The 72,089-nt window shown below is 46.9% G+C and overlaps 1 pseudogene; it reads right to left on the minus strand.

The window, feature by feature from the left end:
• Positions 1–26,760: 26,760 nt before the first annotated feature.
• Positions 26,761–38,160, minus strand: LOC121005257 (annotated as a pseudogene).
• Positions 38,161–72,089: the final 33,929 nt, after the last annotated feature.

The following is a 72,089-nucleotide window of genomic DNA, read 5'->3' on the forward strand; positions in this document are numbered from 1 at the left end:
AACTGGTCTCCTCGGTCCCCAGACGTCTGTTGAGTGTTGAGAAGAAGGGGAGATGCCACACAGTGGTGAAAATGGCCTTGTCCCAACTTTTTGGGGATTTGTTGACACCATGAAATTCTGATTCAACATATTTTTTCCTTAAAATGGTACATTTTCTCAGTTTAAACTTTTGTTCCGTGATTTATGTTCTATTCTGAATAAAATATTAGAAGTTGGCACCTCCGCATCATTGCATTCAGTTTTTATTCACGATTTGTATAGTGTCCCAACTTTTTTGGAATCCGGTTTGTAATTTAATTGAGACGGAAACAGTGCAGAACTCTTTCCAGGACCGGCTGTATTGAACTGTGAAGGCTCTGACAAGTCCTGTCAACTGGGTAGAGGACTTATGTCTGTGCTCAACTTCCTTCTCAACTGCCTATTAGTATTATCCCTTAAAAACCGTCACTTGCTTTCACCAGTTTCTGGGTTAGCGGGTTTCCCCTCGCCAGAGTGGTGGGGCGTCTTACGGTTCTCCAGGACACACACAATAAAGTTAGTACATTATTTTTACAATATTATTGGCTGCTTACCTTCAGCATAAAATAAAATTACTTAATGTTTCATAACATCATAACATAACAGAGAGCACAAGAAAGCAACAGATAAGAAGCGGTAGACATGGAGTGACAAGAGAGACCAGGGTGCAGACAATATTTGAATTCTTGCCAAAAGAATTCCTGTTTTCTAAATCCTTCCCAAAAGGATTGCTCTATCTGCCATTAGTCTATATAAAAGTCTACCTTGCCAAAATATAGAATAATCCTTACCGAAAGGATTGCGCTATTAAATTCTTACCAAAAGAATTTATCTTTTAGACTTGGCCACTATTCTATCTTGCCTTAAGATAGATACTATTCCTTTCAGTGTATCTGAAGTGGATTCAAAATAGAAACAGTGAATTTTCGGAAAGCATCGAAATCTCCCAATCCTGAAGGCAGGGATTTTCCATACTTAACGAATTCCAGTATGTTCTATCCCGGACTCGAGCCCCCAGCTGAAAGGGTCTTTCTTCTGCACCCTGCTTTCCCTTTGGACGTCCGGAGAGTATATTTCAAAGAGACACAAATACACGCTTCTAGTGTCACTACAAATAACTAATTTTATCTGTGTTCTCTCAGTCTTATATACATTCATTCTAACAATCATTAACAGGTGGGGTTTACATATACAAGGTTGCTGAGTACAAACAATTCCCTATATAGACTATTGCAAACATACTTGACTGATGTCCTTGGTACAGATCGAATAGCATTTCTTTATAAAACTCCTCACTACATAGCATATGGCTTGCTTTATTTAACCCTTCAGTGCTGCTGGTGGATAATTCGGAGGTGAAAGTGGAGGAGGAGAAGTGGGGGTTAGAGCCACTAACATAGGTGGTGGCGGAAACCCTGATGCAATTAGGGCCCACAATCCTTGGCGTCAGTAACACCTGTGCCATCCCAGGGTATGACTCGCTCCCGGCCTCCACAACATTTACCCAGTCTGCCATCAGGGAAATGTAGCATCCCTGGCTGAATGCACTTGTCCATGTGTCCGTGGTTAACTGGACCTTCCCAGTAACTGCACTGGTCAGGGCACGTGTGAGGTTATGGTACACCTTGAAAAATAGTGGCGGCTTGGGACTGTGTAATGCGGGACAGTCGCCGACATCAGGCTGCAGAAGGCCTCAGTGTCCACAAGCCTAAATGGCAACATTTCCAGGGCAAGTAATTTAGAATGCTGCTTATTTAGTGCTATGGCCTGTGGGTGGGTGTGTGGACGGCTGGGTATTTGCGCTGGTGTTCAAATGCCTGGTGTAAGGACATTTGGACGCTGCGCTAGGACATGGAAGTGGATGTGGTCGCTGATGGTGCTTGCGAAGGTCCAAGTACAGGGTGGGATTTGCCAGCACGTAACACAGAGGAAGAGGAGGCAGTGGTGTGACCCGCAGACACATGTTGTGGACCCAGGAATTCATTCCACTTATTACGGTGCTTAGATGCCATGTGGAGGATCATGCTGGTGGTGGTGAGGTTGCTAGTGTATATGCCCCAGCTCATTTTAGTATGGCACAGGTTTCAAACTACTATTCTTTTGGCGTCCACACTTTCCTCAAAAAAAGCGCCATACTGTGAAACACCTACTCCTTGGCAAGGGAGATTTCCGCAAGGGGGTGCTCCGTGGAACAGTTGTGGACCTGTTTGGTGTGGACCGCCTTCTCCCTTTTGCCACCCCACTGCCTCTTCCAGCCTGTTGTGGTGCAGAAGATCCCTCCCCACCTGTACTGCTGTCCTCGCTCGGCTTTCCACCTTCCCAGGTTGGGTCAGTGACTTCATCGTCCACTTCCTCCTCTTCCTCACTCTGCTCATCCTGCTGACTTTTTGACCTTACCACAACCTCAGTGATTGACAACTGTGTGTAATCCTCTTCATCAACCTTTTGAGACAGTAATTGCTGTTGAGTTATTGGCAACTGTGTCTGATCATCATCCACCTCATTAAACAGTAATTGCCGTTCCCCACCGTCATCTTCTTGTGATTGTGGATGCTCAAGAGTTTGGGTATAAGGGCACAAGATCTGTCCCTCTTCAAGCGTATTTGGCGAGAGGGCCAAATCAAGGAATGGCGCTGAAAAGAGCTCCTCGGAATATCAGAGTGTGCCATCACTTGTTTGCAAAGACTCTCCATGGTGGGAGGAAGGAGGATCAGGGTGAGCATTGTGTTGACCAGACTCTTGGCTACTGAGACTGGACTTGGTGGAAGACAGGGTGGTGCTTAACCGACTGAAAGCATTATCTGCTGCAATCCAACCGACCACCTGGTCGCACTGGTTTGACTTCAAGAGTGGTGTCCTGCGCCACCCTGCAAACTGGGATATGAAGCTAGGTATCGTGAATTATTGTTTTTCTTGTGCTGTGGCAGCAGGCACAGTTTAACCACTGCCTCTGCGTGCACCATCAGCATCACGGCTACTGCCCGTCCCTTACTGCTCGCCTTCTTCATATTAAATTTTATATATGATTGAAAGTCTGTCACACATACAGTAGCATAGGATTTGGAAGTGTATGCGCAAACAAATTTAAAATGGTATTTGGGATGTGGAAACGTCACACAGGAGATATCCCGCAGGTATCGTAAATTCTGTCACCAGCGGCTAATGAAAAATTACAGGGAATATCACAGGTATTTGGGATGAGGAAAGTTATACAGGAGAGGTACCACCGGTAATGTCACTGTCCGCAGAGTCTACGCAATAAAGTACATTGTATGTCACAGATACATTTTTGAAGCGCACACGTTACACTGGTAATGTCACTGTCAGAAGCGGACACTGGATATCACATATATTTTTTGGATGCGCACACTTTACATTGGAGATGTTGCACAGCTAATGTCGCTGTCTGCCACGGCCTAACTATTGTACGCTATTTAGGGCAGGATGCGCTAAAAATAGATATTGCTGCCACACACACACACACAATAGTCCTTAAAAGGACTTTCTAGTCTCTATCTCTATATAGCACCCGATGACGCGTTCTGGCCAGCTAATCACTGTAATGCCAGCAGCCAACATGGCTACAGCATTGCAGTGAGGGCAGTACTTACATGCACGTTTATTGGCTGCATAGCAGCCAAGAAACATGCAGGGCGGAGACTTGAGCATTGCGCTCGAGCCCATGCGGTATTCGGCCAAATACCGCCATGTGCCAAGCATTGAGATGCTCGGCCGAGCATGCTCGATCACCACTAGTCTCAAGTCCTGACATAAGATGCAAAGATTAAGAGTTACACATCTGTTAACTTTAGCAACCATGTACTAGAAGCTGAAAGCTATTGGAGATAGTTTAAGCTTCAGGTTCAACTCATACAGCTTAACTCTGTCAACCCTTGTGTTTATTTTCCACACAAGTACCGATTGTCACCTTTTATATTACCTATGTTCTGTGTAATGATAGATAAACCACCAATCCAACCCCCATTGTGCCGAGAGACAAATTTCTTGGTCTCTGAGACGTGTGCTGCACACTAGACATCCTTGGGAAGGGGGTCTGAAAGGCAGAATAGACAATGGGCACGACATTGAAAAAAATCATCCAGGTAGGATGATGTTGAAACTTATTACCATGGGTTATTCTGTATGCGATTTGTCTGTTTACCTTATTTAATCACACTTAATTGACATCTTTGTCACCAAGCCTGTTAAGCCCATTTACTCCCAAAAATTGTCAAATTCACATTAAAACAAGCCTCCTACCCCACTTTCTTACATAATGTGAATATTATGGAGGGTGCAGGTTATTTTTATGTATGCCAGAAAGAAACCCACAATGCCTCATTCACATGTCAGTGATTTTGAGCCAAACCTAGGATTGGAGCCTCCATAGACCATAAGGGAAAGATTTGTACCGGTTGTGTTTAGAGCAACACCTGGGTTTTGGCCGTTTAAAAAAAAAAAAAAACTGAAGGAAATCTGACATGTGACTGAGGCTTAAAGGGTAGCTAGTTTTTTAATTTGCTAGTTTATTAGAGCTAGGCTTGTATACCTGAGTTAGTCAATGATTGTCATTGTCATTACCTTATAATAACAGCTTTCATTAATGTCCTCTGTCCCTTTCCACTGCTCCCTTAAAAAGACCGTTGCTAGGGCTTGTCTGTCTTCCTTTTAGCATAAATAGAAGCATGGTCCTTCACACTGCATGCCTGCATTAGGTTCCAGAGTGATGAGGCGTGTCTCAGTAATACAATTTGATTGGGTGCAGAGCTGCTGGCTGCAAAAAGTGTATGTGAGGGGAAAGCAGTTTTGGCCTCAGCTGGCAGAGGAGCCATCTTGAGAATGTCCTCATATTGTAAATGTTTAAACTGCTGTAGCTAAGGGAGAACCTCAAGGAAAACAGTGGTATGTGAAGAAACTAAAGATTCCCTTACGTCCCACCAGCAGCACAGATGGGGTTAACTGCCCCCTGTGGACTGGTACGACCGGCTGAATTTTTAATAAGCCCAAAGAATAACCAATAGAAGAACTCCAGCTCCCTTAAAGGGAGGGGTTCGCCCCCCAGCCCAGCGTGTTTTTTTCTGTCCTTTGGACAGGTGGACTGGCGAAGCTCTCCCTCTCTGTGAGTTTGGAGACCATTATTCTAATGTCTCAGATTGGTCTCCTTTTTTGTCCCAGGTGCGACAGCTGCCGTTCTGGCACCGCTACAGAACCATATATGCAGGATAGGTACCAGTGGGCTAAGACGTACGTGGACGACTCCATCAAGGGTGTCGTACGCCTTCTAAATGAGAGGTTACCGGTTCCCTCTCAGACTCTGATGGAGGTTGTCGCCCCCACTGATAGACCTATGCCCCTTTCTGTGGGGTCATCTTCCTCGGATGAGGAGGAATCAACTTCATGTTTCTTTCCACCCGAAAAGAAACAGACGCTACTAAAGTCCATCAGGTCGGGGGACCATGATGTCGACATAGGGGAGTCTTCCGATCCCGCCTGCCGGACTCAGCGGGTCTTTAAGGCAGATGAGACCCTTCTTTCTGTGATGCGCACAGAATGGAAAAAGCCAGAAAAAGGTCCAGTCCTCACCCGGAAATTTAAGTTAATATTTCCGATGGCTAAACCCTTAGTGGAATCATGGGGTTCCATACCTAAGGTGGACATGGCGATAGCCAAACTGTCCAGGCGCACTCTAGTTCCTACAGACGATGGGTCTAGTCTGCAGGACCATCTAGATAGGAGGGCAGAGTGCACCCTAAGAAGGGGTTACTCAGCAGCCGCAGCTTCGGCCTCAACCTCCATTGCGGCCACAGAGGTCTCTTCTTTCCTTAGTGCCAAGCTGAACCAAATCCAAACGGATGTCGACCAGAGTGTCTCCCGAGACGACATCCTGGCCGCTTTCAAATCAGTCAATCTGGCCATGGATTTCCTGTGCGACACCTCCCAGCTACAGCTGAAATTGGCAGCGAAAACAATGGCTCTGGTGTCAGCTGCTAGGAGACCTCTGTGGATAAAGCCCTGGAATGCCGACAATGCTTCCAAATATAACCTCTGTGGGCTTCCTTTCGAACCAAACCACTTATTCGGTTCAGAATTAGACTCCATTATGGAGGGTCTCTCGGATAAAAAGGGAAAAAGTCTCCCCCAACAGCCCTTTCGGGGCAGGGATAGACAAGCTTGCGGGGGCCGACCAGGACAGCAGACTGGACGTAGAGACTGGGGGGGGGCCATCTAGAAAGTTCTCTAGACGCTCCCGTAAACCCACCAGGGAGGCAAAGCCCTCCTGACTATGGGCCTCCCAGAGGCTCTTGGATAAACCCTGCTACCCCTGTCGTTACGCGTCTAGATTTTCCCGTACCCCTCCCTCACCTCCCTGTAGGGGGGCATCTTTTCTTTTTCAAACATGTATGGGTCCAGGAAGTCTCAGATCCCTGGGTCCAAAGCATAGTAGCTACGGGCTATTCCATAGACCTCGTTCTCTCCCCCCAGAAAAATTCATTGCCACGCGCAGTTTTTTACCGGCCAGACAAAGGATCCTAGAGTCCTACATCCAGGACTACATTTCCAAGGGAACCCTGGAGGAGGTACCGGCAGGGGAGAGGGGTCTAGGGATTTATTTTCCAGTATTCCTGGTACCCAAAAAGACAGGAGATCTCCGGATGATCATAGATCTGAGATTCCTCAATCATTTCGTAAGGAGAACCAGGTTCCGTATGGAAACCATAAGGTCAGTCAGCCACCTCCTCAGTCCTGGGGACGTGATGGCTACTCTGGACCTCAAGGATGCTTACCTCCACATCCCGATCCATCCTTCCTCCCGGAAATTTCTCAGGATCGCGGTCCAGATTTCAGGAGTGCGCAGGCACTATCAATTTGCTGCCCTCCCCTTCGGAATCTCATCTGCCCCCCTTATCTTCACCAACATGGTAGTATCGGTGGTAGCAGCTCTGAGACTCCAGGGACTGACCATTGTCCCTTACCTGGACAATTGGCTCCTTCTAGCCTCTTCAGTCCCTTTACTTTCCCATCATCTTCGTGTCGCAATTTCCTTTCTGCTCCGCTTAGGCTGGATTATCAACTGGCAGAAGTTGAACGTGAGCCCTTCAACTTCTATCCATTACCTAGGATTCGTAGTCGACTCTCTGGAGATGTCCCTCCAGTTGACGCCAGAAAGAGGAGCGCGGATTCAGGACCTGGCAAGGTTCCTTTACGTACCACGACGAGTCTCCATACGGACCCTCATGAAGATGTTGGGGCTCATGTCAGCGGCTGCAGTCCCTTGGGCTTTATGGCACCTCTGACCTCTTCAGTCGGAGGTCTTAAACAAATGGAACGGCAGCCCGACGGGGCTAGATTCCCTGTGCTCCCTATCCAACCAAACCCGGAATTCCCTCAGATGGTGGTTCCATCTACCAGCAGGGAAGTCTATGACCCAACCAGTTTGGCTCATATTGACTACGGACGCGTCCCTTGTAGGCTGGGGTGCCCATTTAGACGGATCCCCAGTTCGGGATCTTGGTCTCCTCTGGAGCAGCATCTTTCCTCAAATCTCTGCGAGATACGTGCTATCCGGCTAGCCCTCCTTCACTTCGCCCCTCAGATTCGGGGCAAAGCTGTGAAAGTCCAGTCAGACAACATGACTGCCGTGCTTTACATAAACAAGCAGGGAGGCACAAGATCCTTACCCCTTCTTTCAGAAATTGGGGTAATTCTACGGTGGGCAGAGCTAAACCTATCCCATCTATCTGCCACTCATATTCAAGGCTCCCGCAATGAAGTTGAGGATCGCCTAAGTCGCGGCTTACCGACCATGGAGTGGTCACTGCATGCGGAGATCTTCAAGCAGCTAGTCCTCAAATGGGGTATGCCAGAAGTGTCTCTTATGGCAACCAGGTTCAATGCCAAGGTACAGAGGTTCTGTTCCCTATACAGGGAGGACAACCCCCTGGTGATAGATGCTCTGACAATACCATGGAGGTTCAGGCTGGCTTACATCTTCCCTCCCTTTTCCATGATTCCGAGGGTATTGATGAAAATCCGTCAGGATCAGGCCTCGGTAATCGCCATCATACCATTTTGGCCCAGGAGATCCTGGTTTACCCAGCTCATTTAGATGAGTCGGGGACAATATTGGAAACTCCCCCGGAGCAGACCTTGGTGTCGTGGGACATGCATATCTGCCCAGATCTGCACAGATTCAACCTGACAGCCTGGAGGTTGATCAGTCCCTTCCCAGAGTGGATGGGCTCTCTGAGTCGGTCCTGAGAACTTTGTCGCATTCTAGAGCAGAGTCTACCAAAAAGGCCTACTCCCAGATCATGAGGATCTTCACCTCATGGTGTAGTTCCAACCAGGTGGCGTCTGCAGATCCGCCTCTCTGCGATCTTACAATTCCTCCAGGATGGGTTGGACAGAGGTCTCTCCCCTTCTACCCTGAAGGTCCAAGTTTTTGCCATCTCGGCCTGTCTCAACAGGCCATATTCTCGGGACCCGCTCATCAAACGCTTTCTTAAGGGAGCAGAAAGATTGAAGCCTACGATACTGAAACCCGTTCCCCAATGGGACTTAGTAGTTTTCAAGGGGTTAGCATCTCCCCCTTTGAACCTTTGGAGGAGGCAAGCTTTAAATTTCTAACACTCAAGGTGGTCTTTCTTCTGGCTATTACCTCAGCCAAAAGAATTTCAGAGCTACAAGCTTTCTCCGCTTTACACCCATACATCATTTTCTTACAGGACAGAGTCCTTCTAAAATTTCTACCTTATTTTAGACCTAAGGTTCCAACTTTTCAAAATATCAATCAGGTAATTTCTCTACCTGTATTATTCTCCACCTCCTCCTCTGATGTTCCAGTCCGACATCCACTGGACATATTGAGATGCCTCCAGATCTATGTGGACAGATCCAGAGAATTCAGGATAGATGAGAACCTCTTCATCCTGTTTGCCGGTAAGTCTAAAGGCCGCAAGGCGTCTAAAACTACTATTAGTCGCTGGATCAAGGAAGCCATTAGGGAAGCTTTCACCTCCCAATCCTTAGATCCTCCGGAGTTTGTGAGGGCCCATTCTACTAGAGCCGTAGCTACCTCTGTCGGAGAGAAGTCTTCTCCTCCTAGAGTTGATCTGTAAGGCGGCTTCCTGGAGCTCTGAATCAACCTTCATCTCTCATTATAGAATAGATGCTAAGGTAGCAGAGTTTTCGGCTTTTGGGCAGACAGTTCTTACTTCTGCCGGGCATGAGGACCCTCCCTAGGGGATTCTTCTTGCTATCTCCCCATCTGTGCTGCTGGTGGGACGTAAGGGAATCGTTAATTTCTAACAATAATTTGTTTTCCCTTAGTCCCAACAGCAGCACACAAATTTTCCCACCCTAAGTACCTTTTCTTGGTATAAACACGCTGGGCTGGGGGGCAAACCCCTCCCTTTAAGGGAGCTGGAGTTCTATTGGTTATTCTTTGGGCTCATTAAAATTTCCGCCGGTCCTACCAGTCCACGGGGGGCAGTGAACCCCATCTGTGCTGCTGTTGGGACTAAGGGAAAACAAATTATCGTTAGAAATTAACGATTGCTTTATGTATAATGTTGCAGCAACATGCTAAAATAGATTTTTTATGAAAACAAGTTACCCTTTAAGTGACATAATACCTCACTTAACGAGTCATACATTAGTACCGTTGACTTAAACCATTCTACAAACCCACATGTTTAATCTACGGTTCTCCCATTGGATTACAGTTTTCCCCAACAGACGGCATGTAGCTGGCCAGTTAAGACCTGTCCTAGGTTGCTAATATAGCTAAACCTGCCAATAACCTTAATACAGTTCCTATAGTTTGTTTAAGACAAAAGCAGCAATATTTACAGTGAATTCATGTTTGGCAGTCATAAAACTGTTATTATATTTTCTGCTTCTGTGAACACTATATATGCCTTTAATATTCATTATATAAATGAAAGGTAAGCTCAATGACACAGCCGAAACAGAAAGCATAGAGTTAAACTGTTGTTGCTGGGCAGGAGTTTTAACTAATCACAGCCAGCCTAAGAGCCTGTGTGGGAAAGTGCCCTAGCAGGAGCTGCTAGAATCATTACACCCCAGACACACACACACCAGAGGAGGTGAACAGACATCAACTCCACTAAGCTGTGTTTTAGAGGCCAAAATAGGTATTTAAACAGTTATATAATCTTCCTACTGTTAATATAGTGATTAGAATCATATACTGAACCAGATGTGTGTTTACTTACAATTCCATACTGCAATCCAAATTCCATACCAGATCATAACGAATTTGCAAATAGTGCTAACTGCATACTGCAAATTGCAACCAAATTCAACAAGTGAACTATTAGTTACACCTCAGATATACCTCTCAGAGAGATCATAAAGTGCTTAAATAACTAAGTGAGAGTACAGATACTGAAGAGAAAAATATAGCCACCATTTTATGTTAGACGATAAGATTGAATAGTTGAACCACCATGTCATGCATCCCACCATCTTATGATACTTTATTCATGGACTATCTGCTGCAGAGGCGGCAGTGTTATATGAATCAAAGTTGAAGCTAAATAAAAGTTATTTCAAGCATTTGGTGTGCTCTTTAAACCTACTGTTTCCATAGAACAGCGCTAGAGGAATTACAGAGTAATACAGTCTGGTTACACTAAAAGTCAGATATCAAAATTCTTCTAATGTCAGAGCAAAAGGTACTTCATATTGCTGCGCCTGCCACATTATCTGCTGCAATCCAACCGACCTGGTCGCACTGGTCTGACTTCAAGAGTGGTGTCCTGCAACGCCTTCATATTAAATGTTATATGCACAATTGACAGATATGGCACGGATGTCACAGCCCACAGCAAGCACAGTATATGGAAAAAGGAAAATAGATTTAACGTATATTTTCCTATCTCTGGCCCTGACACACAGAGGGTATTGGACAGATGTCTCTAGTCACTGCAGACACCCTCTATAGAAAAAAGTATTAAAAGTACTTGAAAAAAATTTTGTACTGTAGCTATAAAATACTGCCAGCCTGCCACCACACAGAAAATGGTCCTTAGAAATGTCTTCTACAGAATTTATTGCGATCAGACTTCCTACACTCTGTCCCTTCCGAAGCACAGCTCCCCCTGACTACAAATGAGCTGAACATGCGTCATTGGGTGCTATATAGCACCAGGTGATGTGTTCCGGCCAACCAATCACTCACTGTAATGCCAGCAGCCAACATGGCTACTGGCATTTCAGTGAGGGGAGTACTTACCTGCACGTTTGTGCTTGAGCGCCATGCTTGAGTCTCCTTCCTGCAAAACATGCGGGGAGGAGACTCAAGCATTGCGCTCAAGCACATGCGGTACTCGGCCAAGTACCGCTTTGTGCTGAGCATAGCAATGCTCGAGCCAAACAGCAGTTCGGCCGAGCATGTGCGCTCAACACTAATCACTATATTAACCACTTCAGCCCCCCAGCTTAAACACCCTTAATGACCAGGCCACTTTTTACACTTCTGCACTACTTTCACCGTTTATTGCTCGGTCATGCAACTTACCACCCAAATTAATTTTACCTCCTTTTCTTCTCACTAATAGAGCTTTCATTTGGTGGCATTTCATTGCTGCTGACATTTTCACTTTTGTTATTAATCGAAATTTAACAAAATTTTTGCAAACAAAATGACATTTTTCACTTTCAGTTGTAAAATTAAAAAAAAAAAAGACATATATAAATTTATTGTTCAACATGTCTTTGATAAAAAAAAAAAAATGTTTAGGTAAAAGTTAAAGCGTTCACAAACTATGGTACAAAAATGTGAATTTCTGCTTTTTGAAGCCGCTCTGACTTTCTGAGCACCTGTCATGTTTCCTGAGGTTCTACAATGCCCAGACAGTAGAAAAACCCCACAAATGACCCCATTTTGGAAAGTAGACACCCTAAGGTATTCGCTGATGGGCATAGTGAGTTCATAGAACTTTTTATCACAAGTTAGCGGAAAAGTTTTTTTTTTAAAAAAACAATTTCCTTACAAAGTCTCATATTCCACTAACTTGACAAAAAATAAAAACTTCCATGAACTCACTATGCCAATCAAGAAATAACTTGGGGTGTCTTCTTTCCAAAATGGGGTCACTTGTGGGGTAGTTATACTGCCCTGGCATTCTAGGGGCCCTAATGTGTGAGAAGTAGTTTGAAATCAAAATGTGTAAAAAATGCCCTGTGAAATCCAAAAGGTGCTCTTTGGAATGTGGGCCCCTTTGCCCACAAAAAAGTGTCACATCTGGTATCGCCATACTCAGGAGAAGTTAGGCAATGTGTTTTGGGGTGTGATTTTACATATACCCATGCTGGGTGAGAGAAATATCTCGGCAAAAGACAACTTTTCCCATATTTTTTTTATACAAAGTTGGCATTTGACCAAGATATTTATCTCACCCAGTATGGTTATATGTATAATGACACCCCAAAACACATTGCCCAACTTCTCCCGAGTATGGAGATAGCACATGTGACACTTTTTTGCAGCCTAGATGCACAAAGGGGCCCAAATTCCTTTTATGAGGGCATTTTTAGACATTTGGATCCCAGACTTCTTCTCACACTTTAGGGCCCCTAAAATGCCAGGGCAGTATAAATACCCCACATGTGACCCCATTTTGGAAAGACCCCCCCAATGTATTTAATGAGGGGCATGGCGAGTTCATAGAATTTTTTTTTTGCACAAGTTAGCGGAAATTGATATTTTTTAGTTTCTCACAAAGTCTCCCTTTCCACTAACTTGGGACAAAAATTTCAATCTTTCATGGACTCAATATGCCCCTCACGGAATACCTTGGGGTGTCTTTCCGAAATGGGGTCACATGTGGGGTATTTATACTGCCCTGGCATTTTAGGGGTCTAAAGCGTGAGAAGTCTGGAATATAAATGTCTAAAAAATTTTACGCATTTGGATTCCGCGAGGGGTATGGGGAGTTCATGTGAGATTTTATTTTTTGACACCAGTTAGTGGAATATGAGACTTTGTAAAAAAATAATTTCCGCTAATTTGTGCCCAAAAAAAAAAAAAAATGTCTGAAGGGAGCCTGACAGGGGGGGGGGGGGGGGGGGTGATCAGGGAGCCTGACAGGGGGGGTGGGTAGTGTGGTGCTTCTTATTACAGAGCTGCCTGTGTCCTCTGGTGGTCGATCCAAGCAAAAGGGACCACCAGAGGACCAGGTATATTAGACGCTGTTATCAAAACAGCATCTAATATACCTGTTAGGGGTTAATTAAAAAATATATATTGCATCTACAGCCTGCCAGTGAACGATCACCGCTGGCAGGCTGCAGATCCACTCGCATACCTTCTGATCCTGTGAACGCGCGCGTTCACAGGAAATCTCACCTCTCGCGACATGCACGGATGCGTACAGGAGGAATGAATCGACCGCTTCCAGGACGCATCCGTGCGTGAGGCGGTTAACAGTGGGAACATTATATAACCGTTTTAAATACCAATTTCGGCCTCTCCGCTTCCATAAAACAGATCTTAGTGGAGTGAATGTCTGTTCAGCTCCTCTTGTGTAATGATTCTAGAAGCTCCTGCTAGGGGAATTTCCCACACAGGCTGTGTGTGAGGCTGGCTGTGATTGGTCAAGACTCCTGCCCAGCAACAGTTTAAGGCCGAATGCACACGACTCAGGACTTGAGACTAGTCATGATTGAGCATGCTCGGCCGAACACCAGTTCGGCTTGAGCATCTCGATGCTCGGCACATGGTGGTATTCAGACGAATACCACATGTGCTCGAGCGCAATGCTCAAGTCTCCACCCCACATGTTTCTTGGCTGCTATGCAGCCAATGAATGTGCATGTATGTACTTCCCTCACTGTAATGCCATAGCCATGTTGGCTGCTGGCATCAGTGATTGGCTGGCACATGTCATCAAGTGCTACATAGCACCCGATGATGCATTTTCAGCTCATTCTTAGGGTACTTTCACACTAGCGTTAGTGTGATCTGGCAGTCAGTTCCATCGGAGCTGCCTGCCGGATCCGCCGATCAGTGAGAACTGACAGCATTTGTAGACGGATCCGGGTGCAGATTGGTCTACAAATGCATTGCAAGAACTGATCCGTCTCTCCGCTTGTCAGGCAGATGGACAGATCTGTCCTTCAGTTCTGCAATGCTGGATCCAGCACTAATGCAAGTCAATAGGAATTAATGCTGATTCCGGCGACTGATCAGGAATTCTGGACGGACATAATATTGCAGCATGCTGCGGTATTATGTCCGGCCAAAACACCTGACAGTGACTGAACGGGAGGCATACTGATGCAAACTGAACGGATTTCTATCCATACAAAATGCATTGGGATATGCCTGATCAGTTCTTTTCTGGCAATTACAGAGTAATAGTCTGGTTAGACTAAAAGTCAGATATCAAAATTCTTCTAATGCCACAGTGCAAAAGGCACTTCATAATGCTGCGCCTGCCACACTGCATGTTTAGAAAAATCTACATCAAGTCTAGAATATGCTGCAGAATGTGCCATAAGTAGGGTTTCAGCAAAAGCCAATTACTTAAGTGAGGGTTTTTTGTTTTTTAAAAATATGTTATGAATAGAGTTGAGCGAACACCTGGATGTTCGGGTTCGACGAGTTCGGCCGAACTTTCGAAAAATGTTCGGGTTCGGGATCCGAACTCGACCCGAACTTCATCCCGAACCCGAACCCCATAGAAGTCAATGGGGACCCGAACTTTTGGGCACTAAAAAGGCTGTAAAACACACCCGGAAAGGGCTAGAGGGCTGCAAAAGGCAGCAAAATGTAGTTAAATCCCCTGCAAACAAATGTAGATAGGGAAATGATGAGTTAACATAAAATAAATAAAAATTAAACAATATTAATTGGAGTGAGGTCCCATAGCACAGAATCAGGCTTCAAGTCACCCACCAATGGAGAAGGTCACTTACTATTATTTTGACCACAGCACCCAGACAAAGGAGAGAGGTCCCACAGCAGAGAACCAGGCATCATATCACCCACCACAGGAGTAGGCCACCATTTAGTTACTTTGACCCCTACACCCAGACGGAGGAGAGAGGTTACACAGCAGAGAATCAGGCATTTAGATCACCCACCACAGGAGTAGGCCACCATTGAATCAGACCCCGGCAACCATGTCAGATGGCACAAGCATAAGCTTTATATCAATCAGCACAGGAGAAGGCGACTTTGACAGACTTTGACCCCTACACCCGGACGGAGGAGAGAGGTTTCAAAGCAGAGAATCAGGCATTTAGATCACCCACCACAGGAGTAGGCCCCAATTTAATGGGACCCCGGCAACCATGTCAGATGGCACAACCATCAGCTTCATATCAATCAGCACAGGAGAAGGCGACTTTGAAAGACTTTGACCCCTACACCCAGACGGAGGAGAGAGGTTTCACAGCAGAGAATCAGGCATTTAGATCACCCACCAGAGGAGTAGGCCCCCATTGAATCAGACCCTGGCAACCATGTCAGATGGCACAACCATCAGCTTTATATCAATCAGCACAGGAGAAGGCGACTTTGAAAGACTTTGACCCCTACACCCAGATGGAGGAGAGAGGTTTCACAGCAGAGAATCAGGCATCATATCAACCACCACAGGAGAAGCCACCATTTAGTTACTTTGACCCCTGCACCCAGGAAGAGGAGAGAGGCACCACAGCACATATTCTGGCATCATATCAGCCACCACAGGAGAAGCCATCATTGAGTTACTTTGACCCCCGCACCCAGGAAGAGGAGAGAGGCACCACAGCACATATTCTGGCATCATATCTGCCACCACAGGAGAAGCCACCATTGAGTTACTTTGACCCCCGCACCCAGGAAGAGGAGAGAGGCACCACAGCACATATTCTGGCATCATATCAGCCACCACAGGAGAAGCCACCATTGAGTTACTTTGACCCCTGCACCCAGGAAGAGGAGAGAGGCCCCACAGCACATATTCTGGCATCATATCAGCCACCACAGGAGAAGCCACCATTTAGTTACTTTGACCCCTTCACCCAAACAGAGGAGAGAGGTTCCACATCAGAGAATCAGGCATCATATCAACCACCACAGGAGTAGGCCACAATTTAATGGGACCCCGGCAACCATGTCAGATGGCACAACCATCAGCTTCATATCAATCAGCACAGGAGAAGGCGACTTTGAAAGACTTTGACCCCTACACCCAGACGGAGGAGAGAGGTTTCACAGCAGAGAATCAGGCATTTAGATCACCCACCACAGGAGTAGGCCCCCATTGAATCAGACCCTGGCAACCATGTCAGATGGCACAACCATCAGCTTTATATCAATCAGCACAGGAGAAGCCACCATTGAGTTACTTTGACCCCTGCACCCAGGAAGAGGAGAGAGGCCCCACAGCACATATTCTGGCATCATATCAGCCACCACAGGAGAAGCCACCATTTAGTTACTTTGACCCCTTCACCCAAACAGAGGAGAGAGGTTCCACATCAGAGAATCAGGCATCATATCAACCACCACAGGAGTAGGCCACAATTTAATGGGACCCCGGCAACCATGTCAGATGGCACAACCATCAGCTTCATATCAATCAGCACAGGAGAAGGCGACTTTGAAAGACTTTGACCCCTACACCCAGACGGAGGAGAGAGGTTTCACAGCAGAGAATCAGGCATTTAGATCACCCACCACAGGAGTAGGCCCCCATTGAATCAGACCCTGGCAACCATGTCAGATGGCACAACCATCAGCTTTATATCAATCAGCACAGGAGAAGCCACCATTGAGTTACTTTGACCCCTGCACCCAGGAAGAGGAGAGAGGCCCCACAGCACATATTCTGGCATCATATCAGCCACCACAGGAGAAGCCACCATTTAGTTACTTTGACCCCTTCACCCAAACAGAGGAGAGAGGTTCCACATCAGAGAATCAGGCATCATATCAACCACCACAGGAGTAGGCCACAATTTAATGGGACCCCGGCAACCATGTCAGATGGCACAACCATCAGCTTCATATCAATCAGCACAGGAGAAGGCGACTTTGAAAGACTTTGACCCCTACACCCAGACGGAGGAGAGAGGTTTCACAGCAGAGAATCAGGCATTTAGATCACCCACCACAGGAGTAGGCCCCCATTGAATCAGACCCTGGCAACCATGTCAGATGGCACAACCATCAGCTTTATATCAATCAGCACAGGAGAAGCCACCATTGAGTTACTTTGACCCCTGCACCCAGGAAGAGGAGAGAGGCCCCACAGCACATATTCTGGCATCATATCAGCCACCACAGGAGAAGCCACCATTTAGTTACTTTGACCCCTTCACCCAAACAGAGGAGAGAGGTTCCACATCAGAGAATCAGGCATCATATCAACCACCACAGGAGTAGGCCACAATTTAATGGGACCCCGGCAACCATGTCAGATGGCACAACCATCAGCTTCATATCAATCAGCACAGGAGAAGGCGACTTTGAAAGACTTTGACCCCTACACCCAGACGGAGGAGAGAGGTTTCACAGCAGAGAATCAGGCATTTAGATCACCCACCACAGGAGTAGGCCCCCATTGAATCAGACCCTGGCAACCATGTCAGATGGCACAACCATCAGCTTTATATCAATCAGCACAGGAGAAGCCACCATTGAGTTACTTTGACCCCTGCACCCAGGAAGAGGAGAGAGGCCCCACAGCACATATTCTGGCATCATATCAGCCACCACAGGAGAAGCCACCATTTAGTTACTTTGACCCCTTCACCCAAACAGAGGAGAGAGGTTCCACATCAGAGAATCAGGCATCATATCAACCACCACAGGAGTAGGCCACAATTTAATGGGACCCCGGCAACCATGTCAGATGGCACAACCATCAGCTTCATATCAATCAGCACAGGAGAAGGCGACTTTGAAAGACTTTGACCCCTACACCCAGACGGAGGAGAGAGGTTTCACAGCAGAGAATCAGGCATTTAGATCACCCACCACAGGAGTAGGCCCCCATTGAATCAGACCCTGGCAACCATGTCATATGGCACAACCATCAGCTTTATATCAATCAGCACAGGAGAAGCCACCATTGAGTTACTTTGACCCCTGCACCCAGGAAGAGGAGAGAGGCCCCACAGCACATATTCTGGCATCATATCAGCCACCACAGGAGAAGCCACCATTTAGTTACTTTGACCCCTTCACCCAAACAGAGGAGAGAGGTTCCACATCAGAGAATCAGGCATCATATCAACCACCACAGGAGTAGGCCAGAATTTAATGGGACCCCGGCAACCATGTCAGATGGCACAACCATCAGCTTCATATCAATCAGCACAGGAGAAGGCGACTTTGAAAGACTTTGACCCCTACACCCAGACGGAGGAGAGAGGTTTCACAGCAGAGAATCAGGCATTTAGATCACCCACCACAGGAGTAGGCCCCCATTGAATCAGACCCTGGCAACCATGTCAGATGGCACAACCATCAGCTTTATATCAATCAGCACAGGAGAAGCCACCATTGAGTTACTTTGACCCCTGCACCCAGGAAGAGGAGAGAGGCACCACAGCACATATTCTGGCATCATATCAGCCACCACAGGAGAAGCCACCATTGAGTTACTTTGACCCCCGCACCCAGGAAGAGGAGAGAGGCACCACAGCACATATTCAGGCATCATATCACACACCACAGGAGAAGGCCTCTTTCAGTGATTTAGGCCTTTGGACCCAGACAGAGGAGAGAGGCACCACAGCACATATTCTGGCATCATATCAGCCACCACAGGAGAAGCCACCATTGAGTTACTTTGACCCCTGCACCCAGGAAGAGGAGAGAGGCCCCACAGCACATATTCTGGCATCATATCAGCCACCACAGGAGAAGCCACCATTTAGTTACTTTGACCCCTGCACCCAGGAAGAGGAGAGAGGCACCACAGCACATATTCTGGCATCATATCAGCCACCACAGGAGAAGCCACCATTTAGTTACTTTGACCCCTTCACCCAAACAGAGGAGAGAGGTTCCACATCAGAGAATCAGGCATCATATCAACCACCACAGGAGTAGGCCACAATTTAGTTTATTTGACCCCTGCACCCAGGAAGAGGAGAGAGGCCCCACAGCACATATTCTGGCATCATATCACACACCACAGGAGAAGGCCTCTTTCAGTGATTTAGGCCTTTGGACCCAGACAGAGGAGAGAGGTCAGAGATTAGCTTCATATCCCCCAGCACAGCAGAAGACCGCTTTATTTGACTTAGGCCTCAGCACCCAGACAGAAGACAGAGGTAGCATGGCAGAGGTTATGGCTTCATGTCACCCGTTAGTTTAACCGGCCACTTTCATCTGGTTAGGCCCCGGCGCCCAGACAGAGAAGAGTTTCATTCAACTGTGGGTTTCATAAAATTTGTATCAAATAAAGAAGTGGCCCGTAGCACAACAAGACATGTTTTAGGCAGTTAATAAGGACTACTCTGCACAAGGGAGGGACAGGTCCTGTGGGATCCATGCCTGGTTCATCTTTATGAAGGTCAGCTTGTCCACGTTGGCTGTGGACAGGCGGCTGCGCTTGTCAGTAATGACGCCCCCTGCCGTGCTGAATACGCGTTCAGATAAAACGCTGGCCGCCGGGCAGGAAAGCACCTCCAAGGCATAACATGCTAACTCTGGCCACGTGGACAATTTCGAAACCCAGTAGCAGTGGCGTATCCAAGCTATGGCAGCCATGGCTAGTGCCATAGGCGCCAAGCGGGGGGGGGCGACCAGGGCCGATCCTACACGGGGTGCAGTGGGTGCCCGGGCCCCGCACCCCAGCGCTGCGGCCCTGGTGACAAGTGGGGGCGGCCGCGGCCGGCGGCAGGGCAGAGCAGGAGATGAGCGCCTCCATTGCGGAAGCGCTCATCTCCATAGTCATCTGTATTGCCGTCCTCAGGACGGCAATACAGATGCCTGTCTGTGCTGCGGCAGAGGAGGGAGAGGTGTGTCCCCTCCTGTTCCTCTGATAGGCTGCCGGCTTAGTGCTGGCAGCCTATCAGAGGCCGGTGATGGCGCGATGACGTCATCGCGTCACCTGAGCCGTATAGCGAGGGACACACAGACGGAAGAGGTGGCCTGCATCGCATCGCATTGCTGGAGGTAAGTATAAGTGTATTATTTTTTTTTATTTTTTTATATAGGTACAATACTGGGCTGGCACATGATAAGGGGGGCTACTGGGCTGGCACATAAGGGGGGCTACTGGGCTGGCACATAAGGGGGGACTACTGGGCTGGGCTGGCACATGATAAGGGGGGCTACTGGGCTGGCACATGATAAGGGGGGACTACTGGGCTGGCACATGATAAGGGGGGACTACTGGGCTGGCACATGATAAGGGGGGACTACTGGGCTGGCACATGATAAGGGGGGCTACTGGCACATGATATGGGGGGCTACTGGCACATGATATGGGGGCACTCTGGCTACTGGCACATGATATGGGGGGGCTCTGGCTACTGACACATGATATGGGGGGGCTCTGGCTACTGGCACATGATGGTGGGGGGGGGCTCTGGCTACTGGCACATGATATGGGGGGGCTCTGGCTACTGGCACATGATATGGGGGGCTACTGGCACATGATAAGGGGGGCTACTGGCACATGATAAGGGGGGCTACTGGCACATGATAAGGGGGCTACTGGCACATGATAAGGGGGGCTACTGGCACATGATAAGGAGGGCTACTGGCACATAGGGGGGCTACTGGCACATAAGGGGGGCTACTGGCACATGATATGGGGGGGCTCTGGCTACTGGCATATGATATGGGGGGCTCTGGCTACTGGCACATGATGGTGGGGGGGCTCTTATTTCTGGCACATGATTGGGGGCACTCTGGCTACTGGCACATGATATGGGGGGCTCTGGCTACTGACACATGATATGGGGGGGCTCTGGCTACTGACATGATATGGGGGGGCTCTGGCTACTGGCACATGATGGTGGGGGGGCTCTTATTACTGGCACATGATTGGGGGCATCTATGGGGGCACATCTTACTGCAGATTATTGGGGGGCACTATAGGGGCATCTACTGAGGCTAAAAAAGAAGATATTTTATATGGGGGCTCTGTATAGGGGCATTTTATACTGGGACACATTATGGTGGGTACTATGGGGAAGGGGGGGGCACTATGGGGGTCATCTACGGGGGCACTGAGAAGGGGTATTTTATATTGGCACATTATGGGAACATTAGCTCAACTGGGGGCATTACAAATGTTTTGCATATTATAAGGAGAATTATTACTACTGGGGGGGCATTATGGTGGGCTTTATTACTCCCCCATGGTATGACCCCCTAGTAGCAGCACCAGCCTCTCCCTGCTCTGCTATCCCTCTGCCCTTTCTCCAAATCCTTATTATGAAATCTTTCTCATTAGGTTAAAGCACAACATCAGCTCCGCCGAGCCCCCGGCCAAAGTGTTGAAGTGGCGTCCGAGATCCCCAAGGGCCAAGTCAAGTAACTGTAAGTTTTTATGGGGGTTCTACAAAAGAGCTATCGTGTTTTTTTTTTTGTTAAGGTTATCTGAAAGATGGGTTTAAAATATTTTGACAGGGGCGCAGTTTCAGTGCTTGCCATAGGCGCCATTTTCACTAGATACGCCTCTGCCCAGTAGTTGAATGGGGCCGAACCATCCGTCAGGATGTGGAGGGGTGTGAAGACATACTGTTCAACCATGTTAGTGAAATGCTGCCTCCTGCTAACACGTTCCGTATCAGGTGTCGGTGCAGATAGCTGTGGCGTGGAGACAAAACTTTTCCACATTTCTGCCATGCTAACCCTGCCCTCAGATGAGCTGGCTGTGACACAGCTGCGTTGGCGACCTCTTGCCACTCCTCTGCCTTCACCTTCCACCTGTTCCCCTGTGACATGTGGGAATGCTCTCAAGAGCGCCTCTATCAGCGTGCGCTTGTACTCGCGCATCTTACGGTCGCGCTCCAGTTCAGGAATTAAAGTGGGCACATTGTCTTTATACCGGGGATCCAGCAGGGTGGCCACCCAGTAGTCTGCACACGTTAAAACGTGGGCAACTCTGCTGTCGTTGCGCAGGCATTGGAGCATATATTCGCTCATGTGGGCCAGGCTACCCATGGGTAAGGACAAGCTGTCCTCTGTGGGAGGCGTATCGTCATCGTCCACCGTATCCCCCCAGCCACGCACCAGTGATGGGCCTGGGCTGCCACCCCGCTGTGAACTTGCGTCATCCTCATCCTCCTCGTCCTCCAGTACAGTGCCTTGGCTGGCGACTTGTGAACCTGTCCTCTGCTGCTTAAACAAACCTCCCTCTGAGCCACTTCGAACAGACTGGCCCGAAAGTGTTAGAAACGAGCCCTCATCCTCCTCCTCCTCCTCCACCTGGGCCACCTCCTCTAACATCATTGCCCTAAGTGTTTTCTCAAGGAGACATAGAAGTGGTATTGTAACGCTGATAACAGTGTCATCGCCACTGGCCATGTTGGTGGAGTACTCGAAACAGCGCAGCAGGGCACACAGGTCTCGCATGGAGGCCCAATCATTGGTGGTGAAGTGGTGCTGTTCGGCAGTACGACTGACGCGAGCGTGCTGCAGCTGAAACTCCACTATGGCCTGCTGCTGCTCGCACAGTCTCTCCAGCATGTGCAAGGTGGAGTTCCACCGGGTGGGCACGTCGCATATGAGGCGGTGAGCGGGAAGGCCGAAGTTCCGCTGTAGCGCAGACAGGCGAGCAGCGGCAGGATGTGAACGGCGGAAGCGCGCACAGACGGCCCGCACTTTATGCAGCAGCTCTGACATGTTGGGGTAGTGGTGAATGAACCTCTGCACCACCAAGTTCAGCACATGCGCCAGGCAAGGGATGTGCGTCAAACCGGCTAGTCCCAGAGCTGCCACGAGATTTCGCCCATTATCGCATACCACCAGGCCTGGCTTGAGGCCCACCGGCAGAAACCACTCGTCGGTCTGTTGTTCAATACCCCGCCACAACTCCTTTGCGCTGTGGGGCCTGTCCCCCAAACATATGAGTTTCAGAATGGCCTGCTGACGTTTACCCCGGGCTGTGCTGAAGTTGGTGGTGAAGGTGTGTGGCTGACCGGATGAGCTGGTGGAAGCAGTGGAGGAGGAAGCCGAGTAGGAGGAGGAGGCTACAGGAGGCAGAGAATGATGCCCTGCGATCCTAGGGGGCGGAAGGACGTGCGCCAAGGAACTGTCCGCCGGGGGCCCAGCCGCCACTACATTCATCCAGTGTGCAGTTAGTGAGATATAGCGTCCCTGGCCGTGCTTACTGGTCCACGTATCTGTGGTTAGGTGGACCTTGCCACAAATGGCGTTGCGCAGTGCACACTTGATTTTATCGGACACTTGCATGTGCAGGGAAGGCACGGCTGTCTTGGAGAAGTAGTGGCGGCTGGGAACCACATACTGCGGGACAGCCATGGCCATCAGCTGTTTGAAGCTGTCTGTGTCCACCAGCCGGAATGACAGCATTTCAAAGGCCAGCAGTTTAGAAATGCTGGCGTTCAGGCCAAGGGCTCGAGGGTGACTCGGGGGGAATTTGCGCTTCCTCTCTAAGGTTTGAGATATTGAGAGCTGAACGCTGCTGTGTGATATAGTGGAGACGCTAGTTGACGGTGGCGGTGGTGGTGGTGTCGGTGGCACATCCTCTGTTTGCTGCTCGGCAGGTGGCAACATTCCTCTCGAGGCGGAAGCCGAGGCAGCAGCGGTAGAGGGAGCAGGGGGAGCCTCAGCGAGTGCCTGGTTTTTAAGGTGTGTACCCCACTGCAGTTCATGCTTTGCATGTAGATGCCTGGTCATGCAGGTTGTGCTGAGGTTCAGAACGTTAATGCCTCGCCTCAGGCTCTGATGGCAGAGCGTGCAAGTCACTCGGGTCTTGTCGGTAGGACATTGTTTAAAGAAGTGCCATGCCAGGGAACTCTTTGAAGCTGCCTTTGTGGGGCTGGGTCCCTGTTGGCGATGTCCAGTAGCAGGCGAACTCTGGGGGCGGCGGCTCGTCTGCTTTGGCCCCCTGCTCCCTCTTTGGCTTCGCTGTTGTCTCGGTCTCACCACTACCTCTTCCTCTGAACTGTGAAAGTCATCGCCACGACCTTCAGTCCATGTGGGGTCTAAGACCTCATCGTCCTCTGCATCGTCTTCCACCCAGTCTCCCTCCCTGACCTCCTCCTGTTCAGTCTGCACACTGCAAAAAGACGCGGCAGTGGGCACCTGTGTTTCGTCATCATCAGAGAGTCGGTGACTCTGCTGTGGTGGTATTCCCATGTCCTCTTCATCTGGAGACATAAGTGGTTGTGCGTCAGTGCATGGTATGTCTTCCTCCACTGGGGAAGGGCTAGGTGGACGCCCCTGGGAAACCCTGGAAGCAGAGTCTTCAAACAGAAGAAGAGACTGCTGCATAACTTGTGGCTCAGACCGTTTCCCTGATATGCTTGGGGGTGATGTGACAGACTGATGGGCTTGGTTTTCAGGTGCCACCTGTGCGCTTTCCGCAGAAGACTGGGTGGAAGACCATGTGGTGAACGTGCTGGAAGCACTGTCGGCCACCCAATCGATTAATGCCTGTACCTGCTCAGGCCTTACCATCCTAAGAGCGGCATTGGGCCCCACGAGATATTGCGGTACATTCTGCCGGCTAGTTGAGGGAGTTCGTTCCCTACTGTGTGCGCCTGGGGCCGAACGGCCACGTCCTCTACCAGCAACAGAGGCTCCACGGACACCACCACGACCGCGTCCTCGTCCCTTAATAGTATTTTTCTTCATTGTTGCGATTCAACTCGCACCACAATGAAATATATTATTTTTTATAAGCAAAATCCCCTCACTGGAATACTTTCAGTCTTTTGACTGTATGGATTACAGATGGAATGACTGTTATATGTGAGTACCGCTTTCTTTGACAGATTCTAGTATGGGTACATATATGTTTTCCCAACCCCAGCACATTAGTTTGCTAATTCCAGATGTATGAAACGCAGGCCTAACTGTATCTAGTATATTGAACGCCAGATAAACTAACTTGGCCTTTTTTAAATAAAAAAAATTCCCTCACTGGAATACTTTCAGTCTTTTGACTGTATGGATTACAGATGGAATGACTGTTATATGTGAGTACCGCTTTCTTTGACAGATTCTAGTATGGGTACATATATGTTTTCCCAACCCCAGCACATTAGTTTGCTAATTCCAGATGTATGAAACGCAGGCCTAACTGTATCTAGTATATTGAACGCCAGATAAACTAACTTGGCCTTTTTTAAATAAAATAAAAAATTCCCTCACTGGAATACTTTATGGCTTTTCACTGTATGGATTACAGGTGGACTGGTATTAGTAGGGGTGACACAAGCACACCCAAGTCCCTGATGTAGGATTTCTATGGCACAGACCACTATTACAAGTGATTAATGGACGTTGGGAGAGATTGTGCTGCAGCACTAGTCCCAAGATGGCCGCCGCCTATCAGCCCAGTAACATGTGCCACAAAATGGTCTGCACAACCTTTAAAAAAAAATAGCCTTGGACTGTGCTGCTAAATCGCTATTGGTCTGAATCCCAGGTGTAGATGTCTGACTTGTTTGGAGCTTTGGAATGCACACTGTGGCAGCTTCTGCTGCAGCACTACAAGTCACAAAATGGCGGCCGGCGGTCAGCCCAGGTACATGTGGATGGAAAAATCACTCTGGCCACTCTAAAAATAGCCAATCCCTATCAAAAAAGCAGCTCAGCTGCAGTGGTTCAGATGAATCACAGGTGGAGGAGAGAAATTTGCTTCCAGTTATTCAATTATCCCTGCCTATTCTCGCCCTAGCATCAGCTGCGTCTATCCCTGTTCTATTCACATCGGGAGTGAGCACGTCCCGACGTGCGCACAAGCTTATAAAGAGGCTGAGTCACATGCTGCACTTGGCCAATCACAGCCTTGCCAATAGTAGGCATGGCTGCGATGGCATCTTAGGGCAAGTAGTATGATGCATGTTGATTGGCTGCTTTGCAGCCTTTCAAAATGCGCCAAAATACATGCCGAACCCGAACTTTTACGAAAAAGTTCGGGTCCGTGTCACGAACACCCCAAAATTCGGTACGGACCCGAACTATGCTCGAACTGTTCGCTCAACACTAGTTATGAAGTGAGCTTTCCTAGTTAGGAAGGGAAACTTTGCATATAGTTCTTTGGTGAAGATAATTGTCGGTCAGTTTAAAACCATTGCAGAATCAAAACTTTCCATGAAGTTTAATGCATTACAGCTAAGTTACAAGAGCCAATAATTATGTCCAAATAGAAGACTCTGCTGGGTGCCTACATTATGGCTATAGTAAGCCACATATCAATACCCTACATGTGACCAAGCTGAGGTTTACTACTGCTATGCAACTTAAAACCATGGCAAGTACATGTGCAGTGTGGCTGTCCTTATTCACATGCAGTTAATGTGAATATGCTGCAGCATGTACAAGCTCCCTTAGGATCCACTCCTACCTCAAGATAAAATGCATCAAAAGTGGTACCAACTAGCTTGTTCAGTTGCAATGGTGATGTCTGAGAGACCGTTTAGTGTAGAGAACACAAGGAACTATGCTGTATAGGAAGACCAGCAACCTAGAGCAGTTACTAGTTAGATGAGCAACTCAAAATCCCACAAGTTCTTTATCAGCAATATTGTTATATTGAACACAATAAATGTTACTTGAAAAATCTACTTTATTAAATCATTTACTGTGGACAGTGCATATTTCTTTTGTTTCCTATACAAGTAGATACCCAGAAGAGACACCACCAAGATGAAGACGGTAGCCACTATGCCTGGAAACCAAGCATGGGCAAGTCCAGAGCCAAAACCTGTTTTAAAGGGAAAAAAAAAAAAAAAAAAAAAACAAGTTAGCCCAAGCTAGAACATTTGTATGCCAGGTTCATTTTCAATTACAGCCAGTATTGAGCAAAGTCCTGTAGGAGTGCGTTCAAAATTCTGAAGTAACATACTTTTGATACTACCAGTATGATCTTTGCCAATTTGAACTTCAGCCCAATTTGAAGGCCTCAACTATTGTACCATGCACAACCACATTCAGTGATGTCAATAGCACACTACCTTCGTCCTCTTCGACTAGGTTATTTGTTTTGATCTCTTCAGAATAAAATATCACAGGACCATGAGAAGTCACTGTAAGAGTGTTGTCTGTCTGCTGCAATTCCACCATTCTCTCTGCAAGACAAAAAGTTGATCAAATTGGTGCCTACAAGTAGTGTAACAAGCAATCAGTTAAATGTTAGCAGAATGGAAAACCCACAGAGAGGAGTAAAGACAATTTACTGGGTCACCTACTTTTCCTTTGACAGGTCACAGAGCATGTCTCCGAGGCAGATGGGACACATACTGAAGCACTGCAGTGGAAGAATACCTATAGGAACACAAGTCAATGCAAGTCACCTGTAGTTTATGTAATTGTAATACAAACAGCTCCTGGTTATTTGTGTTATTCACACACTAGTTCAATGTGCTGTTCGGAATCAATTTAAATACCAAGGGTGGTTAATCATCTATAATTATAGTAGCCCAATACTGAGCTGGCCAGAGTACAGTGCTAAGCAGGGAAGCTTATGTCTGTCCGTGTAGGGAAGATACCTGGTACTGTGTGGAGAGCAGGGAGTCCTGAGCACCCCATGCTGGGAAATTGGGACCAGTCAAAATGCTCCCCCCTCCCCAGCCCATGGCACAGGGCTATGACGTGGGCAGGAACGTAGATTTTTTTGACCATCTGGACTCCAGTTCCAAGATTGTAAAAGTTAACCGACAGACCTCCCCTGTGAGGCAAGGATATAGTAGAACAGAGGGCCCCAGGATCTGTACAGGCAAGGAAGTTCAGGTTCTAAGAGATAGCTGGCTGGCTTATACTTCCTGTGGCTTGAAGCCACACAGGAACAAAGGGAGATACAAATAGTTTCCTCATCTTAAAGTGGTATAAAAATGCAAGGTCTAAATCTTTGCACAAGCGAGCCCAGGAAGTCACAATAGCCCCATTTGGCAACTGATGCCACAATTCTGGAGTAAAGGCATAAATCAGGACCCAAGTACTGTGTATTCTACAAAGATTCTGTGAGGAGCATCTACAACATGGATTAGATGTACAGTGGGTAGTATCCATATTGGAATTAGGGCTTACTAGATCTGGGAATGTCAACATTTCTTTAAATTACAGGTGAACACCTGATTTGGCAACAAGTTGTCCACACACTTCCATAAAAACCACTTATCCAAGCAGCTTACCGATCCTCCAAGAGCAGTTTGGGTGTTCGAATCCACAAAGGTGAAGGTGCTTACAATGAAACGACTGTAGTATGTTGGGAAAGTTATTCCTTGTGAGGAAGTAACAGGAACCAGCTCCGTAAGATAGTTGTCTCCAGCAAAAGGGCAGCTGAAACAACATAAGTACTTGTATCATTACAGCCCTAAGCAAGAGAATGTTTGATCGTTTATCCAGTCCTCACCTGCTGGACAAGATAGGCCATTGGGGAAAGCTAGTAGGCTCAGGAGAACTGGTGGCCCAGCAGTTGTTCAAAATCAGAACTAGGCTTGGATCAGTCCTCTGCAGGATGTGAACTTCAACATGCACAGGATCTCTTAACACTCTTAAAATAGGATAATCTTCATCTGCATAGTATGAGCTATACTGCACATCTGCAAGACATATCCAACATCAGCTTTTGCATGACCATACAGTTTCACATCCAAGAATAAGGGAATCTGTTTGGCATATTAGTCAATAGAACATTTTGTCAAGTACAACTACATAAGCCCTTATACACTAGCTGCATGCCAGACCAAGTTATGTTCCCATCAGATGGGTGGCAGTCAGTTCAGATTTCTTACCATTTGTGATTTTGCAGTTACAGCTTAGGGGTTGGCACCCAGAAGCTGCCCTCTTGAATTTAACTGTCACCTACCCTCAGCATGGCAAGACAGATAAATACTGTGGTAAGGTAGCAATTTTGTGCTGCACCATTTGGTTCTGCTGGAATGGCACTTTGTGGTGCACCATTGTGTTGCTGACTGGCCCACATTTGTTGTCCCTGCTTACAACTTTTTTTCCAGGGCCACATGGACAGTATGTTCAAGTTTCCCCCAATATCCATGTTATCAGGAATGTCTATTATGTATGATTTTAATCTACATCAAACACCTTTAGACAGTTCTTAAGATGAGCCAATTTAAAGCGGTTGCGTAAGGTAAGCCATTTTAAGTTAGGCCTGTAACAGCTTTGCCATGCCCAACCCTTCCTATGCAGGTCACAAAGGAGCTTGTTAATTACCTCGAGCTATTCTCATCTCCAAGGTTAGAGGTCCCATGGTAGATACAGGGAGGGGAGGTGGAAGGGTGAAGACCTCTACCTGCAGTGGGACAATGCCAGTCCGTGAAAAGCTACAGCTTACAGTCACTCTGTAGGAAGAGGAGCATTTTGTAATCCAACCATGGTACTTGTAGTGTCAAAAATACAAAACAAGCCTTGACCTTACCTCATGGTACTGTCTCTAGTGACCGATGCCGACTGCCAGGCGATTACTCTGTTGGTTGCCACAAAAGTGTACTCATACACCATGGATGCATCAACCGCCTGTTAAAAATAAATAAAAATAGTTAACATAGGTGAGATTTACTGTTATTTAGCATCTCTTAATAACTTACACCCGGCAGCCTAAATGAAAGTGTCCACACTGACAGATACAAGGCATTTTACAGCAGAACGAATAAGATTTTAAATAGTGGTATCCGCATGCTGTGAACATGGTTTATTTAATGCACTTACATACGGCTACTATATTCTGCGGCACTTTATAGACATTACGCTGTCCCCAATGGAGCTCAGTCTAAGTTCCCCATCAGTATGTCTTGTGTGTGGGAGGAAACAGGAGTACCCAGAAGAAAACCCACGCAAATACGGGGAGAACATACAAACAAACTCCATGCAGATGTTGTCCTTTGATTCAAATCAAGGACCCCAGTGCTGTAAGGCACCAGCGCTGACCTGCAGGTTCTAAAGGGGTTTTCTGGGAAGATTTTACCCTTCAGTTATCAATATCTGATCAGTGTGGGTCCAACTCCCACAGATCTTTGAAGAGGCTTTGGTGCGTTAAGCACCTTCACACCATATTCATCAATTCACTCAAATAGGGCTAAACTGGCAGCTGTACATGGGCCAGTGATGTTACATGGCCCAAGAGGCCTTGGTACTCAATGGCCTCAAATAGCTTAACAGGGGTGCGGGATTTAGACTCCTACCCATCAGGTAATAAAGGCCCATCCTGAGATTAGGCCATTATTACTCTGAAAACCCCTTTTAACCTACAGCAGTTTATTCTGCTGATCTTTGCCCCTTTGTAGTGCATAGGATGAAATCCAAGCCAAGTTTGCATGCAACACATGCAGATTATGTCTAATGGCTGTACCACAACAGTGGCTGATGAAAGTGTTCAGTGCTTCAAAGAAAGTCTGGCAGTGTAAATTTGGATATTAGAAGTGGACCTCCTCTTTAAAAAAAAAAAGAAATGTTTAAGGGGTTAAGTAGGTTATTAAACTGAGCTATCCTCTGGATAGATCAGCTGTTTTGGAAGGCAGCAGCACTGGCAGTAGTGCTGCTGCCTTCTTGCCGTTTACTGCAGGCCCAATGACATCATGGCTAGTATCAATGGCCTGGGTGGGGCTAAGATCTGTTCACTTGAATGGAGCTTAGCCCTGCCAAGGCCATTGATACTAGTTGTGACGTCACTGGACCGGCAGTAAACAGCGAGAAGGCCACAGCACTACTGCCTTCTCACAGAGCTGATCAGCAGGGTTCCCAGGTGTCGGACCCCCACCGATCAGATGCCGATAATCTATCCGAAGAATAGATCAGTATAGAAAATAAAATAAATTCAGAACACCTAAAATATGCACAAAAATATCCACAGATAAAAAGACATGCCTGATCTGGACTAGATTGGGCCAGTTCCCCTTGCCATTTTCTGTAGTCAATAGACATTAAGCAGTATTTCAGGCAGGTTCAGCATGATTGGACATTTTGCTCACCTCGTTTGCACTCCCACAGGACAATGGGAACTGGAACCCAATAAATGATGCAGTTGTTGCCACCATCAGGCTTGGGCACGAGTTAGAATCCACACCAAGTACTTTTACAGAGTCCAGGATCAAGGATGGTATGGTTATGTCTTTTGAAATCGCAACCACCATGTTATTGTCAGCAGAGCAGTAGGTAGTCACTACACAGAAGAGGCAGACTGTTAAGGCATCCACTCTACATGCAACAAAGTTTCAAGTTACCATGCAAGGGTTTATACTGACCCATCCTCAGAATAGGCAAGTATGTAATCAGTAGGTGTACAACACCTGGAACACCCACCGATCAGCTGTTTGAGAAGTTAGCAGCCCTCCTGTAAGCACTGCAGACATCTTGTGGTTTTTCCTAGGCCAGTGATGCCACATTAGGAGTAGCTCAGCCGCATTCAAGTAAATGGGGCCCAAGTGTAATACCAAGTACAGCTGCTATACAATGTATGGAGTTGTGAGAAGGCAGCAGTGACCACAGGAGTGCTGGTGCCTTCTTAAAACTGCTAATTGGCAGGGGTCCCAGGTGTTGGATCCCCGCTGAGCAGATCCTAATGACCTACCCTGATGGGTCTTCCAACCTTTATACTGATGACCTTTCTAACAGAGGTACTTCGGTATGTTATGGTGGCCAGTACGGCACTACAAAATTTGCCAAGAATCTCAAATTCGTAAGAGCATAGCATTAGCACCAGAATATTTTCTATTACTATGAAATTGTTGTATGTTATGGGTGTTTGCAGAGTGCTGGGTTGCATTGTGTTTTCTTTCTTTGCGTTTCTAGCCATGGCAGCGTGCACCTGTGCATTGGGATGTGCTGACTGACCCCCTTTTTCACTGCAGTAGATTACCTTGCCGCTCCAATTAAAGGGGTTGTCTCATCTCAGACAATGGGGCATATCGCCATCAGATGCCCCCATTGTGTTATAGGGGTGGGGGCCACACCTATCTAAGCAGAGCCCCACAATGTGGTGGCTGGAGGACTAGTCTAGCCACCACCAAGCACTCTCCCCATAGAAGTGAATGGAAGCGCACCACACATGACTGGTCACCGCTCCCATTCACTTCTATGGGCCTGACGGAAATAGCCAAGCCCGGGCCAAGCCATTTTCAGTGGCCACATAAAATAAGTGTAGGGTGGCTGCACATGCACCCTCCATCACTTCCAGGGCTCAGTTCTATCAGACAATGGGGTAAATCCTAGCATGAATACAAGTTATACTGTATTGGACCTGCAGATGGAGCATTTTGATTGTCAGAAATTGGAGTCCCTCAATCTCATGAAATGTGAGGTCATGATTAATTTCTGCCAATATATTCCAACTATAAACTGACAGAATGATCTCCATTTCTCAGTTTTACTGCTTGTGTGCAGCCATTTTTTTATTTATGTAAACCGACAGTGATACGCTAACTGCTACAGCCTGGGTAGTGGGGGATGAATAGAATTACATTATTGCAAAGACTCACATTTCTTTCCATAGTAGCAGCGCAGTACAAGTGCATTTTGAGAAAAGCAGCATCCAAGTCCTTCACAAAGTTCTTGAGATACAGAGTCATTAGCACACGGCAGGCGGTCAGCTTGCAGAACTGAAGCACAGTCACTTGGACTAGGAGCATCCATAGCTATAGATAAGGAAACATTGTCAATACAATTTATGTCTCCAACAGATCCATGAGACAGGAGCACTAACTCAACTCATCTGAAGTCCATGTCCTGTGACCGACATTTAAGGGGTTGTCCAGTTTCAGTAGAAAACTGGGCAACTGTCTAGTCCAGTTCTCTGCTGGGATCTTTTTACCCACCTGCAGTAGTGACATCACCCAACTGCTACAGCTAGTCACTGGCCTATGTGCACTGGGTATTTTCACACTTGCGTAGTTGGATTCCGGCAGGCAGTTCTGTCACTGGATACGGAAATCCGTATGCAAACAGATTACATTTGTAGACTGATCTGTCTCACAAATGCATTGCAATACTGGATCCATCTCTGGTGTCATCTGGAAAAACTGACAGTATTTCTTTCACATTTTTTAAAGGTTTACGCATGTGCAGACCAGAAAACAGGGTTTTGAACCCTTGGTGCTGGATCAGGCATTAATCCACTACAATGGAAAATGCTGGATCCAGCAAGTGTTCCGGAATTTTGGACGGAGAAAATACTACAGCATGCTGTGGTATTTTCTCCGGCCCAAATACCATAAGTGACTGAACTGAAGACATCCTGAAGCCTACTGAACAGATTGCTCTCCATTCAGAGATGCATTAGGATAAAACTGATCAGTTCTTTTCCGTATTAAGCCCCTAGGACAGAACTCTATACCGGAAAAGAATAACTCTAGTGTGAAAGTACCCTAAGGCAAGTAATCGATTATAGTGGTCACATGTCCATTTGAGCAGCCAGGTTAACAAGTCCTGGATGAGTACTAGTAGTGCAACATGATATCTGTCTAGTAAGCAACACTACTGCAGGCAGACCCCCCTCTAGTCCAGTTTCCTCCTGAAACCAGACAACCCATAGAATGTTTTAATTAGCTTCCCAAGCCATTTATGCTGCTCCCATAGATTTGAGTGGAGAATTATATAAGTGTGTGGCCTATAGGTTTGCATCTGAGATGTGGGACCCACACATACTGAACAGTGAAAACCTTTTAAGCCTACGTGGAGGTGCAAAAACATAAGCATGATGTTGGGACTTTCTAAAGACAATCTTGCATTGACACCAAGTTGGTGGAATGTTTTCCAAGATGAACCAGTTGTGAAGTTAAACGTAGAGCATCTTTAAAAATTATAGATCAAGTGTGTTAACTGCCTCACCAACAATTAAAAATCCTTGCATGAAATTAAGTCAATGTTACTAGCATACTAAACCATGCCCAGGTTGAATAGCCTGAGAATAAAGCAAGTTATAAAGTTTGTGGCAAAATTTGGACACCCTTTTGTTTAACTCTCCATGGAAAATTTATGGGGTGGGGACAGGGTTGCCAACCAGAATTTCTGGACAGCTTATCCCAAAAGTCAGACAATTTATGGACAAAGTGGAAAACCTTTGACTTTACTGTACATGACAGAATTAGGTTAATGGCTGAATAGCCTAGCCTTTGAATGATCATACGCCAGCGCAGCCACAGTAGTCCAAACTTGCTGCACACTTCCAATGACACTGGGCAAAGGTTTTGAGATCCTTCATGGAACTGCTCCTGGCTAGCAAGTAGCTGGACAATAAACACTGCCAATGTCTATCCAGATGACAATCTGCCATCAGCTGGCTAGAGTGGCCATGTTTCACATCAGGATGATGACCATGACTACCTTTTGCCAGCATTTGTTTACAGGCAATCGTTCTGCACATTAAACCTCTGGAATTCCAGTACAGGTAGAATTTTGCCATGGAATATATTGCAGAGGGTGAAACCCACAGCACAAGTAAAGCATGGGGCAGATCTTTAGAGAACTCAGCCACACACTTGGAGAAGTTCTCATCCTCACTGCTGTATAGTGACAGCAAGTTAGATGTCCACTGGCCCTAGGATGGCCAGATTAACTAGGTTTCACTGAATTTATGGGACTAGATTTAGGTTCTATGGGGTAACAAGTAAAACTGGTTAAATTACACCATTTGAACAAGTGGTTAATCTGGAAAAATTCAGCTCAAACTGAATTGCTAGAACTATGGACCATCATAGGGATTGTTAAGGGCTGCTACTTTCCTGCAGAGTATTGGATCAACTTTAAAGTCAATTTAAATGTTATTCTGCAAAGTACTTTGACTGAAAAGCATGACCAAGTTAATCTTTACCCCAGTCTAAAAAATCAAATTGTAGCTGCAGGCAGCATGTCATCTTAAATCCAAGCATGAGACTGCCACACTGTCATTTGGTCCATGGGCTGCAGGCGATAGTCTAGTGACAATGATCAGCTGTCCCCAGCAGCCCAAGAGTAGAGTGGCAGTGTGTCTTCTCCATTCGAATAGTGGTGGGGGAAGAAAACACCAGCCAAAGTCAATTGGACACTTACATATTCTGTGGACAGAAGATAATCTGACCAACCAATTGAACAGTCTACCAATTTTGTATACAAATCTTAACCTGGAAGAATCGGGCATGCACGATCTTTCTTGTGATACTGGGACTTCTCATCACGAAGAATTTCTTCCAGAGTGATCGTTACCACATAGCTTCCATTCTGAGAGGGGAAAAAATAAATAAAAATAAATCTATATAAGTGTGAATTTTCCTGCAGCTTTCCCCTTAGTACAAAAAAGCCGCCTAACAGTAGCAAAAACACTTCCATCCTAAGGGCCTTCAACTACTGTTCTCACTGCAAGAAACACCAATATAAATCTACCCTTAAACCGTTATGAGCAGTTCCGACCTTGCAGAGTTAGATTCTCCACAACTTACCTCCTCACGAACATAACAGCCATTGAAAGTAGAGCCAACCACCAGTGAGCCATCAGGTTTCTGTCAATCCAAGTCCCGCAAGTGGAGTCATTGTGAAGATAGTGAGGTTTTCCATTCTTGTCTAGAATTACAGTCAGTTCATACATACAACTTGCTCTTAAGATTCAGTATGACATTTTTACTGTACACAAGTTATTGAGTCCACACAACAGCCACAATGAAGAAAAAAACACTCCAGCTTTAAGTCTTACCTCAGCTTGGCACAGTTTTGAACTATTAGGAGTTGAACCATTGTAGAGGTAGAACTCCCAATTGCCTGCAAAGCCAACAATTTGAGAACCAAGTTAACCTGCCATGACCCTACATACTGGTGTGATTAAAATCATGGCCACCATGTGTAGACTCCCCTTACTTTGAAGCACATTTGTATTCCAGTAGAGAAAGTTTAAAGGACAGTTTAGGCATCGTTGACATCTGCAGAAAGCCTCCCATTCCTGAAAGTGGAGTGCAAGCCAAATACTTACCACATGAATGAACTACACTGATAAATCCCAAGGAATAGAGTTTCCATTATAGTTCCACGCAGGTCTCACTCCCCTATACTGGCAGGGGATGTGCCCAACTTATGACAAGGAACACACTGCATCATAAATTAGGAGCATCCTGCAGCATTCTGAACCTGGAGCGAGAAACCATTTCCATGCATAGATTTTTCAGGGACAATATTCCAGACCCAACCACTCCCAAGTGCAAGTATGGCATAAAAGGGGGTGACTTGATGCATGGAAGGGACCATCAAATCCTTAGCATGCTGCATTATTTTAACAGTTTGCAATTCAGGCTCCTGAGCTCTATAAATGCATATGTTATGAGAAAGATACTGTTTTTTTTTTTTACATACTAGTTATGAAAAACTCTTAAGGAGCAAAATGAAACTGCCGGAAAACCTAAACAGTACAGTACCACCACACCAGAGGCACAATTGGTCAATGACAGGAATGGCAAAACCTTGTACTGGTCTGACACATGGTCCCACTCCTCTGGAACACACTGCAGTACTTCAGTTAAGAGGCTATCTTGGCCTGTCTCAAACACAGCCAGCTTCTCAGGACTCCATGAGTCAGGCTCCGTGTCCTATCACTAGCCTTTACTTGGCTCCTAACATGGCAGCCATCAACACAACTCCCAGTTCGCACACACCCAGCCCTCAAACCCCAGGAACTTCTGGCTCCTCCTACCTCTTGTGTATCCCAGAAACCGTTCAGCTTCCTCTTACTCAAAGCAACAGCGGCCTCCAGTGGCTGAAATAAGTCATTACAATATATGTAGCACAATATTGCAGATATCTGTCCAAAAAAACATTCTAAGGGGCTGACCCTTACATGATTGAGAGCCCACTCTATAGAGAATTAAGGGCCCATTATTGTCAGATCTTAGGCCCACTGGAGGATCCTTTGGTACTCTGGTGGGCCAATCCAACCCCGGTGTCAAGATATGTTGCCGGTTTCTACTATGAATTTCCAGCTTCCAAAGTGGAACACACTTGCAAACCCACCATGTGTGGCAGAACACTAACAGTAGGGATGAGCAAACTTGTGTTTGTAAGTTCAGTGTACAAGGTTTGGGTTCCAAGAATTCCATTATGGATGTCTCTACCACTGACCATAACTTTTGGTTAGTTGTAGCAGAATCTTTAGATAACTGAAACCTTGTACACAAGTTTCCTCACCCCCAACATGCCACACTTGCCCTGCCCTTTTCTAATGGCATATAATCTGAATTTAACTTTGTTGCCGGGAGATATTCCCAGGGGCACCAACAAAACACTGGCTTGCTCAGATATTTAGACAGTACTAGCAGATATTCACCCCCAGATGCCTCTCTGGTAAACTGAGCACTGTTCATTTTGAAGCTGCTACTCCTAAATACAGAAACATAGGGTCACCTTGTACAGACAGCAGAAGACAGATACACAATAAGGCCTCTCGCCCACAAACATAAGGGCTCCATGCCCACACTGGACCGCAATGCATGAGCACCCACATGCGGATTACTTACCTATTTACTTAAATGGGGTCTGCAATCCATCTGTTCCACAAAAGATATAAGTTCTATCCTTTTGTGGAACAAAACACCACAGAAGCACTCCGTAGTGCTCCCATTCCGCAAGGAATATCTAGGTTTGCAGATGCATTCAAGTGAATGGGTCCACATCCATGATGCAGAATGCACACAGCTGGTGACCCGTGTATTGTGGAACCGCCGTATGCGATCCACACCACGGACACAGAACCCTTACATTCATGGGCAAGAGGCCTAAGCAATAAAAAGTACCACCACATTTTCCACAGAAGACAGCACCATGAGAAGGTATTACATACATCTTAGCCTACTTACTACATAGGACCTACCAATGATACTCAAGGCAAAAGCTGCATCCTCCAACAAAGAAGGTAGAGAAATCTCCATAGTGTGAGATCCACACTGCAGATGGGAAGGATCATCCCAATAGTCCTGTGCAACACATACTAAAGACCCCAATCCATAAGCCAAAAGGGCTAAGACCAGCCTCATCCCTGCTTTGCCCAAGCCCATTCTGGCAGCTGCTACCAATACTGCAGTCTGCCATAGCCCAGAGTTTTATAGCTTGTGTGAGGCCAGAGCAGCTGTGTGATAGGGTAAGAGATGAAAGACTTCAGGTGCAGGGTGTATCATTGAGGTTCTCCAGGGAATTCTACCATCAATCAGTATGCAGCTTAACCCCTTCATAGTCAGATGTAGCTGTGGCTTTACATAGGACTTCCAACACTGCACTATAGCAGGCCTAGGCTCCGCAGTGATTTTCTGCTCTGTGATTCCAGTAGATTGCAGTGTATTATAATCGCCACTGAGTATGACCAATGTACAGGTGAACTCTTGATGATAGATATCAGAATACAAGATGGACAAGGACTGCCGTAGATGCGCCAAATTTCTGATGAGGAGAAAACTAAGACTGACGTAAAAAGCTGGTCTTAGTAAATGTACCCCACTAGGGCACATTTACTAATGGACTTGTGACTATTTTAGGCGTAAAATAGTCACAAGTCCCCTTTTTTAACTGACCGTGCAACAATATTTATTCGCACGGCCGGTTTTATGCCACGTCTGCCAGTTGGGTGTGACAGGGGTGGGGGCTGTGCCAGGGCCAGGACTCCAGCCCAAGCAAATTTACTAACATTTACGCCTGGAAACAAGCGTAAATGTTAGCAAAAAGCTATGCCAACCAGGGGCTGGAGTAATTTTTATGCCAGGCGCAAGGATTGCCACAGATGCACCTAATTTATGATGAGGCGCATGCCTCGGCATAAATTAGACTAATAGAATGGCCGCGCAAGGGGGAAACTAAGATTGGCGTAAAAAAACAGCCTTAGTAAATGTGTCCCACTGAGTTTTTGGAGAAAGTCTTGGGTATGCTCAGATGGAGGATTTTTGGCACAGGTTTCTGTGTGGATTAGGTGCAGAAAACCAATCCAAATCTGCACTGAATTCACACTCCATTGTCTTTAATGGGAATCCTCGCCACAGTTTATGTGGCCCATGTGGTTTTCAAGATCCCAGACAGAATGTACAGTCCATTTTTGGAGTGGTTACCACGCTGACGCCACACAAAGCTGTAGCGGGAGCTTGTGCGCAGTTTAGTTCCATCATAAACCTAGTGCGCATCCGCATGAAAACCCAAGGCAGAACCCGAAGCACAGCGCAGCAGTTTCTGCCATGGGATACCTGGTGGATTTTGTTGCGGACAAAATCCCCCCTCTGAACATACAGGGGGTCATTTATGACCTTTTTATGCCTGTTTTGGTGAATAAATGTCATATGACCCCCTTTTTTGCGACTTTTGCTAGTTTACTGGCATAAATAAATACTTAAAGGGAGTCTGTCGCCTCCATATGGCCATATACAGTGCTTGCAAGTGCTCATTTGCATATGAATTAAACTTCGTTTTTCCTGCTGGTGCAAGTCTAAAGAAAAGAACAAAGGTACCGTTACAATCCTGTATAGGTGTGCTACAGAGCCATGTAAGCACTCTATATGGCCATATGGAGGTGACAGACTCCCTTTAAATATACGGCTGCTAGGAGGCTGCCGTAGAAATGTGTGTCGCATGGGTGGAATAAGCGCCAGATATATGAGAGGTGTGCACCTCTACATAAGGAATCTAGACTGGCATACAATATACCGGTCTTGATAATTGTCCTCCACTGATAATTCCATTAAAGGGGTCATCCGGTAACTTAAATGGATGACCTATCCTATCCTCAACAACCGGGACCCCCAGCGATCAGATGTTAGAAGAGGTAGATGCTCCGAGAGTGCCACAGCCTCTTCCTAGGCCATGTGACATCACCGTACATCGGTCACATGGCATAGTTGTGTAGGTAGGTAGGGTAAAGGGTCTTTGACTATATTTTGGGTCACAGTGACACAGAAGGGTATGGCTACATGGAAACGTGTCGTCCAATATTTGATATAATGTATTTTAATGGGTGTCGCAATGCGACATGGTACATGTTGTGACTGCGACACAGCGGTTTAAAAAAAATTAAATGGGATGGAACTTTTGTGACTGTTGCGTCAAAGCGTGTCACATAGCGGCACCATTGAAATGCATTACATGAAATGTTGCGCAAGTTTCTTGTTGTGCGAAACTTGTTGCAGTGTAGCTAGACCCTGTTTCCAGACGTAAAACTAGTAAATTTGTCCGGGCCTGGCACAGCCCCAACAGTCCTCCGCTCTGACACCATCACATCCAACTGTCGAGAACCAGCCATGCAACAACATTTAGAAAAAGGGACTTTTTATTTGACTAAGTCCATGCGCCTGGCAGAGAAACTAGACCAGACCCTGGCTGAAGTAGTTTTTTTTTTACCAACATTTACATCTCTTTCCAGGCATAAAAGATAAATTTGGCCCGAAGTCCCGCCACACCATTGACACTCCTATGTGTTGAGCATGGCACTAAAACTGGACAAAAATCGCACATAAATCCACACTATTTATCGCAGTTTTGGTGCAGATTTGTGTGTGGATTTTCTGTTTATATAAAGAACCCCATTAAAGTCTATGGGGGAAACCCCTCCACAGAAGGCGCGGAATCACTCAAACAATAGACTTGCTGCTGCATATCTCCCAACTTTTGAAAAACACAAAGAGGAACAATATGTGCAATTGTTTTCATACTAGGCCACACCTCTAACGCCACCCAAAACATAACTACACACACCCAGCCCCACCCAGTCCCCCTAGTGCCCCTGCATAGTAATTATTCCCCCTTTATGCCAGCACAATGTCCACATTGTGCCCCTTCACAGTAGTTATGCCCACATGTGCCCCCTTCACAGTAGTTATGCCCACATATAACCCCCTCACAGTAGTTATGCCCACATTATGCCCCTCACAGTAGTAATGCTTACATGTGCCCCTCAGTGGCGTGCCAAAAGGGGGGGGGGGGGGGGGGGGGGGGCGGTCCGCCCCGGGTGCCTGCTCTCAGGGGGGTGCCAGAAGCAATGAGCGTTTCCATAAATATGTAACACCCCAAAGTTGTATTACTGCACTCCTCTACTCCGCTACTGCCCTTTAGGAGCCGTTATATTGTCATCTGATGTGATTTTACATTATGTCTTCACAAATGTGCATAAAACCATGTTAAATGTAAATTTCCTTGTAATGTTACAGGTTGACCAGTAGTGGCAGCATCATTGGTAGAGATAGTTTTAATTAGAGATGGGACAAGGGATTCTTCGAATCCACGAATCCCTCGAATCTTGCTGGATTCGTGGGATTCGTGGACTCGAATCCCGACGTAATTTGCCTGAACCGAATCCGACGAATCCGGTGGGAGGGACTGGGAGGCGGAGCTGGGGGCCGGTGCGTTCACTGTGCTCCGGCCCCTCCGCTCCAGTAGTTATAAAATGTGTAATTGTGATTAATAATCATGCTGCCCCCTCTGTCTGTAGTATTACATGATTCAATAAATCTTACTTACAGGGCTACTGCTATCGTAACAGTCCGGCCGGGCAGACAAGCGGCAGCGTCACTGACTGACGTCACCTGCCTGAGCCGCCTGCTTCATTCATAAAGCAGGCAGCTCAGGCAGGTGACGTCAGTCAGTGACGCTGCCGCTTGTCTGCCCGGCCGGACTGTTACGATAGCAGTAGCCCTGTAAGTAAGATTTATTGAATCATGTAATACTACAGACAGAGGGGGCAGCATGATTATTAATCACAATTACACATTTTATAACTACTGGAGCGGCAATGGGGGGGGTCTGTGGATGACACTGTTAAGGGGTGGGGGTGGGTCTGTGGATGGCACTGTTTAGGGTGGGGGGGTCTGTGGATGGCACTGTTATAGGGTGGGGGGGGGTCTGTGGATGGCACTGTTATGGGGTGGGGGGGTCTGTGGATGGCAATGTTATAGGGTGGGGAGGGTCTGTGGATGGCACTGTTATGGGGTGGGGGGGTCTGTGGATGGCACTGTTATGGGGTGGGGGGGTCTGTGGATGGCACTGTTATAGGGTGGGGGGGGGTCTGTGGATGGCACTGTTATAGGATGGGGGGGTCTGTGGATGGCACTGTTATAGGATGGGGGGGTCTGTGGATGGCACTGTTATAGGGTGGGGGGGGGTCTGTGGATGGCACTGTTATGGGGTGGGGGAGTCTGTGGATGGCACTGTTATAGGGTGGGGGGGGTCTGTGGATGGCACTGTTATGGGGTGGGGGGGTCTGTGGATGGCACCATTATAGGGTGGGGGGGGTCTGTGGATGGCACTGTTATAGGATGGGGGGGTCTGTGGATGGCAGTGTTATAGGATGGGGGGGTCTGTGGATGGCACTGTTATGGGGTGGGGGGGTCTGTGGATGGCACTGTTATGGGGTGGGGGGGTCTGTGGATGGCACTGTTATGGGGTGGGGGGGTCTGTGGATGGCACTGTTATAGGATGGGGGGGTCTGTGGATGGCACTGTTATGGGGTGGGGGGTCTGTGGATGGCACTGTTATGGGGTGGGGGGATCTGTGAATGCCAGGGGGAGAGGTGAGAGGCACTATGATACTACTGGCACATTGGGGGGAGGCACTATGATACGGGAACATTATGGGGGGAGATGGCACTATGATACGGGCACATTGGGGGGGAGATGGCACTATGATACCGGCACATGGCGGGGGGGGGGAGGCACTCCTCACTTGATACTGGCACATGATTAGTGGGGCATCTATGGGGACACTTACTGGCACATTATTGGGTGGCACTGCGGGGCCACTTCTTATTGGCACATTATTGGGGGGCACTATGGGGGCATCTACTGAGGCCACAAAGAAGGGGTATTTTATATGGTGGGCTCTGTGTGGTACTAGTATTATCAGGGGTATTATCTGTTTCTGCAGTATAGTATTGGGGAGCACAGCGGCACAGTATTGGGGGTGGTAGGATGATTTGTCCAGAAGATGGGAGGATGATGGAAAAGTAGTAAACTAAGATTTTTTTTTTTTGTCAAGCTGCAGAGACGAAAAATGGCTGAAAACTGGTGTCTGGTCTGAAGGTCTGAAAGGAGAAGATGAGGAAAGAAAACATCTACAAGAGACGTCACTGGATGTAAGAGGTATGAGGCTGTATTACCCTGTATGTTCTGTAGTGATAGGAGCAGGGGTCATCGCGGTCATATAGGGTGCGACCGTGACTGGGAGGTGGAGGTTCAGACAAACTGACGCGTCTGACGTTGTTTCTTACACCGTGCGTTCACACAATTATGTACAGGATTCGTAGGATTCGAGATTCGAAAGATTCGATATATTCGAGAACCTTTTCGGATTCGGATTCGGATTCGAAAAAAATTGGATTCGTCCCACCTCTAGTTTTAATGTTATGGCCGTTCAGAGTGGAACGATCCTGTTCTGTTCTGCCCCCCTGCTAAAGAGAAGTGGAGGTTCCCACATCCTGCAGCAAGGGAGGAAAAAAACTGTTAGGCCCCTTTCACACAGGGGGCGAGTTTTCCGCGTGGGTGCAATGCGTGAGGTGAACGCATTGCACCCGCACTGAATCCGGACCCATTCATTTCTATGGGGCTGTTCACATGAGCGGTGATTTTCACGCATCACTTATGCGTTGCGTAAAAATCGCAGCATGCTCTATATTGTGCGTTTATCGTGCAACGCAGGCCCTATAGAAGTGAATGGGGCTGCGTGAAAATCGCAAGCATCCGCAAGCAAGTGCGGATGCGGTACGATTTTCACGCACGGTTGCTAGGAGACGATCGGGATGGAGACCCGATCATTATTATTTTCCCTTATAACATGGTTATAAGGGAAAATAATAGCATTCTTAATACAGAATGCATAGTACAATAGCGCTGGAGGGGTTAAAAAATAATAAAAAATAATTTAACTCAATCCACTTGCTCGCGCAGCCCGGCTTCTCTTCTGTCTTCTTCTTTGCTGTGTACAGGAAAAGGACCTGTGGTGACGTCACTCCGGTCGTCACATGGTCCATCACATGATCCATCACCATGGTAAAAGATCATGTGACGTCACCACAGGTCCTTTTCCTGTACACAGCAAAGAAGAAGACAGAAGAGAAGCCGGGCTGCGCGAGCAAGTGGATTAAGGTGAGTTAAATTTATTTTTATTTTTTTTTAACCCATCCAGCGCTATTGTACTATGCATTCTGTATTAAGAATGCTATTATTTTCCCTTATAACCATGTTATAAGGGAAAATAATACAATCTAAAAAACCCCAATCCCTTCACGAAAGTTCGGGTTTGTGTACCAAACATGCTGATTTTTCTCACGCACGTGAAAAACGCATTACAATGTTTTGCACTCGCGCTGAAAAATCACGCATGTTCCCGCAACGCACCCGCACCTTTTCCTGCAACGCCCGTGTGAAACCAGCCTTAGAACCAGTTTTACTTCAGTTGTGACTAAATCCCATGACTGGGAGGGACCTGGTCCTCCCCAGTCATGGGATTTAGCCAGCTCTGCAGCAGCTGTCTATTTCCCATAACTGGTAAGGACCTTTTTGCCCCCTAGTGGTGAGGTCCTCCCCAGTCATGGGATTTAGGGGTCTCTGCAGCAGCTGTCTATTTCCCATAATTGGTAAGGACCTTTTTTCCCCCTAGTGGTGAGTCATGGGGTTTAGCCATCTCTGCAGCGGCTGTCTATTTCCCATAACTGGTAAGGACCTTTTTTCCCCCTAGTGGTGAGGTCCTGCATAGATACAGTATTCAGCCATGTCACAGTGAATTGGCTATTTCCCATGACTCAGAAGGACCTGATCCTCACTAATAATGGAGAATGGCCAGCTCTATAACAGCCGTCTATTTCCTATTATTTTCAGGGACCATTTATTCTCCTATTGTCCTGGACCTGATCTACCATAGTATTTAGCTTCACAGTGAATTAGCTAAATCCCATTCTCTCCACAAGAACCATTCTAGTAAAGCTTTGGTGACATTATTATTATTTGTATTTGTTTCACTTTGTAGCATTGACTAAAGTAAGACAGGTGAACGGTGGATAATAAAGTCTTTATAGTTATTTCCTATTTCCCCGATTCCAGAAGGACCTTTTCTATCTATTACATACTAAGAAGGTGTCATGTAGGAGAGGTCCCTCTGAGTGATGGGATTTAGCCAGCTCATATAGAAATGACTATTTCCCAGACTCCAGGAGGACCTTTTCCATCTATTACATATTGAGAAGATGACATGTAGGAGAGGTCCCTCTGAGTGATGGGATTTAGCCAGCTCATATAGAAATGACTATTTCCCGGACTCCAGAAGGACCTTTTCTATCTATTACATACTGAGAAGCAGTCATGTAGGAGAGGTCACTCTGAGTCATGGGATTTAGCCAGCTCATATAGAAATGACTATTTTCCGGATTCCAGAAGGACCTTTTCTATCTATTACATATTGAGAAGGTGTCATGTAGGAGAGGTCACTCTGAGTCATGGGATTTAGCCGGCTCATATAGAAATGACTATTTCCCGGACTCCAGGAGGACCTTTTCCATCTATTACATACTGAGAAGGTGACATGTAGGAGAGGTCCCTCTGAGTCATGGGATTTAGCTGGCTCATATAGAAACTACTATTTCCCGGACTCCAGAAGGACCTTTCCTATCTATTACATACTGAGAAGGTATCATGTAGGAGAGGTCCCTCTGAGTGATGGGATACAGCCAGATTACATAGAAGTGACTATATCCTGGACTCCAGAAGGACCTTTTCCTGTTTCATTGTTTTATGGGAGGTTAGTCCGGGATTCCTCTGATACATTAGCAGCACATATATCCATCTATGATACACTTTATGAACTCGGCGTTTGTTTCTTCTAACAAATATTTAAAAACCAACCCGAGCTTCTGCAGGACATACCGTTGAAATGTGGTCACCCTTGTAGTATTCTTAGACTAGACCCCATCTACGATGCTGTGGCGTGGCTGTGTACTGCAGCCGCTCTTCAATAGACGTCTATGGGATAGATTGCTCTCCCAAGGAAGTCTATGGTAGAGTGACTCCATAGTATGCCGCACACTTGTATAAACAGGAAAACACCTTTTAAATTTACTATTTCTAGGCGTCCAATGCAAACGAATTAGGCAGAATGTGTATCGTAAAAATGGATTTGTAAAATTAATTTATCTAAGACAGATATATTTATGTAATGCTAGCAGTCTGTGCCAGCCAGCGTACTACTTCTCCCAGCAGACACAGTATCCCTGTTAACTTCCATACATGCTGTCTGTCCACTGCTCCTCCATGCTAGGATACACATGCACAGTGTCTGCCCGTGGGGTGGCGTGTGCTCCCTTCCTGATATTTATAAGGAAAGCGCATGTTCTAATAAGAGGGAGAAATTCTATTTATCCGTGTTGCTGACCCGGCTTGTGTTCCTGTTCTTTGACGTAAAATCCCTGTTCTGATATACCGCTCCTGACCCGACCTGCACCTATGCTACTGGCCCTGACTAGATGACTGACTACCTTGGCCTGTATTCAGTCTCTGCTCCTGCCTGACCCTTTCAGACTTGTTTTATGGACTCTATACTGCCTAGCCAGCCATCACCTACTCCATGTTAGGTGATACAACCCGCAGTATGTTAGTTTAGGCAGTTCATTACAATTTACCTAGTTGTCACACTAAATTTCCATTGAATACCATTAATGCCACATATGGCCATGCTCTTACCAGTCCCGCGTGTAAGTGCTGCACTCATTACTCACAATTTGCACTGACACATGGGATATGAACATGTGCAGAAGTGCTGCAGATTTTCACATGCTAACAGATTTGCTTAAAAAACAGCAATAATTTGCTGCTTTTCTGAAACGTGTGCTCGCACCATAGACTATCCTCTTCTATAATGACACAATGTCCTATGCCATCATCGCTGGAACTGTAGGTCATTATGCACTGGTTAGTTTCTCTAAGCACAACCACAATATGATGGCATGCAAAAGTGTGCCAGCATATAGTTATTGTCAGAGGTTGCACTACATTTTTTCCAGAAGAGTAGAAATACTCCTCCGACCATTTTTGAGGAGTATTTTTACCTGAGGAGTACTAAATTTGCAGTAATTCAAATACATTATATATCGGCCTACACTTGCTCAGACCTGTGTTTGGAGCCTCTGTTGCAGATTCTGTCTAAAGACCAGACAAAAAAGCCTTGTATGCAGCACTTTTTTGGTCTGGTAAAAAGACAGGCTCGTGGATGGAATCTGAACGTAACCATCATAGTAAGCGGAGTATGTTCAGCTTCTTCCCTGTCAGTTAGGCCGGGTTCACATTAAATTTTTGCCATATATTTAACGTACACACAAAAACTGTATATACATTAACAGGCGCCTCAGACAGACTCCATACTGTGGCATCTGTCACCATAGAATTCCATTGTAAAAAAAATAAAAAATAATAAGTTAGCCTTCATGTTTTTTGCTGGACTTTGCAGCATGGAAAAAACTTTACTACACTTTCCCATCCTGCAGAGTCCTGATCATATGAAAAAAAACCTTACATGCCCGATCCAGCACTTCCGTTATTTTCGTTGTTCTGCTCCATTAGATGAGCAGAACAATAGAAATAAATAGTGGTGATGTGAACGGGGCCTAAGAGCTGGGGATTTATGCAGGGGACTAGAGCTGAGCAAATTTCATATTTTGAAATTCGTTTGGTGGTAAAAGCAGAATTGCGTTATGGATTCTGTTACCACGGACCATAACGCAATTCTATGACGGAATAGCTTTAGAGGCATTGCGTTATTCATTCTGTCATAATAGAAGTCTAGGGGCTGCATAACGGATCCGTCTTGTTTCAGTTATGCAGGAGAGGACTCCTCTGCATAACGGAAACGGGACGGATCCGTTATGCAGCTCATAGACTTCTATTATGACGGAATAAATAACGGAATGCCTCTAAAGCCATTCCGTCATAGAATTGCATTATGGTCCGTGGTAACAGAATCGATAACGCAATTCTGCTTTTACCACCAAACGAAGCGCAAACAAATTTCATAACATGAAATTCGCTCATCCCTACAGGGGACCATTACTGGTCTAAATAACATCAAGCTATTATACTAAAGTTATAAAGTCCAGTCCAATATGGCGGATCTTCCCTGTACTTTTCCACTCGGCTATAATAACCTGTCTGCATTCACTACATACTGCACCACATACAGTCAGGTCCATAAATATTGGGACATCGACACAATTCTAACATTTTTGGCTCTATACACCACCACAATGGATTTGAAATGAAACAAACAAGATGTGCTTTAACTGCAGACTGTCAGCTTTAATTTGAGGGTATTTACATCCATATCAGGTGAACGGTGTAGGAATTACAACAGTTTGCATATGTGCCTCCCACTTGTTAAAGGACCAAAAGTAATGGGACAATTGGCTTCTCAGCTGTTCCACAGCCAGGTGTGTGTTATTCCCTCATTATTCCAATTACAATGAGCAGATAAAAGGTCCAGAGTTCATTTCAAGTGTGCTATTTGCATTTGGAATCTGTTGCTGTCAACTTTCAAGATGAGATCCAAAGAGCTGTCACTATCAGTGAAGCAAGCCATCATTAGGCTGAAAAATCTAAACAAACCCATCAGAGAGATAGCAAAAACATTAGGCGTGGCCAAAACAACTGTTTGGAACATTCTTAAAAAGAAAGAACGCATCAGTGAGCTCAGCAACACTAAAAGACCCGGAAGGCCACGAAAAGCAACTGTGGTGGATGACCAAAGAATTATTTCTCTGGTGAAGAAAACACCCTTCACAACAGTTGGCCAGATCAAGAACACTCTCCAGGAGGTAGGTGTATGTGTGTCAAAGTCAACAATCAAGAGAAGACTTCACCAGAGTGAATACATAGGGTTCACCACAAGATGTAAACCATTGGTGAGACTCAAAAACAGGAAGGCCAGATTAGAGTTTGCCAAACGACATTTAAAAAAGCTTTCACATTCTGGAACAACATCCTATGGACAGATGGGACCAAGATCAACTTGTACCAGAGTGATGGGAAGAATAGAGTATGGAGAAGGAAAGCAACTGCTCATGATCCTAAGCATACCACCTCATCAATAAACCATGGTGGTGGTAGTGTTATGGTGTGGGCATGTATGGCTGCCAATGGAACTGGTTCTCTTGTATTTATTGATGATGTGACTGCTGACAAAAGCAGCAGGATGAATTTTGAAGTGTTTCGGGCAATATTATCTGCTCATATTAGCCAAATGCTTCAGAACTCATTAGACGGCGCTTCACAGTGCAAATGGACAATGACCCAAAGCATACTGCAAAAGCAACCAAAGAGTTTTTTTAAGGGAAAGAAGTGGAATGTTATGCCATGGCCAAGTCAATCACCTGATCTGAATACGATTGAGGATGCATTTCACTTGCTGAAGACAAAACTGAAGGGAAAATGCCCCAAGAACAAGCAGGAACTAAAGACAGTTGCAGAAGAGGCCTGGCAGAGCATCACCAGGGATAAAACCCAGCGTCTGGTGATGTCTATGCGTTCCAGACTTCAGGCTGTAATTGACTGCAAAGGATTGGCAACCAAGTATTAAAAAGTGAAAGTTTAATTTATGATTATTATTCTGTCCCATTACTTTTGGTCCTTTAACAAGTGGGAGGCACATATGCAAACTGTTGTAATTACTACACCGTTCACCTGATTTGGATGTAAATGCCCTCAAATTAAAGCTGACAGTCTGCAGTTAAAGCACATCTTGTTCGTTTAATTTCAAATCCATTGTGGTGGTGTATAGAGCCAAAAATGTTAGAATTGTGTAGATGTCCCAATATTTATGGACCTGACTGCGTGTGATGTATGTGGTGCAGCATGTAATGTGTGTGGTGCAGTGCATGATGTATACATGTGTGTGATGTATGTAGTACGTTACACACTTCGGTCACCTTGTTCTGTGTCCTTCATGTCTGGGCCCAGTCTTTAGCTCCACAGCTGCAAGGGTCCTTGTGCAGCGCGCCCGGCACTCGATATTGAAACATGCTCCGGGAGCCGGCCCCTCCTCCTTCCAGCGCCCGCCGACTTTCCCTGATGCAGTGTCACGAGGGTATCAAGAGCTTCCTGCCTGGACATCTATACGGACCCACTGGAGTGGTTAATCCTGGTTGTTGTTCCTGTGTGCTACCCTCCGGATCCCTGTTTGGCTTATTGTTGTCTCCTGTTGTCGCCCACCTGGGAATATATGTTGAGTCTGTGTTGTCTGTCCTCCCCTTGGTGTTTTCCCTTAGAGTTAGTGGTGCGGACTAGTGTTCCCATCGCCCTGTTCACTACCTAGGGCTCAGCTCAGGGAAAGCCAGGGCTTTAGGCACGTGATCGGCGTACGGGTGAGGAACCCGTCTAGGGACGTCAGGGCAGCCAGGGGCAAGCCGCCAGGTGAGTCAGGGGTCACCATCTTCCCTCTCACTTGGGCAGGGCCTTCCTCGTTCCCTCCCTCTGTGTCACGTATGTGATAGCCACGCCGACCGTGATATTATAACTGGCCCTTACTTTTTGAGAAAAAAAAAATATTTTTTTTAATTTTTTGTTTGTTGTTTTTTTTTCTCTCTCTACTTAGAATCCAATATGGATCCTATTGATGCCTTGGCAGAACAGCTTCAAAGCCTGTCTTTGGAGGTGGCAGGATTGAAGGCGTCTGTTCTCCAACAACAGCAGACCGCACCCCCAGCGGTTGCTATGGGTAACCAGGTTGTCACTGAACCCAAGGTTGCTCTTCCCGACAGATTTTCTGGGGGAAGGGACAAATTTGCGACGTTCCGTGAGGCCTGCAAATTATATTTTAAGTTGCGCCCTTACTCCTCAGGTCATGAAGAACAGCGGGTAGGGATTGTAATTTCCCTGCTTCAGGGGGATCCGCAATCCTGGGCGTTCTCGTTACCCCCTGGTTCTCAGGCTCTTCGGTCAGTGGAGGGATTTTTTGGGGCTTTGGGTCTCATATATGATGACCCTGACCGAGTCGCCCTGGCTGAGTCGAAGTTACGGAGACTCCTACAGGGAGATCGGTCAGCAGAGGAATATTGCTCAGAGTTCCGTAGGTGGGCTACGGATACTCAGTGGAACGACCCGGCTCTCAGGAGTCAGTTCTGCTCTGGGTTATCTGAAAGGGTTAAGGATGCACTGGCGCTGTATGAGACCCCCCCTTTCCCTTGATGCTGTTATGTCCCTCTCTATCAGAATAGATAGACGTCTTAGGGAGAGGTCGAAAATTCCGGAGCAATTGGTTACCTCTCCCAAGCAACAGTAAGCCTGTACTGACTTAGATGAGCCTATGCAGCTAGGCGGAACTTCTCGTCAGGTCCGTCCTCCCGAGGTTCGCCGTAGGGGGGGGGCTTGTTTTTTCTGTGGGGGGAGGGGTCATTTCATTAATGTCTGTCCCTCCTTTCTCAAAAACAAAAGACCGTCAGAAAACTACTAACCCCGGGCTGTGCGGAGGATGTCAGCCGGGGGGTATACGTTTCCTCCATACGAACATCTCAATTTGTGTTACCAGCGGTCATTGTTTTTGGTGTTAAGACGGAGTCTATTTCTGTTTTTCTAGACAGTGGAGCAGGGGTAAACTTGATTGATGCCCATTTTGCCCGCACTATGGGTTTGTCTCTCTGTACGCTGCAGAGACCTATTCCCGTATTCGCTATAGATTCTGCTCCTCTGTCTCAGAGAAACCTCACCCACATTGTTCGTAATTTACACCTTCGGGTAGGGGACCACCATAATGAGTGTCTTTCATGTTACGTTCTGGAGGGCCTTCCCTCTCCGGTGGTATTGGGTCTTCCCTGGTTGGTAGCGCACAATCCAGTGGTGGATTGGCAGGCCAGGGAGATATTGGAGTGGAGTGAGCATTGCAGAGTGAATTGCTTAAATAACAATTGCTTAATCGCCTCCATAGCTTCCCTACCTACATTTATTTCGGACTTTGAGGACATTTTTTCTGAAAAGGGTTGTCAGAAACTACCACCTCATCGTCCTTATGATTGCCCGGTTAACCTGATTCCCGGGGCAAAATTACCCAAGTCCAGGTTGTATAATCTTTCGGGTCCCGAGAGACAAGCCATGAAAGATTATATCTCCGAGAGTCTGGCTAAGGGACACATCAGACCCTCTTCTTCACCCGTGGCTGCAGGGTTTTTCTTTGTTAAAAAGAAAGATGGGGGCCTGCGTCCTTGCTTAGATTTCCGTGAGTTAAACCAGATAACCATCCGTGACCCATACCCTCTTCCTCTCATTCCTGACCTTTTTAATCAGATTGCGGGTGCTAAGTGGTTCTCCAAACTTGATCTTAGGGGGGCCTACAATCTGATTCGTATCAGGGAAGGGGATGAGTGGAAGACAGCTTTTAACACCCCTGAGGGGCATTATGAAAATCTAGTTATGCCTTTCGGTCTGACCAATGCCCCTGCTGTCTTCCAACATTTCGTTAATGATATTTTTAGTCATCTCATCGGCAGGTTTGTAGTCATATACCTAGATGATATCTTAATTTATTCGGCTGATCTGAAAACACATGAGGTGCATGTCAGGCAAGTACTGCAGGTCCTACGGACGAATAAATTATATGCGAAAATTGAAAAATGTGTCTTCGCTGTTCAGGAATTACAGTTCCTGGGATATCTATTATCTGCTTCAGGTTTCCGCATGGATCCTGGGAAGGTCCAGGCAATTTTAGATTGGGATCTTCCTGAGAACCTTAAAGCCCTACAACGGTTTTTGGGTTTCGCTAATTTCTATAGAAAGTTCATTAAAAATTATTCAGTGATCGTTAAACCCCTTACCGACATGACTAGGAAGGGGACGGATTTTTCCAAATGGTCTGACGTTGCTAAAGATGCATTTTCCTCTCTAAAGGAGAGGTTTACCTCGGCACCTGTTCTAATTGAACCTGATGTCTCCCAGCCTTTTATTGTCGAGGTAGATGCGTCAGAGGTGGGAGTGGGAGCTGTATTGTCTCAGGGTCCGTCTCCTGGCAAATGGCGTCCTTGCACTTTCTTTTCCAAAAAATTATCTTCTGCGGAGAAGGATTATGATATTGGAAATAGGGAACTGTTGGCGATTAAACTGGCACTTGAAGAGTGGCGTCACTTCTTAGAGGGAGCAATCCACCCCGTCACGGTGATTACGGATCACAAGAACCTTCTGTACCTAGAATCGGCTAAACGTCTCACCCCTAGACAAGCTAGGTGGTCGCTATTCTTTACCAGATTTAACTTTGTAATCACCTATCGTCCTGGGGCAAAAAATACCAAGGCAGACGCATTATCTCGTAGTTTCCCTGGAGGGGGTAATGTTTGTGATCCGGTACCTATTTTACAAAGAGGAGTGGTTGTCTATGCTGTACACTCTGTTCTAGAGGGAAAGGTGTTAGAGGCTCAGGGGGACGCCCCGGCCTCTTGCCCCTCAGAGAAATTGTTTGTACCGTTAAACCTGCGTCTTGAATTATTAAAAGAACATCATAATTCGGCACTTGCTGGACACCCGGGTAGTAAAGCAACCTTGGAGCTTTTATCTCGTCGTTTTTGGTGGCCAAGGTTGCGTCAGGATGTAATGGATTTCGTGTCTACTTGTTCCACTTGTGCACGCGCGAAAGTCTCTCATACACGTCCAGCAGGGTCTTTATTGCCACTTTTCATCCCCAATAGGCCATGGACACATCTGTCAATGGATTTCATCACTGACTTACCGTTGTCGGCGGGTAAAACAGTTATCTTGGTAGTAGTAGACAGGTTTAGCAAAATGGTACACTTTATTGCGCTACCCGCACTTCCTAATGCTAAAACTCTCGCTCAGGTGTTTATCAGTGAAATCGTGAAGCTTCACGGGGTCCCTTCCGGTGTGGTTTCGGATCGGGGAACCCAGTTTATTTCTAAGTTTTGGAAAGCTTTTTGTTCCCGTTTGGGGGTTCACTTGTCCTTTTCCTCAGCTTTCCATCCTCAGTCGAATGGACAGACTGAGCGTACCAACCAAAACCTAGAAACATATTTAAGGTGTTTTGTGTCTGAAAACCAAGAGTTGTGGTCATCATATTTACCGTTAGCTGAGTTTGCCATAAATAATCATTATCAGGAGTCCACTGGTAAGTCACCATTCCTTGGTGCATACGGTTTTCATCCCCAATTTTGTACTTTCAAAGAGGGGGGGTCTTCTGGGGTTCCCGAAGAGGAAAGGTTTTCTTCATCTCTTTCATCGGTATGGCAGAAGGTGCAAGTTAACTTGAAAAAGATGAGTGGTAAATATAAATGCATGGCCGATAAGAAACGGTCGCCAGGTCCGGACCTAGGAGTGAATGACTATGTGTGGTTGTCTACAAGGAATATTAAGTTGAAGGTTCCTTCTTGGAAACTGGGTCCTAGGTTCATTGGTCCCTATAAAATAGTAGCCGTCATTAACCCTGTGGCTTTTCGCCTGGAGCTACCTCAGACTTTTAAGATCCATAACGTCTTCCATAAATCGTTACTCAAGAAGTATGTTCCACCTCTAGAACCATCGCCGCTGCCACCTCCTCCTGTTATTGTGGATGGTAATCTGGAGTTTCAAATAGCCAGAATTGTTGATTCTCGTCGGGTCCGCCGCTCTCTTCAGTATCTTGTGCATTGGAGGGGTTACGGTCCCGAGGAAAGAATGTGGGTTCCAGCGTCAGAGGTAAACGCCAACAGGTTAATTCAGACTTTCCATGCCTCTCATCCGGAGAGACCTGGTCCTGAGTGTCCGGAGGCCCCTCGTGAAAGGGGGGGTACTGTCACGAGGGTATCAAGAGCTTCCTGCCTGGACATCTATACTGACCCACTGGAGTGGTTAATCCTGGTTGTTGTTCCTGTGTGCTACCCTCCGGATCCCTGTTTGGCTTATTGTTGTCTCCTGTTGTCGCCCACCTGGGAATATATGTTGAGTCTGTGTTGTCTGTCCTCCCCTTGGTGTTTTCCCTTAGAGTTAGTGGTGCGGACTAGTGTTCCCATCGCCCTGTTCACTATCTAGGGCTCAGCTCAGGGAAAGCCAGGGCTTTAGGCACGTGATCGGCGTACGGGTGAGGAACCCGTCTAGGGACGTCAGGGCAGCCAGGTGCCAGCCGCCAGGTGAGTCAGGGGTCACCATCTTCCCTCTCACTTGGGCAGGGCCTTCCTCGTTCCCTCCCTCTGTGTCACGTATGTGATAGCCACGCCGACCGTGATATGCAGAACCTGTATCGCTCCTGCGCCCGCCCAAACTAACCAATAGCAAAGCTCCTTGCTGTCTGGAGATTTGCTATTGGTTATTGCAGGCACAGGCAGCATCGTGCCCTATGCTGATGAAAAGCAGGGAAAAGTCTAAGGCGTATTGGTACGCCTTAGACTTTTTCCAGGGAGTAAAATGGCCTGAACAGGCGTCTATGACGCTTGTACAGGCGTTATTGCGACCTCTGGTTATTGTAAACTAAATCTAAAAGTCCCTATGTGCTATTTTTTAAAATAAATTTTCATTTTTTTATCAATAAAAATACATTCTTTTTTTAAAATAATTTAATTACATAAAATATATATAACATGTAATAACATTTGGTAACCCTCTGTGCAGACAGGCTCTTCATCCTTCTCTCTCGTCACATTGACATCCGAGTGCTTTTGAGTAAAAGATCCGAGGCCATCACGTAACCATCATTGTGGATCATGAACAAGTAGATAAGGAATGGTCTGAAAAGTGCATTTACACCATCAGATTATGTCACCAATTTCTGTCCAATTAGACCAATAATTCCTGTGTGTAACAAAAGATCTGTGTGATAACGGCTATTTGAACAATAATTGGTCATAAAATTCATCAGATAATCTGTTAGTGTCAATGTACCCTTAGGGCCCAATTAAAAGGAGGGATTATTGGGCAACAAGTGTTCATATGAATGCTGGTCACCGCTAATCGGGCTGTGTAAGAGGCCCTTCAATCAATTGACGAACAGTTGCTGACTTTGTGCATGTACTGTATGCACTGACCGTATGCTGTAAAATCTGGACCCTGCAGACTTCTCTATGGTGTCGGCAGTGTGTCGTACCGTGTAAACAGGGCGGCACTCTGCCAACAGTATAGAGAAGTCTGCAGGAGGCAGGATTGCTCAGTATACAGTGATCGTTTGCATCCACCTGTGTAAGGCTCCATTCACACGTCCGCAAAATGGGTCCGCATCCTTTCCGCAATTTTGCGGAAAGGGTGCGGACCCATTCATTCTCTATGGGGACGGAATGGATGCGAACAGCACACAGTGTGCTGTCTGCAGCCGCAATTGCGGAGCGCGGCCCCGATTTTGTGTCCGCAGCTCCGCAAAAAGATAGAGCATGTCCTATTCTTGTCCGCAGCTTGCGGACAAGAATAGACATTTCTATGGGGGTGACGGGCTGGTGTGTTGCGGACCCGCAATTTGCGGGTCCGCAACACACCACGGACGTGTGAATGTAGCCTTAAAGGCCAATGCAAACGAGCACTGATCAAAGGGCAGAATCATTGGTCAGTATTTAAAGGGGTTCTGCACTTTGTTTAAACTGATGATCTATTCTCTGGATAGATCATCAGCTTCTGATCGGCGGGGGTCCGACACCCGGGACCCCTGCCGATCAGCTGTTTGAGAAGGTAGCGGCGCTCCAGCAATGCCGCTGCCTTCCCGCTGTTTACCGCTGGCCCAGTGACGTCACGACTAGTATCAACTAGCGTGTGCGGGGCTAAGCTCTGTTTCTCTACTTCTGTAGTACATAGTAATACCCCTAAAAATTGTGATGACTTTACATTCCCCATATGTCTACTTCATGCTTGAATTATTTTGGGAATGATATTTTATTTTTTGGGGATGTTATAAGGCTTAGAAGTTTAGAAGCAAATCTTGAAATTTTTCCGAAATTTACAAAAACTCCATTTTTAGGGACCAGTTCAGGTCTGAAGTCACTTTGCAAGGCTTACATAATAGAAACCACCCAAAAATGACCCCATCTAAGAAACTACACCCCTCAAGGTATTCAAAACTGATTTTGCATACATTGTTAACCCTTTAGGTGTTGCACAAGAGTTATTGGCAAATGGGGAGGAAATTTGAGAATTTCATTTTTTTGTCAAATTTTTCATTTTAACCCATTTTTTCCACTAACAAAGCAAGGGTTAACAGCCAAACAAGACTGTATCTTTATTGCCCTGACTCTTCCATTTACATAAACACCCAATATGTGGCCGTAAACTACTGTACGGCCACACAGCGGGGCGTAGAGTGAAAGGTGCGCCGTTTGGTTTTTGGAAGGCTGATTTTTATGGACTGGTTTATTTACACCATGTCCCATTTGAAGCCCCCTGATGCACCCCTAGAGTAGAAACTCCCTAAAAGTGACCCCATCTAAGAAACTACACCCCTCAAGGTATTCAAAACTTATTTTACATACGTCATTAACCCTTTAGGTGTTGCACAAGAGTTATTGGCAAATGGAGATGAAATTTGTGAATTTAATTTTTCTGCCTAATTTTCAATTTTAACCCATTTTTTCCACTAACAAAGCAAGGGTTAACAGCCAAACAAGACTGTATCTTTATTGCCCTGACTCTGCTGTTCACAGAAACACCCCATATGTGGCCGTAAACTACTGTATGGCCACACAGCGGGGCGTAGAGTGAAAGGTGCGCCGTTTGGTTTCTGGAGGGCTAATTTTGCTGGACTGTTTTTTTTACACCATGTCCCATTTGAAGCCCCCCTGATGCACCTCTAGAGTAGAAACTCCATAAAAGTGACGCCATCTAAGAAACTACACCCCTCAAGGTATTCAAAACTGATTTTACAAACGTTGTTAACCCTTTAGGTGTTCCACAAGAATAAATGGAAAATAGAGATTAAATTTCAAAATTTCACTTTTTCGGCAGATTTTCCATTTTAATATTTTTTTTCCAGTAACAAAGCAAGGGTTAACAGCCAAACAAAACTCTTTATTTATGGCCCTGATTCTGTAGTTTACAGAAACACCCCATATGTGTTTTAGACACCATGTCCCATTTAAAGCCCCCTGATGCACCCCTAGGTTAGAAATTCCAAAAAAATGGCCCCATTTTGGAAACTACGGGATAAGGTGGCAGTTTTGTTGGTATTATTTTAGGGTACATATGATTTTTGGTTGCTCTATATTACACTTTTTTGTGAGGCAAAGTAACAAAAAATAGAAATTCAGAAATTTCATCTCCATTTGCCATTAACTTTTGTGGAACACTTAAAGGGTTAACAAAGTTTGTAAAATCAGTTTTTAATACCTTGAGAGGTGTAGTTTCCAAAATGGGGTCATTTTTTGGAGTTTATACTCTAGGGGTGCATCGGGGGGGCTTCAAATGGGACATGGTGTCAAAAAAACAGTCCAGCAAAAACTGCCTTCCAAAAACCATATGGCGCTCCTTTCCTTCTGCGCCCTGCCGTGTGGCCATACAGCAGTTTACGACCACATATGGGGCATTTCTATAAACTAAAGAATCAGGGCAATAAATATTGAGTTTTGTTTGGCTGTTAACCCTTGCTTTGTTATGGGAAAAATGAATTAAAATGGAAAATTTGCCAAAAAATAGCTGTTTTGGCACTGTTTTTATTTTTTATTATTTACAACGTTCATCTGACAGGTTAGATCATGTGCTATTTTTATAGAGCAGGTTCTTACGGACGCGGCGATACCTAATATGTATAATTTTTTATTTATTTAGGTTTTACACAATAATATCATTTTTGACACAAAAAATAAACATTTAGTGTCTCCATAGTCTGAGAGCCATAGTTTTTTCAGTTTTTTGGCGATTGTCTCAGGTTTGGTATCATTTTTGTGGGATGAGATGACGGTTAGATTGGTACTATTTTGGGGTGCATATGACTTTTTGAACGCTTGCTATTACACTTTTTGTGATGTAAGGTAACAAAAAAATAGCTTTTTTGACACCGTTTTTTTTATTTATTTTTTACAGTGTTCACCTGAGGGGTTAGGTCATGTGGTATTTTTATAGATCAGGTTCTTACGGACATGGCAATACCTAATATGTCTACCTTTTTATAATTTATCAGGGTTTTACACAATAATATCATTTTTGAAACAAAAATCATGTTTTAGTGTCTCCATAGTCTGAGACCCATAGTTTTTTTTATTTTTTGGGCAATTGTCTTATGTAAGGGCTCATTTTTTGCGGGATGAGGTGATGGTTTGATTGGTACTTTTTTGGCGTACATGCAACTTTTTTGATCACTTTTATTACCTTTTTTGGGAAGTAAGGTGGGCAAAATTTCAATTTCCTCATAGTTTTTATTTTTTTATTTTTATGGCGTTCACCGTGCGGGGAAAGTAACATGACCGTTTTATAGATCAGGTCGTTACGGACGCGGCGATACCTAATATGTGTAGTGTATTTTTTTAAATTTTTTTTTATTCAGTGATAAATGTGTTTTTTTGAAACTTTACTTTTTTCACTTTTTTTTACATTTTTTTTGACCCAGACCCACTTGGTTCTTGAAGATCCAGTGGGTCTGATGTCTGTATAATACAGTACAGAACAATATATTTTGTACTGTACTGTATTTTACTTACACTGAACAGATCTATGCTTTTAGCATAGATCTGTTCAGCACCATGGACAGCAGGATGCCTGAGAGGCGTCCTGTTGCCATGGGAACCTTCCCCGTCTGCTCAGTACTGGTCAGAACTGCGCAGACGGGGAAGGGTAAGCACAGGGCTGAGGGGGGCTCTCTGGGGGCTCTCTCCCTCTCCCATCGGGGGGCTGCAAAGGCACAGCAGCCCCCCGATGGGAGAGGGAGGGAGCTCCCTGCGCTGTTAACCTTTTCCATACAGCGGTCTGTACGGACCGCTGTATGGAAAGGGTTAAACGGCTGACATCGCATCGCAGATGTCAGCCGTTTATACCAGGGTGCCAGCAATGTGCTGGCACCCTGGTATACCCACTAGACACCAACGATCATTCAAGGGGAGGCGGGCGGGGGATAGCGATCCCGCCTGCCGCACCGCCCGCCTCCCGCACCTTACCGCACCTCCGCACCTCCTGACACACCCCCCCTGCACCACCCGCCCACATAATATCATTCAGGGGTGCAGGGGGGGGTGAAAAAGCTTTATTTTAGACATACTAAAGTTTCTGATCCCCGCGGTCAGGGACCGCGGGGATCAGAAACTGCAGAAAGCGCTACAAACCGCAGGTCTGAATTGACCTGCGGTTTGCAGCGATCGCCGACATGGGGGGGGTCACAGGACCCCCCTCGGCATTGACCCAAGGTGCCCGGCTGTGTGTGACAGCCGGGATCTCAGCGCTGTCACCATGTCTGCAGACATGGTGACAGTTTATGCCATGACGTGTATACTCATCATGGCGCGCTAAGTAGCAGTGCGCCATGACGAGTATACTCGTCATAGGTCGGGAATATTTTCACACTCAGGAATTGGGGCGATCAGAAAAGGAGAAGCACATAGTCCCTCCCTAACCCCCCCTTACCTGCCCCGATGCGCTGCGATTCGTCCCTCTGCAGTAATGGACCAATCACAGCGATCGCGGGCGGGTCAGAGCGCCTATACAGTGACTGCCGGCTTCTCTGGTTGCCTAGCAACCCCAGCACGCCGGCTTCACTGAAGCTTCAGCGCTTCGCTCCCTGCGCTGACAGTGAAAGCCGATCACGTACATGCACGTGGGGATGCGGTGAGGCACCACATTCCCCCACGTACATGTACGTGATGTTGCGTGAAGGGGTTAAATGAATACACACAGTCTGAGTTGGATTAAATCGGCCACAACAGCCGTTTATTAATAAATAAATAAATACATAACATATATAAATATATTTATAAATATAACAATAACTTTGCCATATCCCCCTGACGAGGGAGGTCATAGAAGCCCCAAATTTCTAACATATATGTATAAACACGCCAACCCGGCACTTCCATCTTGCCTCCAGCCGCAAAACTCCAGCTCGGAGACACCAACTGATGGACGCCTCTCTGAACGAACCAAAAATGCCCCAACTATGAGAGTCCAGCCCCCCCTCCTGGGGGCCCTCCCATTTTCCACACCATCCAAGACCACGAGCTTCTATGACCTTCCCCGCCAACAACGCGCGGTTTGACTCCTCCCTCAAGCCCACGCGTTCCTCCACATGCAAAGTGCCCTCTCGATGCCTCCCTGCAGACCCAAAGACCACAAATCAATCCCCACCGCGTTCAAATGAACACCATCAGCCCTCCAAAATCCTCCTGTACCCGCCTCCAACTCCACATGCCGAACCACCACCACCCCATTCCTGGCCGCAAACTTACCCACCGCCCTGTTCACCTTCACCCTTGTCTTATCCACCCTCTCAAACGACCTGGCCTCTCGCCATGACTGCCTATACACCATGTCCGACCAAACCGTGATCATCCCAGGAAACAAAGACCACAAGCGCAACAAGTCAAACTTGATATCCTTGATCAAATCCCGACAAGACCTCACCCACAAGTTATTACCTCCCACATGCAGCACCAGAATATCCGGGGCCCTATCCAACCTTGCATGCCTATGCACCTCACCCACCACACTCCCCCACAACATCCCTCTGCGTCCAATCCATCTCACCACCGCCTCATCCCGGCCTATCCCTAACTGCCGTCCGTGGGGCCTCACATCCGCCCGCAAAGCACCCCAAAAAACTAACGAATGTCCCAGGATCCAGACTAACGCCGCCTCACCACCTGCAACAAGAAAAACAAGAATAAAAACACAAACAAAAAACACTGCGCCCTCCAACCCCAACTCACAAGCCCCCCAAACGCACATACGACATAAAACGGGCCGACTCCCACCGCCCAATCTTCTTAATCATCCCGTCCCCCAACCCCAATCTCGCAGCCTCCGTCGCCGCCCCAATACGAAAGGAATGACCCGTAAATAGGAATGAGCGAACCCGAACTGTATAATTTTGGGGTGTCCGTGACACGGACCCGAACCCGAACATTTTCGTAAAAGTCTGTGTTCGGGTTCGGTGTTCGGCGTTAACTCCTCCAAAAGACTTCATTCTGTGATCGATCTGCAGCTGTGGATCATTGAAGTGCTATTATTGACTTGCTCACTTTTTTTGAGGCTGCCCAGAGCGTTTTTAGATCACTTTTTTTCTGGGGTGATCGGCGGCCATTTTGTGACTTGTGGTGCGCCAGCACAAGCTTTTACCAAGTGTATTTAACCATCGATAGTGTGGTTATTTTGTGCTATATCCTACATCAGCTGCAGGCTGAGCCTGTGTCACCGAAGTGCATTTAACCATCAACAGTCTGGTTATTTTTTGGCCATATACTACATCAGCTGCAGGCTGAGCCTGTGTCACCCAAGTGTATTTAACCATCAACAGTCTGATTATTTTTTGGCCATATACTACATCAGCTGCAGGCTGAGCCTGTGTCACCCAAGTGCATTTAACCATCAACAGTGTGGTTATTTTTTGGCCATATATTACATCAGGGGCAAGTTGAGCCTGTCACCCAGCGCCTAAAAAATAGACCTGACATTTCTATTCAACCAAATCTGTACTGTTTTAGCTGGTCAAGTTATTTGTAGTGACCGTAAAAGCACACTTTTTTTTCTGGGTTGAAAAACCATTCCCAAATTTGCCATTCTCAAAATAACTAGTTTCTGGTATTTGAGGCCTACTTGAAATCTATCCAAAAAAGAATATCTTACATTGAAGGTACTGATAGTGTCATTCAGAAAAACCTAAGACACACGCTAGCGTGCTGATAGAAGTCTGATTCTGTGATTAAACCTATACCTGTCACACAGCGCAAAAAAAAACAGGTCTCACATCTCTATTCAACCAAATCTGCACTGTTTTAGCTGGTCAAGTTATTTGTAGTGACCGTAAAAGCACACTTTTTTTTCTGGGTTGAAAAACCATTCCCAAATTTGCCATTCTCAAAATAACTAGTTTCTGGTATTTGAGGCCTACTTGAAATCTATCCCAAAAAGAATATCTTACATTGAAGGTACTGATAGTGTCATTCAGAAAAACCTAAGACACACGCTAGCGTGCTGATAGAAGTCTGATTCTGTGATTAAACCTATACCTGTCACACAGCGCAACAAAAAAACAGGCCTCACATCTCTATTTAACCAAATCTGTACTGTTTTAGCTGGTCAAGTTATTTGTAGTGACCGTAAAAGCACACTTTTTTTCTGGGTTGAAAAACCATTCCCAAATTTGGCATTCTCAAAATAACTAGTTTCTGGTATTTGAGGCCTACTTGAAATCTATCCCAAAAAGAATATCTTACATTGAAGGTACTGATAGTGTCATTCAGAAAAACCTAAGACACACGCTAGCGTGCTGATAGAAGTGTGATTCTGTGATTAAACCTATACCTGTCACACAGCGCAAAAAAAAACAGGCCTCACATCTCTATTTGACCAAATCTGTACTATTTTAGCTGGTCAAGTTATTTGTGGTGACCGTAAAAGCACACTTTTTTTTCTGGGTTGAAAAACCATTCCCAAATTTGCCATTCTCAAAATAACTAGTTTCTGGTATTTGAGGCCTACTTGAAATCTATCCCAAAAAGAATATCTTACATTGAAGGTACTGATAGTGTCATTCAGAAAAACCTAAGACACACGCTAGCGTGCTGATAGAAGTCTGATTCTGTGATTAAACCTATACCTGTCACACAGCGCAAAAAAAAACAGGTCTCACATCTCTATTCAACCAAATCTGCACTGTTTTAGCTGGTCAAGTTATTTGTAGTGACCGTAAAAGCACACTTTTTGTTCTGGGTTGAAAAACCATTCCCAAATTTGCCATTCTCAAAATAACTAGTTTCTGGTATTTGAGGCCTACTTGAAATCTATCCCAAAAAGGATATCTTACATTGAAGGTACTGATAGTGTCATTCAGAAAAACCTAAGACACACGCTACCGTGCAGATAGAAGTCTGATTCTGTGATTAAACCTATACCTGTCACACAGCGCAAAAAAAAACAGGTCTCACATCTCTATTCAACCAAATCTGCACTGTTTTAGCTGGTCAAGTTATTTGTAGTGACCGTAAAAGCACACTTTTTTTTCTGGGTTGAAAAACTATTCCCAAATTTGCCATTCTCAAAATTGTGGTAAACGGGAACAATGAGGAATACATCTAATAAGGGACGCGGATGCGGACGTGGACATGGTCGTGGTGGTGTTAGTGGACCCTCTGGTGCTGGGAGAGGACGTGGCCATTCTGCCACAGCCACACGTCCTAGTGAACCAACTACCTCAGGTCCCAGTAGCCAGCAGAATTTACAGCGATATTTGGTGGGGCCCAATGCCGTTCTAAAGATGGTAAGGCCTGAGCAGGTACAGGCATTAGTCAATTGGGTGGCCGACAGTGGATCCAGCATGTTCACATTATCTCCCACCCAGTCTTCTGCAGAAAGCGCACAGATGGCGCATGAAAACCAAGCCCATCGGTCTGTCACATCACCCCCATGCATATCAGGAAAACTGTCTGAGCCTCAAGTTATGCAGCAGTCTCTTATGCTGTTTGAAGACTCTGCTGCCAGGGTTTCCCAAGGGCATCCACCTAGCCCTTCCCCAGGGGTGGAAGAGATAGAATGCACTAACGCACAACCACTTATTTTTCCTGATGATGAGGACATGGGAATACCACCTCAGCACGTCTCTGATGATGACGAAACACAGGTGCCAACTGCTGCGTCTTTCTGCAGTGTGCAGACTGAACAGGAGGTCAGGGATCAAGACTGGGTGGAAGACGATGCAGGGGACGATGAGGTCCTAGACCCCACATGGAATGAAGGTCGCGCCACTGACTTTCACAGTTTGGAGGAAGAGGCAGTGGTGAGACCGAGCCAACAGCGTAGCAAAAGAGGGAGCAGTGGGCAAAATCAGAACACCCGCCGCCAAGAGACTCCGCCTGCTACTGACTGCCGCCATCTGGGACCGAGCACCCCAAAGGCAGCTTCAAGGAGTGCCCTGGCATGGCACTTCTTCAAACAATGTGCTGACGACAAGACCCGAGTGGTTTGCACGCTGTGCCATCAGAGCCTGAAGCGAGGCATTAACGTTCTGAACCTTAGCACAACCTGCATGACCAGGCACCTGCATGCAAAGCATGAACTGCAGTGGAGTAAACACCTTAAAAACAAGGAAGTCACTCAGGCTCCCCCTGCTGCCTCTTCTGCTGCTGCCGCCTCGGCCTCTTCTGCTGCTGCCGCCGCCTCGGCCTCTTCTGCTGCTGCCGCCGCCACTGCCTCTTCCTCTACCTCTTCCTCTGCCGCCCAGCAAACATGGGATGTACCACCAACACCACCACCTGCGTCACCAAGCATCTCAACCATGTCACACGGCAGCGTTCAGCTCTCCATCTCACAAACATTTGAGAGAAAGCGTAAATTCCCACCTAGCCACCCTCGATCCCTGGCCCTGAATGCCAGCATTTCTAAACTACTGGCCTATGAAATGCTGTCATTTAGGCTGGTGGACACAAACAGCTTCAAACAGCTCATGTCACTTGCTGTCCCACAGTATGTTGTTCCCAGCCGCCACTACTTCTCCAAGAGAGCCGTGCCTTCCCTGCACAAACAAGTGTCCGATAAAATCAAGTGTGCACTGCGCAACGCCATCTGTGGCAAGGTCCACCTAACCACAGATACGTGGACCAGTAAGCACGGCCAGGGACGCTATATCTCCCTAACTGCACACTGGGTAAATGTAGTGGCGGCTGGGCCCCAGGCGGAGAGCTGTTTGGCGCACGTCCTTCCGCCACCAAGGATCGCAGGGCAACATTCTTTGCCTCCTGTCTCCTCCTCCTCCTACTCAGCTTCCTCCTCCTCTTCTTCCACCTGCTCATCCAGTCAGCCACACACCTTCACCACCAACTTCAGCACAGCACGGGGTAATTGTCAGCAGGCCATTCTGAAACTCATATGTTTGGGGGACAGGCCCCACACCGCACAGGAGTTGTGGCGGGGTATAGAACAACAGACCGACGAGTGGTTGCTGCCGGTGAGCCTCAAGCCCGGCCTGGTGGTGTGCGATAATGGGCGAAATCTCGTTGCAGCTCTGGGACTAGCCGGTTTGACGCACATCCCTTGCCTGGCGCATGTGCTGAATTTGGTGGTGCAGAAGTTCATTCGCAACTACCCCGACATGTCAGAGCTGCTGCATAAAGTGCGGGCCGTCTGTTCGCGCTTCCGGCGTTCACACCCTGCTGCCGCTCGCCTATCTGCGCTACAGCGTAACTTCGGCCTTCCCGCTCACCGCCTCATATGCGACGTACCCACCAGGTGGAACTCCACCTTGCATATGCTGGACAGACTGTGCGAGCAGCAGCAGGCCATAGTGGAGTTTCAGCTGCAGCACGCACGGGTCAGTCGCAATGCGGATCAGACACACTTCACCACCAATGACTGGGCCTCCATGCGAGACCTGTGTGCCCTGTTGCGCTGTTTCGAGTACTCCACCAACATGGCCAGTGGCGATGACGCCGTTATCAGCGTTACAATACCACTTCTATGTCTCCTTGACAAAACACTTAGGGCGATGATGGAAGAGGAGGTGGCCCAGGAGGAGGAGGAGGAAGAGGGGTCATTTTTAGCACTTTCAGGCCAGTCTCTTCGAAGTGACTCAGAGGGAGGTTTTTTGCAACACCAGAGGCCAGGTACAAATGTGGCCAGACAGGGCCCACTACTGGAGGACGAGGAGGACGAGGATGAGGAGGAGGTGGAGGAGGATGAGGATGAAGCATGTTCACAGCGGGGTGGCACCCAAAGCAGCTCGGGCCCATCACTGGTGCGTGGCTGGGGGGAAACACAGGACGATGACGATACGCCTCCCACAGAGGACAGCTTGTCCTTACCTCTGGGCAGCCTGGCACACATGAGCGACTACATGCTGCAGTGCCTGCGCAATGACAGCAGAGTTGCCCACATTTTAACGTGTGCGGACTACTGGGTTGCCACCCTGCTGGATCCCCGCTACAAAGACAATGTGCCCACCTTACTTCCCACACTGGAGCGTGATAAGAAGATGCGCGACTACGCGCACGTTGGTAGACGCGCTACTGAGAGCATTCCCAAATGTCACAGGGGAACTAGTGGAAGCCCAAGGCGAAGGCAGAGGAGGAGCAAGAGGTCGCCAACGCAGCTGTGTCACGGCCAGCTCCTCTGAGGGCAGGGTTAGCATGGCAGAGATGTGGAAAAGTTTTGACACCACGCCACAGCTAACTGCACCACCACCTGATACGGAACGTGTTAGCAGGAGGCAACATTTCACTAACATGGTGGAACAGTACCTGTGCACACCCCTCCACGTACTGACTGATGGTTCGGCCCCATTCAACTTCTGGGTCTCCAAATTGTCCACGTGGCCAGAGCTAGCCTTTTATGCCTTGGAGGTGCTGGCCTGCCCGGCGGCCAGCATTTTTTCTGAACGTGTATTCAGCACGGCAGGGGGCGTCATTACAGACAAACGCAGCCGCATGTCTACAGCCAATGTGGACAAGCTGACGTTCATAAAAATGAACCAGGCATGTGTAGTGTACGGGAACTGTAATACCCGTCACTACCAAAGTGTCAAAGTGTCACTTGGTGTGCTGTCGTCCCTCCTTAATTATGGAGAAGTTGTTATATGTCAGTTTTATAAAATGTCATGTAATTTAATGTTATGTATTTCCCTGTTACTGTGAAACTTGCATGTACAGGCCTGCAGGGGTGTCATTCCAGCTTCTAGTCGCTAGAGGGAGCTAGGGAGCCCTAGTTTATATAAGGCCCAGACAGGGAAGTGCAAGGCAGACGGAGTCTAGTGTCTGTAATCTACAGTTGGAGATTAGACAATGTCTGAGACAAGTCCAGGCCTGAAGCCTGCTGTCCAGGAGAAGATTCCCTCCTGAATTCCCATATGCAGAAACAGGAATATGTTAGATCAAGAACCTGAGGAAGTTTCCAGCAGCTGAGAGAGACAGAGGCAAAGATCAGGAAAGCCAGAGGTACTCAGAAAGACAGAGGAGGTACTTATAGAAGCCATAGCCAAGGATATAAAGCCAGAATTAGGTTAATGGGCCTTGGTGAAGAATTGCTGTATTCCAGGATCAGACAGAATTAGAGTGCAAGCTCCTGTGCTGCAAGTCCTGTGTTCAACACTCTGTAATTACCCTGCTATAACTGAATTGCCTGCATCGACCGAATTGCAAAATCGACTGTATGCTTAGGAACTGCATTTCCTATATTGTCTCTGCTTGCAAAACTACTAAAGTTGGAGTTCTGTTTTAAGACTACGTTTCCTCAATTTATTCCTGCATCCGCAAACGGCGTGCCACCGTTTACTTGGCACTGGCGTCACGAACTATCTTTACCTATACCTGCCCTTGCAGAGAGTCAGCTGTACCAGGTTAGTGTATATTGCACTACATCACCCAGAAACACCTACTGCACACAACTTGAGTACACTGCACATGGATCCCACAGGACCTGTCCATCCCTTGTGCAGATTAGATATTAACTACCTCCCCTTAACAATATATTATTCTACTCCAGGGCACTTCCTCATTCAATACTATTTTTAATTTCATTTTACCATTATATTGCGGGGCAACCCAAAGTTGAATGAACCTCTCCTCTGTCTGGGTGCCGGGGCCTAAATGTTTGACAGTGGCTTGTTCCAGTGGTGGGTGACGTGAAGCCTGATTCTCTGCTATGACATGAAGACAGATTCTGCGCTGACATGAAGCCAGATTCTCTGTTACGGGACCTCTCTCCTCTGCCTGGGTGCCTGGGCCTAAATGTTTGACAGTGGCCTGTTCCAGTGGTGGGTGACGTGAAGTCTGATTCTCTGCTATGACATGAATACAGATTCTGCGCTGACATAAGGCCAGATTCTCTGTTACGGGACCTCTCTCCTCTGCCTGGGTGCCTGGGCCTAAATGTGTGACAGTGGCCTGTTCCAGTGGTGGGTGACGTGAAGCCTGATTCTCTGCTATGACATGAAGACAGATTCTGCGCTGACATAAGGCCAGATTCTCTGTTACGGGACCTCTCTCCTCTGCCTGGGTGCCTGGGCCTAAATGTTTGACAGTGGCCTGTTCCAGTGGTGGGTGACGTGAAGCCTGATTCTCTGCTATGACATGAATACAGATTCTGCGCTGACATAAGGCCAGATTCTCTGTTACGGGACCTCTCTCCTCTGCCTGGGTGCCTGGGCCTAAATGTGTGACAGTGGCCTGTTCCAGTGGTGGGTGACGTGAAGCCTGATTCTCTGCTATGACATGAAGACAGATTCTGCGCTGACATAAGGCCAGATTCTCTGTTACGGGACCTCTCTCCTCTGCCTGGGTGCCTGGGCCTAAATGTTTGACAGTGGCCTGTTCCAGTGGTGGGTGACGTGAAGCCTGATTCTCTGCTATGACATGATTACAGATTCTGCGCTGACATAAGGCCAGATTCTCTGTTACGGGACCGCTCTTCTCTGTCTGGGTGCCGGGGCCTAAATGTGTGACAGTGGCCTGTTCCAGTGGTGGGTGACGTGAAGCCTGATTCTCTGCTATGACATGAATACAGATTCTGCGCTGACATAAGGCCAGATTCTCTGTTACGGGACCTCTCTCCTCTGCCTGGGTGCCTGGGCCTAAATGTGTGACAGTGGCCTGTTCCAGTGGTGGGTAATGTGAAGCCTGATTCTCTGCTATGACATGAAGACAGATTCTGCGCTGACATAAGGCCAGATTCTCTGTTACGGGACCTCTCTCCTCTGCCTGGGTGCCTGGGCCTAAATGTGTGACAGTGGCCTGTTCCAGTGGTGGGTGACGTGAAGCCTGATTCTCTGCTATGACATGAAGACAGATTCTGAGCTGACATAAGGCCAGATTCTCTGTTACGGGACCTCTCTCCTCTGCCTGGGTGCCTGGGCCTAAATGTGTGACAGTGGCCTGTTCCAGTGGTGGGTGACGTGAAGCCTGATTCTCTGCTATGACATGAAGACAGATTCTGCGCTGACATAAGGCCAGATTCTCTGTTACGGGACCTCTCTCCTCTGCCTGGGTGCCTGGGCCTAAATGTGTGACAGTGGCCTGTTCCAGTAGTGGGTGACTTGAAGCCTGATTCTCTGCTATGACATGAAGACAGATTCTGCGCTGACATAAGGCCAGATTCTCTGTTACGGGACCTCTCTCCTCTGCCTGGGTGCCTGGGCCTAAATGTTTGACAGTGGCCTGTTCCAGTGGTGGGTGACGTGAAGCCTGATTCTCTGCTATGACATGAAGACAGATTCTGCGCTGACATAAGGCCAGATTCTCTGTTACGGGACCTCTCTCCTCTGCCTGGGTGCCTGGGCCTAAATGTTTGACAGTGGCCTGTTCCAGTGGTGGGTGACGTGAAGCCTGATTTTCTGCTATGACATGAATACAGATTCTGCGCTGACATAAGGCCAGATTCTCTGTTACGGGACCGCTCTCCTCTGTCTGGGTGCCGGGGCCTAAATGTGTGACAGTGGCCTGTTCCAGTGGTGGGTGACGTGAAGCCTGATTCTCTGCTATGACATGAAGACAAATTCTGTGCTGACATCAGGCCAGATTCTCAGTTACGGGACCTCTCTCCTCAGCCTGGGTGCCGGGGCCTAAATTTTTGACAGTGGCCTGTTCCAGTGGTGGGTGACATGAAGCCTGATTCTCTGCTATGACATGAAGACAGATTCTGCGCTGACATAAGGCCAGATTTTCTGTTACGGGACTGCTCTCCTCTGTCTGGGTGCCGGGGCCTAAATGTGTGACAGTGGCCTGTTCCAGTGGTGGGTGACGTGAAGCCTGATTCTCTGCTATGACATGAAGACAGATTCTGCGCTGACATAAGGCCAGATTCTCTGTTACGGGACCTCTCTCCTCTGCCTGGGTGCCTGGGCCTAAATGTGTGACAGTGGCCTGTTCCAGTGGTGGGTGACGTGAAGCCTGATTCTCTGCTATGACATGAAGACAGATTCTGCGCTGACATAAGGCCAGATTCTCTGTTACGGGACCTCTCTCCTCTGCCTGGGTGCCTGGGCCTAAATGTTTGACAGTGGCCTGTTCCAGTGGTGGGTGACGTGAAGCCTGATTCTCTGCTATGACATGAATACAGATTCTGCGCTGACATAAGGCCAGATTCTCTGTTACGGGACCTCTCTCCTCTGCCTGGGCCTAAATGTTTGACAGTGGCCTGTTCTAGTGGTGGGTGACGTGAAGCCTGATTCTCTGCTATGACATGAAGACAGATTCTGCGCTGACATAAGGCCAGATTCTCTGTTACGGGACCGCTCTCCTCTGTCTGGGTGCCGGGGCCTAAATGTGTGACAGTGGCCTGTTCCAGTGGTGGGTGACGTGAAGCCTGATTCTCTGCTATGACATGAAGACAGATTCTGTGCTGACATCAGGCCAGATTCTCTGTTACGGGACCTCTCTCCTCTGCCTGGGTGCCGGGGCCTAAATGTGTGACAGTGGCCTGTTCCAGTGGTGGGTGACGTGAAGCCTGACTCTCTGCTATGACATGAAGACTGATTCTGCGCTGACATGAAGCCAGATTCTCTGCTATGGCATGAAGAGACTGATTCTCTGCTGACATGAAGCCAGATTCTTTGCTATGGCATGAAGAGACTGATTCTCTGCTGACGTGAAGCCAGATTCTCTGCTATTGGACCTCTGTCCAATTGATATTGGTTCATTTTTATTTTTTTTATTTTTATTTTTATTTTAATTCATTTCCCTATCCATATTTGTTTGCAGGGGATTTACCTACATGTTGCTGCCTTTTGCAGCCCTCTAGCTCTTTCCTGGGCTGTTTTACAGCCTTTTTAGTGCCCAAAAGTTTGGGTCCCCATTGACTTCAATGGGGTTCGGGTTCGGGACGAAGTTTGGATCGGGTTCGGATCCCGAACCCGAACATATCCGGGAAGTTCGGCCCAACTTCTCGAACCCGAACATCCAGGTGTTCGCTCAACTCTACCCGTA

The sequence above is a fragment of the Bufo bufo genome, chromosome 1 (assembly GCF_905171765.1).
Source record: "Bufo bufo chromosome 1, aBufBuf1.1, whole genome shotgun sequence".
NCBI lineage: Eukaryota > Metazoa > Chordata > Amphibia > Anura > Bufonidae > Bufo > Bufo bufo.